Consider the following 72,089-nt stretch of genomic DNA (forward strand, 5'->3'; position numbering starts at 1 on the left):
GCATATGCCCAAAGCGTGTAATGTCTAAGCCACGGCAATACAAGTCTCAGGTTAGAATACTGATCCTGCGTGTGAGCCTATTAAACTGACGACCTGATTTTTAAAAATGCGTATCAGTCTATATTATTATGATTTATCTAAAAAGCTTAATTACATCATACTATATTGTGGTATTTTCAATCCAAGAGTGAAAATACCAAGTATGTAATGTGTGTGCAAACTCCGCCCTGTCACTGCATTTCTGGCTCAGTCTTTGCCTCCAGTCAGGCGGGGTAAAGAGGCGGCTCAGACAGTCACAGTTTTCCCGAGACACCAAACAATGATGCACTTTTGTTCTCGCTTTTTGTTCTCGCAAAGACAAACAAGCCCAGAAAACTGCAACTCGCGGCTCTTCAAATTTAACTGAAACTTTCAGAAAATAGAAGCCCAAAGTTGCGTATAATAAGCGGACTTGGCAACGCCGGAGGGAGGGTCGGCTTGCACAGAGAAATGACAGTCGGCTGTACGGCATTTCAAAAAAGAAAAAAAAGTTTACAAAAATATAGCGTTTTGCTAACAGAAATGAACAACTAGAGTAAACGGTGTTCAGAACAAAATGTGGGGAGGCGGCTGCTTCAATGGCAGGTTTTCTCCTGATGAACGAGGTCCGTGATTGTGGTAACTTATCGGCCCTCTGAGACACTAAAACACAAAATAAAAATAATAGAAAAAAAAGAAAAAACAACTCCCTGTATTCAGAATACCACATTACCTCACCACCGCAAACTTCATGTTCAGAATACCATGAGTCTACAATAAATGCAAAAAAAAATAAAAATAATGCTGCCCAAATAAAGTCAGTGTTTGGGAAACACTGGTGTTGGTGCAAGATGTACCTTTGTACCGAAGCGGAACCTTAAAATTCTGCTGCATTTGGACAGTTAAGAGTTACACTCAGCTCAACCTTTACTCACTGAGACACTTGAGGCGAAACAAAGGAACCTCTCTTGGGCAGTAAGAGTCTTATGAGCGATTAGCTCTCCCTCCCACCTGCTCTAATTCCTCAGATCGCTGATGTGGGCATTCGGCGTGAAGCATAGCGAGTTCAGAAGCAAGCAGGCAGGCACACCTGTCTACCAGCGCCGGCTCAAAGCCGTCACTAAGCGTGGAAACATTGCACACCACTTGAACTGTCAAGCCCGTCCAATCTGTAAAGGAACTGTCAGAGTGATTTTGCTTTTTTCTTGCTATAGAGCTTGGGGGACAAAACCAAATGTTTTTATTACCAGATCTTTGGTTACGGGGACTCTGAGATTAAACCGGACTTCCTGTTAAAAAGCTGATATCACTGAGGCAGAAATTCTCAAGCCTTGTTTGTACACAGTCCAGCTTCTAATGCCCATTAAAAACAATTCTTTCTTCCACCGCAATGGGATCAGTTTGGAAACAGACTTTGGCTCTTTCCATTAAAATTGAGAATGAAAACCAGATTACCTGAGTGTTCACGTAGCTTTGAAATGAAAGAACACAAAAAAATGGCCCTTTCCCTGCTTTTGACGTCTAAACAAGCCTTCCTTCTGCTCACCGAACCTTTTAGAAATGCAAGGGCGAGTTTGAACTGCAAGTGCAGGAAGAAAATGTTCCGGTTGAACGAGGTGGAAATTTGCCCCAGGGCAAAAACTGTACTGCGATATACTGGACGCACTCACACTGCTGTTGAAAACTACGGATGGGCTCTGTCAAAACATAAACAAAAACAGATGAAACAATGTTTGGTTGTGGCTTTATGTCATTAAAATTACTTCACAATGCTCCACTCGGTGTGAGAAACGATCCCTGTGCTAACGACCATCCTGTTTGTGGCGTGGTGGAGTTAATCTCGACGAAAGAAGAAACAGACACTAGTACTGACATGCACAGCAGCAGAAAAAAAGGAGGAATTGAAGCGCAAGGTCACATCTTATTAACTTTATAAACGCGCTAATTTGCAAAATGGCACATTTTTAGCACTTTAGAGTTTGGGATGTAAGGACAGTGCGAAACCTCATCTAGCATTTCTTAATTAGTTTTGTATCACTTTCACCGACTCAACAAATAAAGCCCCCCCCATCACGGAACCAGCGACGGAAAAATAACGGCCGTTACCGGCAAACGCAGCGCACATGAACGGAGATGATTTTTAATCGGGCCCTATTACACCGGCATGCTGATCTGATCCCTACAACGTTAATGAGGGAACTGAGACCGTTAAACTTAACAGCACATTAATGCAGGAGAAGCAGGTAATTCAATCACAAGCAGCTCGAGTCCAGCCAAGTTCTATCCACAAGTACTCGTGTCCTTTGTGCCCTCTAGGCATTTAACGCTCTTAAATAAGAAAAATAAAAACCCAGGTAAATGTCTGATTGGACATACTGTACAAAGCCTTCGGGGATCAGGCCTGTAAGTCCTTCTGACTTTGTTCCTCTAGCTAAATTCTTCTTGGTATCATTCATGTAACATGAGCAATAATACTACTATGAAAACCAATTAGAGGCACTAACAAAGACTCAAGTCAGAGTCTATGATCAACTGGACAACAAAATGCTTGACATTCAGTGGTGTTACAATGCTTTAGTACCTTTGTAAACACATCTTTTAAAGACTCAAATACCCCTGAAATCTGGAAAGACATGTATAAAGAAGAAGATGGTTAAACGGACAGATGAAAGCATTTCCAAGCAGGCTCAAGAAGTCATTCCAATTAAATCACCTTGGTTTCAAGGCAGATTGATGTCAGAAGAATACAAAGCTCTAACCAATCAAAGCTCTGCATTTTTTCCATTCATGGCTTATAATAACAACTTTTTATCAAGGTCTCGGCCAGTTCCACTTCAATTCCACTTTTCAGTTAAGGAGCCGAAGAATTACCCATGATGCTCTATGACAATTTTTCAATCAGCCCATTGAATTTCAGTCACAGTACCCCAACTGAACTGCAGTGGAACTGACCCTCAACCCTGCTTTTTATTTGCATTTTTACTTTAAAGTCAAGGGAGAAATGCTTGATTGATTTGTTATGCGCATGCACTAGCCAGACGCCAGTGATGGAAGCCATGTCATGGTGTCATGGAGCGGATGACCTCACCTGCACTCTGAGATCGGTGAGCTGCGAGAGGACGTCCTTAAACAGCTCCCGATCTGAAGCAGGCAGTTCAGAGGACAGCACCACCCCCACGTAGGACCCCTGCGTGGGGGCCATCAGGTCAGGGAACATGAACACTCCGGTGTTGCACAGCAACACTGGGGAGTCTGTGAACATCAGGGGGTACAGCCAGTCGCATACCTGAAAAACAAGACCGGAACAAGAACACGACCATTAGAGCAGGTCCTGAATGGAGACCCCTGCTGGATCACAAAACTGGGCCTACGTCAGAAAATACATGATCTGCTACTGCAAGAACTCATATGGAAAGACCAACAAATACGCTATAAGTCAAGAGGTAAAACTGGTGTGGTCCCTGTGGAACAAGAAAACAGACCTGGTACATACATACATACATACATATATATATATATATATATATATATACACACACATAATGAAATTATGAAATACACTGGCACATCATACCCTTTTCCCAGTGAAGCACAACCATGAATTCAAAGAAAGTTTAGTGTAGGCCTAAACACTGTATAAAACCAGTGAAATTAAAATTAACATGTGCACGCAAATGTGACCACTGCCTGAATGCCAATCCATGGTTTACAGTGCAAAAAATATTTTCAGAAAACCAATTCAGCTAGCAGATTCATTACTGTGATTATTAAACCTATGAGTTTCTCTCTAAATATAGAAGAGTCCGTTCACTGCAGATGCACGTTTATTTTAGTTGTTAATTGTAATTACAAAATGTATTGGCGGACATCGCGACAAGCCTACTTAAGATATATCAGCTGATTTAAAAATGTGTGGGTAGTTTTTATCAGCGATCAAAACAAACAGCTCGGTAGTGAACTGAACACCGGCATTACACAGGCGATTTGACAAGCAATATAAATCTTTATTAGAACAAGTACAGCACAAACAAGATGTCACAAAATAGTAACGGTTGTACAAAACTTAGTTCAGAGATATTTCACTTCGGTATAAGATAAGTAATTGTGTGAAACCTAACACATTGTACTTGCATAGCGCCTCCCCTGCTGACCGTCAACGTTAACAGAATCGCTTTTCCTCACAGTTGTCAGGCTCCCTAATCATTCATTTTCGGGACAACCAAGAGGAACAGAGACGCTGTTAACGGATGTTAGCAGATGGTGCTTCACGATACGAAAACAAAATGGAGTCGCCTCCAGAAAATAATATATGTTATGTCGAAGTGAAATATCTCTTTTATCGGCTAACTTGCTGTGGTTAGCAAGCTAGCTATTTAGCTTTCTGGCGAACCAGAGCTAACGTTATACTTACCTTCATAACCGAATATAAACTTCTCAAAAAAGAATTTATAGCCCTTGTCTAGTTTAGGCCGCTTAACGTTCACTGGCAATGCTTCGACAATGCGGATAACATCGGACATAGTGAACTTTGGCAGAGCTATTAGGGACTGTGAGAACCAGAGACTGTAAAAAATGAGAACACGTCGCTGTTTAGGCTCAATTTTTCGCTGTTAGAAATGGACTTGCGTCCGTAGCAACGGTAACCGGAAACAAAGTATCCCTACATCCAGTTTTGGTCGCCATGTTGTGAAATAGGCCTCATAGGGGTGACCTTTGCACGGTGTAACCGCGTGATGCGTTTCAGCATCGTATTTTTTTACAGTCTCTGGTTTCAGTTCTGAAGATCGGCAGCTGCTTGGCTCTTTCACCTAATTATCACCCTTGTGCAACCTGACGCTAAACCCACCGAAAATATTTTACACTAACCGCACCATTGGCGTGAAGACAGGAAGTTGGTTTAATTGGTGTCAGGGAAACGGCCAGGGAACTTGTGAAATAACTAGCCCATTCCCGGCAGCCCCAGAGATTGGATCACCCCGGCCAAAGTTAAAGAACATCAAAATTCTCTCTTGTGGCGCCTTTGGTACCAATAAATAATGAGCCTTAACCCCTTTCCTATGGTGCGTAGATCTGAAACAATAATGAGTGAAGAATGCCCCGGTAACCAAGAGTTCTTAAAGATTATAATAAAAAATTACTTTACAATTTCACTTTGAATGGGGAGAGAAGACATGAATGTATTCACAATTTACAACGTCATTTTGAATACAAATGCTGAATAAAATTCACATACAGTTCCCAGCGGCACTGGAATGCTAAACTGTTGATTTATGCCATTTCTCTTAGGAATGTCAACAGTGAAACTCAGAGCCAGTAACATGAGGAATGCCACTGCTAACTAATTGGATTGCTTCAGGGATAAACAAAAATTCAGTTTTTCTCTGAATATACGGGGTAAATTTGAATATTTTAAATGCAATCCTGGCATAAATACTAAAAATTATTTTCCAACCAGTGGGCCCCTTGCTACGTTTTGCTAAACACTGCAGACAGTCACTTCGTAATTAAATTCACCTCACAGGAGAGAGACAGCACTCAGTTTGCATTTCCCAGAATGCCCCACTCTCCCCCTGTCAGAGGGGTAACGCAATTACAGTCCGTCACCTTGTCCCAGATAAAAAGCGGATGTTACTAGTACGCTGAAAAGGTTTACAAGGGGAAATTCATCAGTGGAGATTTAAAAGCAGTTGGATCATCATAGGTCTAAATATACCCAAATAATAAGCGACAAGTCTCTACTTACACAATGTTCACAGGGTGATGATTACTGCAATATATTTTGTTAGCCTAATTTTAGTCTCTTCTGATGAATAAACATTCCTTTTAAGACATGACTTGGTAGACTCACCAACTGCATGCCAAAATATGCATCCCTTCTATGTGAAACTAGGCAACATGGATTTCTGACATTGACTTTCATTCCAGCATTAGAGCATGTCTAAATCCACAATTTCCCAAAACATGAAAAATGAATAAGTTTATCATCTCCAAATGGTGTATAGTGTCAACAACCAACACATAAAGAGTTTAACACAAAAGATCTTATACAGTAGGCTCATTAATCCAGGACAGGTGACAGAAGTCTCTTTGTCATCTGTGTAAATCTAACTCTGGGATCACGCAAGTGATGGCTAATTGGCTGCTACAGACAGGTCACACGGACTCTTAAAACGACAGCGTTGAGTGTATTTGAGCCACCTTTCACTCCTGTTCAAAAGGTGATGCTTGTGTCAGAACTGTTCATCCAAGCAGCCATTACGTAACCCAAAGACCAGGCAGGAGTAGAGAATGCCTGCTCTGGAGATCAGGCCATGACTCATCAGTCACCTGACAGTATATAAGGCACATGACACTCCTAACACTAGGACTTTCCCCTGGATGACATCATGTACAGAAATCTTAATGCCACTGACAGGAAAAAGATCTTGCATGAGGCAGGAGACAAAGATCTAGCAGAGATGAGAAAATCACAGATAACAGATTACGTAAAACAAGCAAGCGGTGTAAGCTAGGGAACTCTTCTTCCAGGAAGACAAACGTCTTGAAATAAAGCTGCGTGCCAGAGGCATAACTTCCTCATAGCTCACTTCCACATTCTATCGCTTACCTGCAGGAATGCCGGTGGCCTGTTGGGGGCGCTGGCCGGGCTCTCGCTGGTGAATTTGACGATGCGCAGGTACCCGGGGTAAGAGGGGGCGCTGACTTGCCCGTCGGGCGTAACAAAGAATATCTGCACCCCCTGAGGGAGGAGGAGCAGCACCTCTCCGTCCTCCCCCAAATCCTGCAGGGAGCTGCTGGAGCCCGACCTCTGGGCGTAGAACTCATCCCCCACCAGCGACATCTCCCCGGAGTCTGTGCCGTACGAGATGCTGACGTGGCCCTCAGCCGCTTGGGCCGAGTAGGCCGGGGGAAAGTCGCCGGGGATGGGCAGAGGCGCCTGGTTTCCTGGAAACACCCTGCCCCCGGCTCCGACTGGCTGGCCGTTGGGCAAGAGGACGTTGGGCGGAGCTGGCCTCTCTGGTTTCTCACTGGGGGGGAGTTTGGGGTAGAGGGACTGGTGGGCGGCCCCAGCAGCGCCCGCCCCTGGCGTCGCGTTGGCTGTCGTCGCTTCGGGCTCAGCGGACGTCTCCATCGCGGCCAGGCGGGTGGTGATGTTGTTCAGGGTCTCCTGCATCTTCTGCTGCATCTGGCGGGCGGAGTCCCAGGCCTCGCCCACGCACTCCTCCCCCTGGGCAGGCACGGTGATGGCCCTGAGGAGGTGCTGCCGCCCCTCTCTGTACAGCTGTAGTGCCTGCTGCTTATGGCCCACCTCGTCCTCAGTCAGACCCGTGTTTATGCACTCAAAGGCCTTCTCATAGCCATCCTTTATGACCTGTAGCCTGGCTTTATCAAACGCCTCCTGTTTGGCTTTCTCCATGCCTGTAAAAAGTATAATAAAGAGTGTCAAATATACAAGAATAATTCTGCAATGTAGTATGCATAAATTTGTAGAATTCACATTTTCTCCACCGTGGACATGTGAATTTTAAACAGGCTAGATACTCTCTTGCGTTTCTTTTCTCAAGGAGTAGCTAAAGTCAGCCAACTTACTACAGTGTTCATACAGAAAAATAAGCAACACTGGCAAGACAGGAAATACTGAAACAGTTCATTTGTTTAATACATGTGCAGCCAAACACAGATGTCAAGCACAATACCCAACATAAGCTGATTATTTCCAGCTTTTTGGTGAGAATATCAGACCTGCCAACCATAGGAAAATATTTTGAGTACCACAATAGTCAGTGTAACGCTTAGTTCACATGCTTTCGCACCACTTCGCTTTGCACGCACACACAAGCCTTTCTTCATAATTCTAGCTTTGACTGTTGAAGTGATCAGGCAAAATTGTATAATTTGACCTGATTCTAAAATATCACTTGCACTGCACTGGGCTATATTATGATATACTTGCAAGTCAAACATTTGAGTACACCTGCTTAAAACAAATTTTTTCATTATTAATATTTCATTATATGATATGTGTGCTTATACAAACAGATAACCATAAGTGAATTGCATTCAATTATTTAGGCCTAATACAAATGGAAATAATTTATTTTGTATATTGTAACATAGGCCTATGTTTTCATTTTTAAGTATTTACAGAAACTTACGTTGTAATGTAAAAACACTGTCAATAATGAATAAAACCTAAGTTTCTGTTCATGATTTCCATTTTTATTTAATAAATAATTGAATCAGCTTATATAGGCACACATCATATAGGCCTAATGGAAAAAAAGTATTGGATTGAAAAATTATCTAGGAATGTAGTTTAAATATCGAATACATGTACGGTATTGTTTTCCGTAATTCAATTACAATAAAAAAAAAATTTTTGCGTAGTTTGAGCTGGCATTTCGTACTGCGTATTTTGACCAAGAATTGCGTGGTTGGTACACAAAATGCGTGCAGGTTGGCAGGTCTGGAATATTATTACCTGAACATGTCTGAAACAATCAGCTAGCTAGCGAGCTCGTCTGTAATGAAGCTAGGTAAAATGTTAATTAATGCATAACACTCAGTAGAAGCCAACGACGATAACACATTCAGTAAGGCTAAGTAGCTAACTAGCTTTCACATTAGCTCGTTAAGAAAGCGAAAGTTAACTTGCTAACCTAAGTACGTGTATAGTGCACTTGGTTATCTTTCCCATTCATATAGCTACTAACAGGGCATTATCAATACGCAATTGGTGAACTAACTAGCATTACCTGATGAGAACCGAAACAAGCGTATGGCTTGCTTACTACACAACAAACAGCAACTTAGTTTACATTCACTAGCCAATGTTACAGTAAATTGAATTTACATACCCCGTAGAATTCACGCTTGACAATATTTAGTTAGCAGGCAAATCTTAAAACAATCAACTCAAGTCTGTACAGTGAACCCAAACACTCACAGTGGCATAGTTAATATGATTAGCAGGCTAACTACGCTACACTGACTGAATCATGCGCTTCTTGATAATACAGCTTGTAAGTGAAAACGTCACCAAGCCACTCCCAGACCAACCTCTACTATGGCAAGCAAAGAGGGACATTCGACAATAACACGAAGCTAACACTAGATGTCCCACTATTCCTTTTTATTGTGATGAAGTCCATATTGAAGGCCAAAACATAATTAACTAATTCATTCACTCATTCATTCATACGTTCACAAATTTTACATTTCAAGTGAGCATTCATCGAACTGGGTAATATGTTCAGTGTTTGCGTATGCTTTTATATTTACCATTGTAGAGGGGAGTCAAACTGGGACCCAGAAAAGGCTGACATTTGAACGAGCCTGGGGGCTGGGACTCATTCTATACTTCAAAGGACCCGAGAGCCTTAGGTAACTCGGACTCCCTCTGGATGAGCAGGCTCTCTGGAATGTTACCATCGGGACAAGACTGAGTTAAGGGGAACTGGACTATTGTCTATGGTTGTGTGAGCAGGCCGTTGGCTCTCTGGAATGTTGCCATCTGAACAAGACTGAGATAAGGGGAACTAGTCTCTTTGTCTATGGTTGTGAGTGTGTGTGTTTTGGGGCCATTTAGGGTGAAAAGATTATCGTCTCTGGCAAAGTGGTGGGGCAACTACTCCCCAAAACACCACAGTGCCCTTATGTGGGCCCCTCTGTCCTTACACTTTTTATTTCATTTCTGGATCTGGACTCCAAACTGTCTGTTTATAATATTGACAAACCCCGTAAAACCTTACAAACCATGCACATGTTTTCATTATATTGTTGTATTATGCCTTATGTAGTAATAACATGGATTGCATGTAAAATGGTTCAACAAAAGGGTATTTTCATGACAACTGCACCATAATATTACATCCCCTTGACATGTTTGGTATGGACATATTCAGGGAAATTCAAAAAATTGAATGAAATATATTTCATACCAAATAAAATTTAATAAAGCATAGTTTCAGAAACTCAGGGAAAAACATTCACAATGGAATGTCCTCTCAGGTAATCATCTCCTTTTCCCATCCCCCCACTAATTGTTTTTACAACAGCCTCCAAACGGTGGGGGCCTAAATTCCAGATTTTACCATTCGTCCAGGTTAATTTATGGCAATACCGCCTGGATCAAACGCGTGATTTGGCTTAAAAGGAAGGGAGACAATCTTGTCGTATGGTTAAAACCAAATTTTAAATTCTAATTTCATTTGGAGTCAGATAATTACGAGAGTAAACCATAATAACTGTTACACTTACTTGCTGTGGTCATGGATATATTTGATGGGTTGTTCCGCTCATTTGTGAGTATTCTGATGCTCCTACTGGAATATTGACAGTCCGGCGACAGATCAGATATATCTCTGATGACAACATAGCCCCGTGTGTGAACGGAGAGTAACAAGAATGTTACTGGTCCGTTTCAGGCTAGTCTTAAGCAGGATGTGGAGCAGCGCATTCCTATCTGACCCATGGCGACGGATCCAGTGCATTCTTAAGTATAATTGTGCCCTGTTCTTACGAACAGAGGAAAAATAAATAACATCTCTGGTTTCGATTCACACCAGCCAAGGGTAAACACGCTGTGCCTTCCCCTCCAGCTACAAACCCCCATTGGTCTAGCTGTGAGGTGTTTACACCATGAACACATGCAGGAACCTAGTCACACTCAACTTGGAACTGTTTAAATTTTCAGTAATTCACTGATAGCACATAAAAGTGACACCATTTTTGAAACTGCACAAAAGTTGCTTTTTTTAAATTGCCATAATGAATGATGTCGCCTTTTTCTTGAAGAAAAAGTGACACAGCGTACAACAACTGACATGTCTAATGGTTATAATTTTATTTGAGTTGAAGCTAATGCAGTTCTAAACGTTACTGTAAAAATCTTTAAAAGGATGATATTATCCTCACTGTGACACTCATATGCTAATAGATCAGAAAATCAAATAAAAAACTGGACTTTTATCATTTATCTTATGAAGGGAATTATAAGAATAATGAGGGATTGTCTTTAGAGAATCAGCTAAGCTTTTGTGTCTGAGTGGCATCTGGTAACTGCAAAGTCCTTCGCCTGATGTGTTATTTTGCCTTTGAGCTTCCTGTCAGCTCTGAACTGCCTTCCTGTGAAGCCACTGTTGTCCCTTGTCAACAGGATAATTACCCAGAATGCCTTTCTGCATGTCTCTCCAAGGACTCATTAACTATTTTTTGTTGCCATGCTGCACTTCTGGGAGGGCTTTAATGTTTATTAAATATGAATACAAAATTCTAAACTAAATATTTGCTAGAAATTCCGTATATTTCCATTAATATTTTTATTGTGCAAATGAGATATTTCTTACTGTAATATTTAGAAACCAAAGTATAGTACATAATCACATCTTTGTTTTTACTTCAGGCCTCATAAAATTAGTTTTATTCCTGCCAAAAACCCAAAACATAAGGAAGAAAAGAATAAAAGAAAGAGAAAACATAGAAATGGGAAACATCTCACAGATGTGCCATTTGCTGACTTCGTGCAGGTATTTTTTGATGAGACAACAGTCCTTGTTGTCCCCCTCTCTCCCAATCAAGTTTTCATTGTTAATTGTTTTACTTCAGCAATACTTGTGATGCTCTTTTGAGACAGAGTTGTTTTAATTATGGTGTTCCTATTTTTGTATTTCTTCGATGAAAGCTGCTGAGACAAGCATAATGCTTTTTTTTCTAGTTTGTACTAATGTTCTTGAGTGAGTGTCTTTTACTGAAAAAAACATTCCAGGATCATCGGATTCATCAAAACAGCAATGCGAATGTCCAGAGAACTCACATTTTCCACACAAAAAATTCATGCTGTTACACAATATATTGACAGAGATCTTAAGGGGGAAGTCTATGGCCTGTAGTTCTCTTGGTTTCGACCCCTATCAGCAGAGGTGAGGGTAAAAAACTGGCATTGCTCCGATAGCTCAGTGTGATCACCACGCTTGACCAATTTCATTAGGCTTAGGTCTAATCTCCAAAATAAACAGACAACAGAGTGAAAGAGTGTCTGCACCACAGAGGACAGAGAGGGGTGTGAAGACAAAGGAGCCGGAGCCCTGGGGTTATAACAACCTCACCTCCAAGATTACGTCTGACCTGAGGAAGCTTCATCAGCACTTCAGGAGAGCACATTCCATTCCATAGAGGTGCCAGTGGGAGTGACTGCATTTTGGGAATCTAATGAAATTTGGATTCAAATTCAAATGGAGCTGGAAAAATCACAACTGTGCGGTATCTACATGTACTTTCTGAAGAAAGTTACCAAACAATAAAAAACCGAGTCACAGCAACTCACGAAGTATTCTACATATGACTACCATTACTTTTTTCAACATTTAAAAAAAAATTCAGGTTAGGTACCACGCTCAAGGGAATAATAGTAATGTCTTAACCGGGAATCAAACCTGCAACCTTTCAATTACAAGCCCAGTTCCTAATCCATTATAATATACTGCCTCCTAGCATTTTTTGGTACATACCACAAACACATACATGTGTAGTTCACTACAGCACATACTCATATGAGAATGATACTGGGCTTACAAGGGGTGGAATTTTCTATTAGCAAGTGAGACAGCCTGAACAGTTAGTAACTTCTCAGAGTGTAGAAAGGGAAAGAGCCCTGCAGGTACAAATGCAGTTCCTGTCATAAAAGAATAATAATACAAAACCCCTTATAACAGTACCAGTAGCAAAGTCAGCAAAGTCCGGTCTAAACCTTTAATCCATTCACGGCTCACAGCTGTGTTGTACTTTTCCTGAAAAAGGAATGCACTTGTGAATTAAAATAAACTCAACCGTGGCTTGAGGAAAAAAGAAAAACAAAGGTCTTTTTTCTTATGTGGCAAAATGCATATACTCACTGCAGTCAGTAAGAACAAAAACATACAGTATTCTTTTTTTTTTACTAAAGACAAAAGCCCCATTATAAACATTTGTCCTACATTGACTTGATCTACATTGAAGAAATATTTTTAAAAATCAAACATGAGTTACATGAATGTATCGTGTATAACAAAACATACAGTTGTATCCCTGCTCACCTGTACAGTACAGCACATACGCACAGCATACAGAAATATCTGTATACAGTATGTGTCAGTCACTGGCATAGATTTGTCATTCTGTGTCCTTCCTCTGAGAGGTACACCCTTGCAACAGTCGATGTCATTTATCAGAACTCTGCAGTAAATAAACAGAAATAGATGGGGCTTCCACACCTGCTAATTAATTTCACACTGTGGCCCGCTCACGCTCTCCGTCAGCAGCGGAAAAATGAGAACATGTGGGCCTTTCTGAGCGCCGGCCTCTTTTCAATTAAACTTCAATTTCGTAAGTAACCGGTTGCTTAATGCCGTAATTGCTTGTTACGAGAATATACATACGTTATCATCTGGCATGCTTTCAATCAGGATATGAAGGTCACTCTTAAAAGGTGGCCCACACACACGCTTAACGCTTACAATAACAGAATGTTTCAAGCTGGCATGTGAGAAGTATTGAGAAGACACGTGTTATGGAGTAAACTGGCTATTTGGTTTGTCCAGTGTAATGAAGATGATAGCTCTTAGATTCCTGTTTTTTACTAAAAGAATAACACATTCCTCGTTGGTTTAAGAAAAAAAAAGTAAAGCAGAAACCTCCTGTTATATTAACTTCCTGTTACATACAATCTTAAAATCTACCCATCTTGCCATAAAGCCCACATCATACTGTAATACTGCCATCTGACTGCATTCTTACAACAGCCTGGTAATTTTAATTTGTCACATTCCTCATTAATAAAAAGAAGGGAGCAGATAAACAGATGCAGTTGTAAAGTCCTCTTGACTATAGGAACAAATCCTACAGTACCACCAAGCACACATGCTGTATGACGGTAGACAAGCGCAAAACAAATTAAACGTAGGTGCTTTTTGTCACGGCTCTACCTTGCTAAAATTATTGATGACTCATGTCATCAGAACATGAAGATGAGAGGCAGGCAATTGTGGCAGGCAAAGAGTACAGACGAGCTGACTCCTCTACAACACATATATTCTGGAATAAATCTGTCAGCCTCTGACCAATAAAGAACGCCTCTGCTCATAACTATGTGTCTGCAGAATAAGGGACTGTGATCCGAGACGAATTCTATTCGCTTAATCTCAGTGCTTGGGAAAGCCTGCCTGACACGGGTATGACTTGTGACCCACTATTTCATTGAATCATACGAATTACATCACTGCATAAAAGCTTTTATTTCCTTTCAAGACTGACAATTAGTCCTCTTCATTATGAAGTTAAAGTCAGGGAGCAATCAGCTCTTATGAAATTATCATAGTGCCTTTATCTCAAAATATAAAGTCTTGATCATTATTCAAATGAGTTGCTCAAAACACAAAGGACTTCTTAAAACTCATTTGGGACTTTGATGTGGTTAAAGACGGAACTGGTATTCCTTTTTTTCTGAACATTGAAGTGCTTTTTTTACTTTATGATTATGATAATTTTACTGGAGGAACAATTGTTTTGTGATGAAAGGCATTTTCAGGGACTTTCTATCAATGGTCTGGTTCAAGGTCACCCAGATGGGATCATGAGTTGGCACTCGTAAGTCCCCATTTAATAAAAAACCTAGTCCCAACCCCCAAAGTCTCAGCTCTATCAGTGGAGTGCCCTAAAAGGGAAGTTTCAGTTTGTGAGATTGGTTTGTTTCCACTAAACACTCAACAAAAACATTCTACATTCTCTTATCTTTGGCACAGACAGCTGCCATTTTAGATGCTTGTGAACATATTTTTTTAACCTGTGGACACAGGTTTTCCCAAGCTTGTGTGAACAAGATTGACTGATTGATTGATTACTCAATTCGAGAAGGTATTTCTCATATATGAGAGCCACCCTGTTTGAATTACTTAGACTATTTATTTTGCTATATTTATGAAGGCTACAAAAGCAAAACGTCTTGCAGAGAATGTGATGCAGGGAGACAGCGCTTGAACGGGTTCTGTAAGCAAATTAAACAGTTGATTATTTTAAACATGATTTACATCACATACCTGAAACAAAAAGACATCAGTTCCATCAAAAGGAATGGAATTCAATCACAGTGAGTTACCTTGCATCTACAATGACTGCAGGGCATAAAGTTCATCTCCACTTAATCACCTCGGAGTCTGACCACTGGAAAATGACATTTTTTTATTAACGATCCTTCGACGCTATATTTAACATATGATTCAATGGGATATGAAAGAGTGACATAACATCGGAACACAATATGAATTTATTAAGCTTTTGAAATGAGATCATCTATACCAATTCAATACTGTATGTTGACCTCACTTACCTTTGTGCATGCATATATTGATGTTGATACCATTTTATAGCAATGACATTTCTATTAAATCACAACGCAACTCTATATATGCAATGTGTTCATACTAATGGAGGCATATTATGCACATTCTTATGAAATGATTCCTAAATTTTTAGTCAGTCTTTTATTGAGAAAGATTGAGGTACTATTACTAATGGCCAGAAGAGGGTAAATCCATGCAAAAGCAATGCCTGGAGAAATTATTTCACAGCGATTGGCAGCAAAAAAAAAAAAAAGTTCAAACTTTAATGAGGTGGAGTTTTTCATCCATAAAATATCCATTAAATATTCAGGACACCTTTGGAGTGTCACCCTTGGAAATGCACTGCAGTACCATTTATGTCAGGGTTACGACCTCTCACGATTTGGGCATGAGACACACACTTTCAGTCTCTGACTCACACTCACACGCTACCTAAACACACCTCACACCAGATAAAAGGAGTGCAACTAAAAATACTGCAGCTCCCTGATTAAACAAACTATCTAGCCACTCACAGGACAAAGCCAATTTTATGTCAGCACGGCGAACAACGATTGGTTTATAAACACTACAGAGACTGTTGATTACCGACCTATCTTTGACAAAACTTCCCGAACCACTGTCATCCACGATCGTAACCTACACCCCCACCCCCCTAGTCCACAAACGCACTCCAGCCAGTTGACCGAAGTTGGTGAACCTGACTTAGGGAGAATAAAAAATATTTCAGTAGAAGAAAAAAGTACCTATTAAACAGTGAACGTTCCTGTTCCTGGATTAAATTTTTTTGCAATTCACAGTGTCGTCTAGGCTTTGAAATTGCCATTCACGAAGCAATTTGCTTTTTATTCTCCATACTTTTAAATTGATATGCTACATGGTTTTTTAGGCACTTAGTTTTACTTTCATCTTTTGTCTTGTCTTAAAAAAACAAAGCTTCATTAGTGTCAAGCATTTAAAACTTGAAGCAATTATTTTGTCTTTATATGACATCTTAAAGGTGGGCAACAGTGTTTGAGATTAATATTAGTCATAATGAAAATGAATGCAAGGCAGCTTGTCTCTCAAAGCATTTTTAGCAGCACAGAGTGTTCCCATTTACAGAACGAGCTCAGTTACATTCTATTTAAATAAGAATGGTTCTCAGCAGTACATCTGCAGTCAGTCCAGACCATGGCAAGTGCCGCAGCTCTCGGCAAGCTGTGCTTGTCGGGTACATGAAATTACTAAGCCTGTTAAAGCCCACAAATGAGAATTTTGGGAAACCCACTTTGAGTGTGATGTGCTAGAAATGTGTGTACAGTACTGTGGCATTACCTGTAAACTATCTGAAGCCCTTCTCAACCCTGTTCCTGGAGATCTACTATCCAGTAAGTTTTCATTTCAAACCTAATTTCACACACCTGATTCTGCTAGTAAGCAGCTCAATGAGATCGCTAGCTGTTGAGTGAGGTGTGCTTTGACAGGACTGGAGTGAAATCCTACAGGAAGGCAGATCTCCAGCTACAGGGCTGGGAAGCACTGCTCCAGAACCTGGACTGATTACTGTTCTTTCTGGTAGAAATGAAAGGTCATGTGACTATGCCCCTTCAGTGAAGGTCAGAGCCAATCACTGAACATTGCCAGCTCCTATTTGTGATGCTGTCTCCCCACGGAGAGCAAGAGAGTGTGAGGGAGGGCGAAGGGTGCAGGAGGGACACGCTTCAGAGTGTTAATCTAGGGCCCAGCTTCTCCTTCTGGAGGATTATCTTGATTGACACGTCGCAGCGTCCGCAAGGGAAAGCCCCCGTGACTGACGGATACGTGACTGTCCCCCCTTTTTTTTTCTCGATGGCGAACCCCAACACGGGATCAGTGACCGAGGCCAGAGGGATATTCACGATCGGCTTCTCAACCTCAAAGCACGTTGGGTCCTTAATGAGACCCAAAGACCCCGCGACGCCGATCCGCCGTGGAACACGTGGCATTTCCATGTCAAAGGCGTGGCAGCTCTCACACAGGAATTAACACTGTCTTAATCGGAGGAGCAGGGGGGGGGGGGATCTTCTGCCGTTTTTTGCGCCATCTGGGATTAGGAACAAAGGGGGTGCCGGCGTTCCCGCTCTTATCAAAGCACCGCAGAACAGGCGCACTGTCGCCACTCCGCGGGGCGGGCATGATCAGACAGCCCACAGGACCCGCGCGCGCCTCGCAAGAATTATGGGAATTAAACAGAGGCCCCCAAAGACATCTCACCAAGTCCTCTGCAGCGGGGCGCGTGGGGGGGGGGGGGGTACTGGCTTAAAGGGGGCCTGTCTCTCAGCCTGTCCTCCCGTTCCTCTTTCTCGCGTCCGAACAGGAGCTTCAAATGGAGAGGGACCACACGGAGCTGCGCATGGCTCCAGTACAAACCCCTACAAGGGACAGCAACTCGCCTTGTTCTGGATGCAGGGACACTCATTCTGTTCCTTTCCCAAATACCAAGCGACACGTGACGAGCTACACATCCCCTTCCCACACTCAATTCCAGGGTGCGTGAAGCTCAGAGCTGATCACAGAGCAAGCAAATGCATCCGCACCTGGGGATCCAGTCTTCTCCCACCCCTGACAGTTCAGCAGGGCCTAACAGTAAACAAAAAAAGCAAAAAAAAAAAATATATATATATATCCACTCACAAGGTCAGCAACAGACGGTAATGATTAATGATTACAGTCTATTACACTAGTTATGTTTAAGTGTTGCTTTGAATGGCTACATCATTTTGGTAACTTAGTAACGTGGCACGATAAGTCACTGTAAACACTAGATGTCAAACAATAAGATCATTCTAGAGGTGTTTGAGAATTGAGATAAATACAGAACTCGCTTAACCATGTGAGAGTAGAAACTAAGATGAAACAGAGGGGGTGGGTGGCGACACATCATTGAGTGGGTGTTGCACATCATGGACCATGTTCACAACCAACATTTGACACACACCAGAAGGATGGGTTCGCAATTCACTTACCACACCTTCAGTTATACAGTGAAACTTTGAACATTGCTGTTTGTCTGCTTTTATAGTGTGTTAAATGTTGAAATTTTGTTGTGTCTGTAATCGACTGCTGCTTTCTTGGCCAGGTCTCTCTTGAAAAAGAGATTTCTAATCTCAATGAGACGAACCTGGTTAAATAAAGGTTAAATAAAATAAAATAAAAACAGATGGGCAAGAACTCTGCATTCACTGACAGGGCAGTGATCATATGCCTGCCATTCCACGTTTGTAAGTAAATCACTCTTATTCAATCAAAATCCAGCAAAGGCAATATTTTCAGAAGAAAATGACCAAAAATCTAAAGGTCGAAATTGATCAAAGCAGTGTAAATCAATCATTTTCTTTTTTTAATAGTGAGTCAGCCAGATGCAATTTCCTGAAAAATATCCATCTATCTATCTATCTATCTATCTATGGTTTCATCAATCATGCAACAGCAACTATTTTGTCACTGTGGAGGTAAAATCATCTTTGAATACAATATTTTACAGCTGAAAAAAAAACCTTCTGATTTATTCCATGTGCACCTTTACCCACATATCCCAGTCTTATCCCTTTGCTTTTTTTGGTCAAGGGCACCTGTTTCTCTGACACCACTGCTATCTGCCCTTTGTCATCTATTACCAACTGACATGTCTCAGAAGATAAGCACCAGCGCTGACGCACGCACACTTCCCGGATAATACGCCAACTTGTTGTTCCACGATGGCTGGCACACAAAAGAACGAGGTGAATGAAAGAACGTTGAACAGGCTACTTGATGCAGCCCTCCTTTCACCGGTCTGATAAGTGATGTCATGTGACAAAAGACATTTCAATTCTGAGCAGTTTAACTGTGAACATAGCACGTATTAAAGGAACGCAGTTAAACCTTAAGTTTCTATAAGATATTCAGCACGCATCGTTAATTCAGGAAAGCAGCACCATATTGCCATACATTTATTCATAGGTTTTTATACGTTCAGTGGTCAGAGACAGCAGGCTCGCAGCATTGTCATATGGATGAACTGCAGTCTACTGCGAGAGAGAGCGAGAGAGAGAGAGAGAGAGGGGGGGGAGAGAAAAGAGGGAGTGGGGGAGAGGCAGACAGAGACAGAGAGATGCAGCAGGAGGAGGCAGTCTGGCTGGTCAATACTCATAACTCAGATGACAGTCCACACATGACTACAATTACCGCTGAGCCTGGTTCCTTTTTCTGTGTTATCATTGTGCAGGCTGAGCACTGCCGAGTCAGTCAGAGCCCTCCTAATACGAGCTTGTAACTGAGCTTCAAATGAGAGATTTCAGAACATGAAGAGGAAGGATTGTCCCGTACGCTCCTTAAAGGTAAGTGTTTCTTTTATTTCTTAGTCTTATTCATTTTTGTTTCGGTTAACAGCAGGATGCAAACAAATTCTGCTCATCAGTTGGAACTGTTGCTATGATGTCTGTACGTTTAAGTTTTTTTTTTTTGTAAGGAAGCCAAATAACAAATCTCTATATTGGTGAACCTTCTATCCAAATATACGAGGACATACATGAAGCTGGGATTATAACTGCCCCATTAGGGCTAATTTAGCGGGAAGAGTGACAAAAAAAATCAATTTCTAAGTTGCAAAGTTTAACAGACACGGCAAATGACTTTTGCACAGTGCAGGACATTTCACTAACACGCATGTGCATGTATGAACACCGTAAACCTGGCAACCGGGAGCAGCGAAAGAGAATCATTGGGCTTTCAGCTTATCCGCCCGTGCACAGCCGCATCATTTAGCTCCATTCATCTTCTGCAGGGGTGATATGGAGCAAACCGCACGACGTACCAATAGCTGGCTGATGCGGCAATCAAAAACTCACCTTCGAACGCCGTGGAGCAGGTGTGCGTTTCTGTGAATCAGAGTGCCACCAACGAGGACTGCTGGTGAAACGAAAGGAAACCGATTCCAATCGAGATTTCGATAAAGACACGGGGCTGTTAACTGCACAAGACGGTTTTTAGACTACAGTCAAGTCAGACGATTCTACGCAGATCAAACACATACACCATCAGTGACATTAATAAAGATATTTTGGCATTAACGCTATTATTCAGAGTGGTGTTAAAGCTGACCCCAACTCTTTTAATACAAAAGAGAGCATTCAATAACTTACCAACATCGCTCATGAATATGCGTATCCAAAATTCCTGAAGTTTTTTGCATTAATTTGTTTAACCAACCAACTGCTTGACATCTGGAGCAGCTGGTGAACATTTAATAAGTACAACAAGTTCCATCTAATGAATAGCTCTAAATGAGCACTAAAACTTATCCATCATGACAAGACATGACTGAAATGTGCCATAAATGTACACACACACACACACACACACAAAGAAGAAAGTTATCTTGTCTGGTAGTTTAGTGAGCTTTGGTGAGCTGCAGTGAAAGCCTTCTAATTGCTATTTCTGTTCCATCCACTTGTGAAGAAAAGAGGCATTAATTTCCAATTTTTCTTGCAACAGACGGAATACTAGAAGGCCAAGTTTTCAGCTAGAATCTCTTCTAAGATGATTCTGCAACTGTCCCAGAAATGAGAAAAGTCATTTTTCATCTTGACATCTCATGAAAAAATTCATTTTCTTACGTACCATTTTTCCCACTTACAACCTTCTTATGCTGCCCCAGACAACCCCTTTTTAAAGAGTGCTAATGGATCATGTCATTTTGGGTTACAAGACACTTAATCCATCTCATCAGGTGTAACTGAGAAATATGACTGTTTTTTTTTTAATACAGAAATTTTCTGTTCAGATTCAGGAGAACGGTTATCTCCTTGCTAGCTCTGAAAGCACAGGGTGTGCGTCCATACTACCACATGCTGCTGAGACTGTTTTTCAAGAATGAGACCAGAATGTCAAGACATTTTGCTGTGGGCATTTAGTCTTTCGTGACTAAAATAAAACACCTACGAGTGTGACCTTCACTAAACAATGTTTAGTCTCTCTGCTCCCCATTAACAATGTTATTCTCTCTGCTTACCATGAACAATTTCACTCTGTCTGATCACCACGAACAATTTCAATCTGTCTGATCACCATTAACAATGTCAGTCTCTCTGCTCACCATTAACAATGAACGTCTCTCTGCTCACCATTAACAATGTTATTCTCTCTGCTCACCATTAACAATGTTAGTCTCTCTGCTCACCGTTAACAATGTTAGTCTCTCTGCTCACCGTTAACAATGTTAGTCTCTCTGCTCCCCATTAACAATGTCAGTCTCTGATCACCATTAACAATGTCAGTCTCTCTGCTCAACATTAACAATGTCAGTCTCTCTACTCACCATTAACAATGTCAGTCTCTGCTCACCATTTTTAGACCATTTTTTATTTCACCAGGATGGTCAGTTGACAATAAGACAGTTGACACCATTAACAATGTTAGCCTGTCTTCTCATCATTTCTAATCCACAGTCTCTGTTTTTCAGCAAGTAATGAAATAATTGTCCAAATTAAATTTTTTTGAAAATACAGATTAGTGAAGATATGATTATACAAAAGGCTTTAAGTCTCCATAGTATGTGCACCCCACAATTATTGATGTGTATATTAAGCTTGCTATCCATTTTCTCATCAGCATCCTTCCGCCAATTTCTCTGAAACTCGCTCCGCAGCGCTACCCACATGGAGGCTGACAGCTTTTCTCCCTGGTACCGCGCTTAAACATATACAGCGCCTCAGAAACCAGCAGTGCGCTCAACATAAAGAAATCTGCAAAATCTCGCGCCTAGCCTGTGGCCACACGACATGTACACTGTGAGCACTTGAAAGACGTTCAGTCACAGAGGATTATCCGCTGTTCGTACAGCCTCTGTGGAGGCAGCCCTTAGCCCCGCGGGCCGCCTGTCTGTGCGCCACTCTGACACCGGTTCAGAGAAAGGGACCTGTCCAGGCCTGCCCAGGGAGGCTAACGGGCTCCAGCATGGCAGAGAGTCTCTTCAGAGAGAGGGGAACACGTTTGGGCCGCCAGCAGTCACGCCCTCCATCTCGCGAAAGCGCAGAAATGACTCTTCGACAGAGCGATTCTTGCAGTTCCGAGCACCTCAGACGGAGACACAGACGCAGGATAGGGCGTATTGTCTTAGGCTGGGGCATGCTGGGATTCACGGGGATGTGTGGGGGATGAATTGCATGCAGTCGCACAGAATGCTGGAAAGCGCTAGATAATTTCACATCTCACACTGTGTGACCAATGAAGAGGGAAGAGGGGGCAGCCCTCCCCCAGCATGGTGAAACCACTCTGCCTTTGATGTGCTCACTGCCTATTGATTCAGCCCACCGCCAGCTGAAGGCCATGTGAATAATTGCCAACACTCGGGTCTTTTTGACAATCCCTGTCGCAAACACACAGAACATCCCACTGCCCTCTGCGGAGATAGCACAGCAACTGTGTGTCTGGATTTCTGGGACAACTGAGTGCGTGCGTGTGTGTCTTTGTGTGAGTGTGTGCGTGTGTGCGTGTGTGTGTGTGTCTGTGTGTGCGTGTGTGTCTGCGTAATCCTTTTAAATATCTTATTAACTCGATACTATGGACTTTATTTCACAGGTAGATTAGAATAATAGGCACCTGCTGCATGCCTACGCTGCATGGAGTCAAAGTCTTCGGTCTCTCCGACTGCTTCCATGGAGTGAGTGAAGCGCTCGTGATGTCAGGCATGGAGTTACCAGCGGCGGGTTTGAACAGCTCCCGCCTGGGGAACGTGACGTTACTGAAGCCCGTCCCCACCTCCATTTCCACCGCCGTGGACTCCTCCTCCTCCTCCTCCTCCTCCTCCGCCTCGGATCGCCTGGAGAACGTCTACGTCTACGTCTCCATCTTCCTCAGCCTCCTCGTCTTTCTCCTCCTGTTGCTGGTCATTGCCCTCCACAGACTCAAGAACATCATCTCCTCCAGCTCCTCTTACCCAGAATGCACCAGCAACGGAGGGAACTCTTTCACCAACATTGAGATTTGCAGCCTGTCTTCTCAAAGGTCCACGGTGTCTTCCTTATCTTGCTGAGGCTACAACTACTGAAAATAAGCATGCAAATCCTTCATTCTGGCACGCACGCACACATACACACAGCACAGGGAAAGTAAAGTACATTAGCAAGTGCAACCTCAACGGCTAACAGTATTAACAAATTATCATACTGTCACAGAGACAGCTACTTGGTGATATGTAATATACCTAATAAACCTTTGTTAAGAGATTTCTCTGTTTGGATGCTGGGCACTAGGTCACTCCTGCATTTCCATATTTCTCTAAACACAGGTTATACCAGCTTCTTAACATTTTAACTGTACACTGATTCATGGTTTTATTCTTTTCAAAAAGGACGGTCTTTGATGTGTTGCAAGTTCTAATATATGTCACTGAAATGTTGTAGGCAACACACTGGTGTTGGAGATGGAGAAAAGTGGAATTCTAAGTATCATAAAATCATACTGAATTGCAAGATTTCTGTTTTATCTTTTCCCCAAAAGCACAGTTTCACAATGTAAAACAAGGACATACAAAAACCTACAGAATATTATTGGCATACCAAAACATGGAAAAAAATAAATAGCAGTGAAACATCAGTTCTTAGGAGCAGGAAAAAAAAACACCTGGGCGAGTTGGAAGGACTTTGAAAGAGAGCAAAAAAAAAAAAAACTGGCTCATAGCTCAGTTGCGATGGTCAATGAATGTCTGTGTTATTGACGGCCCAGCCAAAGGTTATAGTTTTCCGCCTGTCACCTCAGGCGAAACTGACACCAGTCATCGCTTTGCGGGTTTAAAGTTTCTTAGTACCGGTCTAAGGAAGCACCTGAGTCCAGCGTGAAGATTATTGAGGTCAAGGAAAAGGTCAAATCCCAAGGTATTAATAACTACGAGCGCAGACAGCCACCATCAAACCGTCAGGGCTGCGATAAACACACCAGTGCTAATAACAATGTGCCAAGGAGCTTGAAAAAAACAAGGAAGTTCAAAAACTTCAGCTTACTGTCAGTAATTTCATCACAGGCAGCAATCAGCTCACTGTCAATAATTTTATCACAGACAGCAATACGCTTACTATCAATAATTCATCACAGACAGCAATACGCTTACTATCAATAATTTTATCACAGACAGACAGCTATCCCATGCACATCTCCAGCTATCTGATTTTGAGTAGCACATCATGAATAATACAACAATGTATTCCAGCCCAAAGCTGTTTGCACTGTATATGCATATACCTGTATGCATGTAAATGTCACTAAAGACCGGGCAGCCAAATGCTGTTAACATGCTTCATGCACTGCATTAGGCAAACATCTTTTTTTGCAGTAGGGAAGCTATTAATGGTCGAACAGTCAGTTAGCTACTCTTAGAATCGTTAAAACCGTTAAAAGCCAGGGACCACTCAGAAAGACAACCAATATGTGCCAGATGAAATGTTCTAAAGGAACTGTTTGGAATGATTTAATTATATTTTCCTTCATTTAACAAACAGGAACACAGTACTTTGTCTTTTTATAGAATAAAATGGATAAATGGTCTGAACCCTAATGAAAATATGGCTGAGCTCCGCGTATCGTGGCTGGCGGTGCTAAAATTATTTTTAAGGACCGGAAGCCTTAATTGATTTAATAAACATGCACATTCATATTTCATAAAGGGTACACTTCAGAGGAAAAAAAGCTTTAGTTGATATCAGAGGCATGAATACTTAAACAGAGCCCATTTTCCATTTTGTAAGAGATTTTCATCTCATTTGCCTTCATGTTGAATATATAAATTTGAAATGACTTATGGAGGGATATTCAGACAAAATGACTTTACACCAAATCTTACTTAAATCTCACAAATGTGGGTCAGACTGCTCCCAAACCTTCTTTGGTCATTAATGGATTTAATACACTGTTATTTAAAGAGTCACATTAAAAATAATGAAACTGCAAACCGTGATATAAATACAGCCCTAGAGGGGATAGCTCTTTGTGGGTTATAAAGCAATAATTTGAAATAACACACATGCTACACTTTTACAGAAATATATTATTACAATTGAAGATAAGAAACCGTTCTGTCTCGTGCTGGTTTGACTGACTGCCAACTGACAGCTAATGTTGAATTTTCACACTGGAGGAACTAAAGAGTGAAAAATCCACTTGCATCCCATAAAAAAATAAACTGCCTGTTGTTCAACCAAGTGAAAGTAGATTAAATTTTTAAGAAAAAAAAACAGCTTCTGTGGTGCTGTGAAATTACTCAGATTAAAAATGAAGGCAGTCTCTGTGCTCAGAACAGGCTTCAGCTCCAAGACTTTTTTTTTTTTTTACAAACGTCCGTCTTCGGTTCACGGGTGACCTGGGATCAGCCAATTGCGTAGGCTTCCAGAGACATCAGTTACTTCAGTTTTATGAGGGGGTGTCAAAAGATGGGAAAGTGGGTCTGTGACCCCGCCCCCCACCCCCACCCCCACCCCCCGTTGTGACCGAATCCCTCCCGGCAGTTTTCATCTGTCTCACTCAGCTAGACTCTCGCCTCAGACAGGTTGACAAAACAATCAATACTGCCAGGATGAGGCAAACCTCAAAAAAATCACTTATCTCATCGGTATAATCTTGCCTCAGAAAGCCTTCTGTTCTTGGTCTTCCCCTGACATTGTCAGAGGCGCGCGCTGTTAAATTTAATCAAGCCCAGACCTCTAATCACCACACCGGAGTAATATGTTAGGAAAACTTTTCCCCCCTATACAATATATCAATGGTCATGATGATCTATTTAGCAGCAGTAAGTAGTACTTTCTGCCATTGAAAAAATAATTGGCTTCCTCTAGTTCAATGCTAAATATTCAACGTTAAAAAGGAAACAAAGTCCTTCTCTCCGCGTTCACCAGATACGATGTTCTTACCTAGGCTGTCGAGGCGAGCATCGCCCTAACACTGCGCCGCATCCTATCGTCGTGTAGAGGGAGTGACCGTTATTAACTCCGACACTGTCTTCCTATCAGATCCACGACGCCGCCGCGAAAATGAACCGGCCATCAAAACAGGTCAGCGGCCGAGCAGGAAGGCGGAAGACGGCATATTTCCCCCCGTCACGCCGAGCCATGATGAATTCTTGCGTGTGTTAATAAGCGTGATCGCCAACACGTGAAAGAACCACGCTGGTTTGGGATGGAAAATGACACAATGCATGCATTTACCCAAAATCACCTGCTGAGGAACTGGTGGAGAAGAAATGCTGTTGGGGGGGGGGGGGGGGGGGGGGGGGAGGGATGCTTAACAACGGGGGGAAAATTCATAATTACGGGACACCCCTACTCCGAAAAACCTGCTTTCATCTTCTCCTCTCTGCACAACGGCTGATGCAGAGAGTCAAAAGTGTGGTCTGGGGATTTCACTTAATTAAACCGTTTCCCGCACTTTCTCCTCTGTTCTGTTTGGCTATTAGATTTCTTGATTGGCAGACAGATTATTCCACGTAGCTGTCATTCAGATATAATTGGATGGAGATCTTGGGATAGCGTCAGACTCGGATGGCTGCATCTGCCAAAAAACTGGATCTGTAATTCAGCAGGGCTCCACAAAAAAAAAAAAAAACTTTCTTGTTGAAGCAATTTCAAAGAGCAAACAGCACCTTCATACTTTTCCAGACATCAAGAGAGATAAAAGAGTTGTCTTTCTGAAGTGTGCAGAACAAATTACCTGATGATATTTACAAAAATCTCCATTTTGTTTTCTTTGGTTTACTTGAATATACCCAACCACGGCAACTCTCATATAACATACCAGAGTGGTCTGAGGATTGTGGGATATTGGAGGAGAGCCCTGGGGGGTGAACACTGAGAGGAAGATGCCTTTGCTACTTCCACAATGTAATTGGCTACATCACAGCATGAAGGAATCAATTAGATTTAGGGACACATGCTAAAGACGATACTTTAGCAGATAAATGGGGAGAAGGGGTTGTGGGTTAAAAAGTGAAGAAAAAAATAATAAACAATTGGTAAATTTTGCATAACCAGTGACACTGAGCATTTATTTAAACCACACTCCCCAATTCTGATTAAAAGAAAGAAAGAAAGAAAAAACCCAATTTATACTTGGATGGTGCTCTCCAGACATTTCCACGATTCAGCTCTGCATCACAGCGGGTAGCGTAGCGCCTGCTAGCATGGAAGGAACAGACTGCAGCTCGCTACATCCATCACAGCCAGGCAGTTCCTCTACCTCCGCAGACAGCAGGTTCCTATGCCATGTTCCCACAGTACAGAATGTGGACGAGTAATAGGACAGAGAAGATAAATCATTCCACGAATACGGAGAGACAGGCGTGCACATGCACACACACGCGCACACACACGCACGCAAGCACATAAATTTACGTCTCACCCCATTAAGCTAACTGACAGAATTTGTAGGATCAGCTCGCCTTGCTTGCCTGTTCTTTTACCACAAATAGCATTAAAGCAGTATCCTTTATGTATTGTGTAGTGTCAACTTACAACGGCTAATGTTACGTTTGTAAAATCCTGGAGGAGGGGAGCAAGGACGGAAGGAATGAAGGAAAGAAAAAAGAAACAATTTAAATAATTTTTTTTTGTTTTTTGTTCAACAAAGATGTCCAAACAATCCTTTAGGAATGGATCTTCCTCCTGTACATTGGTACATATTTTAGATAATGGTTTTGACTACACTGATGATAAGATGCAGTCATCCTGCATTCCCACCGACTCCCCTAGAAAATGAGCTACACTTGTGTCAGGATGGAGGCCTCCCCACGGCCAGCTGACTGAGACTCACAGTAAGCCTGCCTGGCTCATGCACTGCAATAGATGGGCCAGGACCCAGGCAAGCCAAGTGGGAATAAGTTACTGTAAGAGGGAGTACCACAGATGAGTTCATCCTGAGGTGGATTGGCTCAGTTTAGTGCATGCCACTACATTAATCTGGTCCGGTGATGTATCTTGATAACCCAGGCAACAAAAATAAATGCCTTCCCTCCTGTTCCATATCTGAGATTCTCGCACAGGCATTATCAATCAACAGCAGTCGCCATTCGTAGCCACGCGCCGAAGCGGATCTGTCGCTTCGACGCACAGGCAACAACGTGCAGCAGACGCAGCACACAACAGCATTTATTCTGCCGGAATCTGTCGCTTCGACGCACAGGCAACAACGTGCGGCAGAAGCAGCACACAACAGCATTTATTCTGCCGGAAATTGTGCTCGTCGCTCTAATTTATTCACAAACAAACGCAACATAGACGATCTTCTTCGGGAATAAACCTGAAGGTCGCTGAAGAAGTTCTGAAGCACTCCAGCAGTGGGTGAGACTCGGTGCGGTGATTCGCGGGTCCGCCAGCGCTGGCGCGGTCAGTGGAACTGACGAGGCCATCAAATCCTCCATCTCATTACATTACATTACATTACATTACAGGCATTTAGCAGACGGTCTTATCCAAAGCGACTTACACAACTTTTACATAGCATTTTTACATTGTATCCATTTATACAGCTGGATATATACTGAAGCAATTTCGGTTAAGTACCTTGCTCAAGGGTACAACGGCAGTGTCCTTACCCGGGAATCGAACCTGCGACCTTTCGGTTACACGCCCAGTTCCTTACCCACTGTGCTACACTCCGTCCCCGTCTCCACACAGGGAGCCGGTGAGCTGTCCAGAGAAGGTCTGTACTTCTTTCGGTGTAAAGGGCTCCTATGAATATGCCCCGAGATATCATTTCTGAATGCAAAACAACGAGCGTCCAGCCACACATTTTGGCCACACACCAAAGCAGAACAGTTCTTGTGCATACAAAAAAAAACCTTTACATCCAACTGTGCAGAAGCTACTATCTATTCTGCACTAGTGGTGAATCCCCTTAGCAACCAGGTCACACTTTTAACCCACAGCGATGGGCTGTACAGGGTTAAGGATTCATGCTGACTGTGTTGCCATGGGGTACTTAGTTGTAATGTATTTCCAATTTTGTTCCCGCTGTGAACCATTCAGTGGAAGCTGCAAACAACTAGCAGCTTGCATTATTACTGGCTTAATCTATAGGCCACATGTTGCTTCCCTGGCAAAGCCCCCACGTGCAGCCAGCCACCTGAACTCTTCCCAAACAGGCAGAGCAACATTTTCCCTCCAGCTGGGAGGGCCCTGGAATTTCACCTGAAACTGTAGGGTTTCATTAGGAAAGGCTTTTTGGACCGAGTTGGAGCACACTAACCAGCTTGTCCTGTCTGCATGACAGCGACTGGCCTCTGCAAAGTGCTTTTTTCAGGGCTTCAAAGCTTTCTGGGTCCATGCGCTTACAGCAACACAAAATAAAATTTTGTCATTCTCTCTCCATTTTCTGATATTGAAAATCCCGTATTCTATACTGCAGCAGGTACAATCAGACCTGGCACCAGAAAATGCCCCACAACCCCAGAAAATGCTACGTTCTTATATTTTTTGAGGGTCCCTGTCAGTCAGGGCCCTTGCAATCATCCTAACTACAGCTCCCCTGGACACAATGAAAGAAATCAACGGGTTTGCAAAGTAAAGCTTGAGTACCCCAGCACCTGTCAGTGTGTGTCTGAGGCTTTTTCCGATCCTCCGCCTCTCAGATGAAATCCACAAGCCGGTTTGTCTGCTGCACCAGAAGAGACGGTAAACCACCGCCCAAGCCCACGGACACACAAATCAGGGCCCAGAGGGGAAACTACGGAGGAGACACACTGCCACTCGTGCGCTCGCTGCCCGGCTGAGATAAACCCAATGCTAACGATTAACGGTCAGCCACAACTGGTACAGACGCACTTTATGTTTTACTGGGAGAAAATATGAGCTTACGGGTGTGGTTTATGGTGCCATTTCAGTGGTGTGCCGGTGCCCAGACCGTGTCGGCGCCCTCTAGAGGTGACGGCCCTGCAGGACAGCACATTATTGTTCAGAGAGCTGCCCAGAGATGCTATTTATTTGATAAATCACTTTATTTGCAGTTCACAATCATCTTCATGTTAGCTTTATTAGTTCCCCCTTACGTGAAATGGTCTGATTTACAGTTTTTAATCATTGTCACCTTTCCACTGATTAGTTTTTTTTATGATGTGAAATTGGCCGGTTTATCTTTTTCGTAGACAGGGTCTCTATGTGTGTTTGTGTGTATGTGTGACCATGTGTGCCGTAGGTCATTTCTCCCACTACAAGGCTTGTTTTCTCAATCACAGACATGAGGGGCATCAGTCCAAAACACTCAATAGCTCCATTACACAATGTCCACATCATGAGGTCTTTTTTATCTTAAAAAATAAGACCTTTGACAGGCTTTCAGAAGGTTCTCTTCCCTGTAATGCCTCCCTGAAAATGTCTTGATTTAGTGCCTAAAATAAATTCTCCGGTAAAAAAAGAGAATGGAAGCAGTTTATGTACGCATTGGACCAAACACTGGAAGACCAAATGATTTCCAGCACTGACTGCATCTCAAGTTTCTTTTGAACAGTCATTATGAAGCTATATTATTAAACTAAAATAAATCAGGCATATAATATTCTATTTGAGTAGTGGCTAAATAAGACTGTAGTAGTTTGTGTGTACATTGTTTCTTTTTTTCGTGCCGGAGCTCCATCAAGTTCTCCATGGCTCTCTTGTAGGAAAGAAAGTTTTCCACTGCTAAAAACACACACACAAAAAAGACTTTTAATAGAACCACTTAAATAACACACTGCCACCTAGTGGATTTTTTTTTTTTTTTTTAAGTTACACATCAGGAGCAAATCCAAGCACCTCTTTAGTCGGGAGGGGACACGTCTGCGGCTAAAACCGGAAGCATGGTTACGCGGATTCTCTCCCGGCACCCTGCGATCTCGCAGATCACCGCAGCCACAGCTCAGCGCTCACAGCATGATGTCATAAATTCATTCTCCAGGTCTGGAGTGTTCCGCACTATGAAAAAAACCGCGTGGAGTTTTTTCCCCTCAGTGAGTCAGAAACAGCTCATTTCATTCAACTTAGGACTTCAGCTTGACCGTAGCGTTTAATGTTCCGAAGCCGTGGAACATCCAGCGCGTGTTCCAGGTGCAGAAATACACCTGCGCGGGCCGGGTTTGCAGGAGACGAGTTAGGGAGTCGTTTCAAAACAAAACGGCGGCTGACCCGTTTTCGGCTTAATTTACGACGTGTGATTTACAGTGATTAATTACCAACAAGCTTTGTGCGCAGGCTGATGTGTTCATAATAACGGTTGTGGTTTCTGCACAACGTCATTTCTTTGATGGTTCAGTTATTGTAGGTCCTGCGGTCGGGTTTCGGTGCAGACTGACTGCTGCCGAGCTCACGCTGCTGAGACTCCACAAAGAAGTGACGTTGATGTCAAAACCTGACCCTGCCAGGGCTGTCTGTGTAGCTGGCAGTCCCCCAGAGTGGTACAAATCTAGCCAAACCTACCACAGAGGGGGAGAGCAACACCCAGTCCATGTTACACGGCTGGTTCCTCTGGTGCCCGCAATCCGCACCTTCTCCAGACACACAGGATGTTAACTCCTCCAGCCCAGTGACTGACAGCGATACGGACACCATCACACAACCCGGTTACTTCTGACATGTAATTCAATGATGCTTTCATTACAGTTACACTACTGCGGTTTTTCTCAAAGACACCAATTACATCAAAGCCAACGCAGTCCCATGTACTGTTGGTGCCCATATCACAAACTCCCTTCCTTTTAACAAACATGGAGGTTTTGCTCTGGTGAGAAACATCAACGCTGCATAACAGAGTAGGGCCATAAGAACAGAGAACCAATAGTGCAGCAAGCTAGCCAAGACGCTTTTCGTTTTTCCTAAAAGTGGCATTTGTATTTTTCCACACAGTCAGTGTGTACACATTTACTTCCCTTATCGCAATAAAATGGCTGACGAACAACCGTTACATAAATTCACATTTGTGGCCCAAAAGTGTCCAGCACACACACACACAAACAGGTCTTACAAACACACTTTCGCTCTCGCGAATGAAACATTAAGCCTTAAAAATGGCTGCATTAAAATGCAAACGATGTACAAGATTGCACATTAAATAACGTCCCGTATTTGACAAGATCAGTGAAAGTCACCCCCGTGCCTAAAACCCATCGGTCTCTGGACACGATCATCAAGGGCGTGGGTACAAGTTTGATTTTTTAAAAACACACACTCCATATTCACAGAATTAAATGACAAAGAGAGTCCTCCAACAGATATCACCACACACTGTGAAGAAGTAAAAAAAACATTTCTCTCTTCCAGATCCTCCCGTTTGGCTTCCTAATATGGACATCCTGTTTCTGGCCAATCCAGTCCAATGAACACACCTTCTCTCAGCTACACAAAAATTTAAATAGTATTTAAATAAAAAGATTATTTTAAAAAATTCTTAGGTTCTCGTGTGACTGATGTGTCAGATGCCCTGCAAAAGCAGGTACAGAGGACTGTGAGGGGACAAAGTCTTCAAGGGGAGAAAAGCCAGAGTCCTTGCGTGGCGGCTCGCGGTAAAGTTCACGACTTGGAGAAGGCGTGCGGCGTGCTGCGTTTCCTCTTACTTCTTGGTTGGCTGGCGGTAGGTTGCCGCGGCAGCGCCGCCTGAGCCCCCGCTGCCACCATGGCCATTTGGTGCTGCAAGAATCGCAACTGAGAAGCGGTGGAAGAGAGAGAAGGGCATGATTGAATCACGAAGCGCTGAGATACGACAGCTTATAAGAGAAACTGGAATGAGTAACGGGTAGGACGACTGTGAGGGTGTAGGGTGGAGTAAGGAGAAGGGGCTCAAGAACAAACAAAAATGAATCAACAAAACAACATAAAAACATAGGAGTGTTTGATGAACGAGAGGTCAAAGGGTAACGAATCCAAGCTCAGACATGAATAGTCAAGCAACACCAGAGGCACATATCTGCTACCAGCCCAGGCATGTTTCCTGTCCACCATCAAAGACAAGCCGGCATGTGTTGGTCTGCACACACATGCCTGTACTGCACTCATGTGCTGTTCTACACACACACACATACAGTACTCATGTTCTGGTCTACACAAATATAACCAAACTGTACTCATATGCTGGTCTACACACACACACACGCCCGTACTGTGCACATATGCTGGTCTACAAACACACACACACACACACACACACACCCGCACTGCACTCATGTGCTACTGGTCTACACGCACACACACCCATACTGTACTCATGTGCTGGTCTACAAACACACACACACACACACACGCACGCACACACACACACACACCCACACTGCACTCATGTGCAAAGAATTCAGTAAGTCAGCAACCTCAGTTCAAAGCTCACTCATCACGCCACTGAGTGTTCCTCCTGTGTTATTAAACGGGTTTGTGAGGAGAAAAGAAGGGAGATTAAGAACCAGCTTTAGATGAGAAAAAAAGTCTAATAAGTGAAAACATGCATGTACAACCAAAAGAGATTTCAGAGTGGATTATAGTTGTGACAGCTAAAAAAAAGTGTATGGATTTAACATCTTGACAGTTCAATTCCATGTTTTCGTAAGTGTTTGCAGTGTTAACAGAGAGGCTGAATTAATTTTGGATACGATGCGTTTCTGCTCTGAATGTGATGCATCTTTGGAAATTAGTCAGCACTTTGAAAGCGACGCCACAAGCACTCTTTGAATACTGGTTTAAAAATAAAATAAAAAATGGAGTGGCATTCAATACTCCCATTTAACAGGGACGCATTCATAATGTCACAGGGAGGGTTTTTAATCTTCAGCACAGATGCACGTATACATGCTAAATACAAAAGTATGAGCACACAAGGACATGAAGAACAATCATAAAACGCCAACAGCCTCCAACTCAAAAATAAAGGACCACTTTATTTATTTATTTATTTGTGCTGTGTGCCAATTTGGCTAATAATTCTACACACAGACATGTTATTTTATCGTACTGAATATGTTGAGTGGATGAGGCGAATGTTGTTACTGTTCTACATATATAGACACGTTCTGTTGGATATGTTGAGTGGATGAGGCTAACGTTGTTACTATCCTACACAAACAGACATGTTGTGTTGGATATGTTGTGTGGATGAGGTTAACGTTGTGGCTATCCTACACATATAGACATGTAGACATGTTGTGTTGGATATGTTGTGTGGATGAGGTTAACGTTGTAGCTATCCTACGCATACAGACACAATGTATTGGTGGCGTGGAGCAGATGAGGCTAATCTGGCTACCGATCCTACACACGTGTTGCATTGGGTTGGATGAGGGTTTTAAGGGAAGCTGCTGGATTACTTGTATCTGCTGCTGGTGCTGCTGCTGTAAAGCTGGAGAGAGCTGGAGCCCCGGCGCTGGCAGGCCGGGCCCGGAACTTTCCAGGGCACAGCCCAGCTGGGACAGCACTAAGGGGGTGGGGGTGGGGGGAGGGGGAGGGGGAGGGGGAGGGGGGGTGGGCGGAGCAAAGGGGAGGGGGAGGAGTCATCATTAAAAAGGATGGAAAACAAGGTCGGGGGGGAAAAAAAGGACAGCAAAGCACAAAAGAGGGAAGAAGAAGTAAGAGGAAAACAAGCAAAAAAAAAAGAAAAAAAGGAACTACCGCTCTACATTAATGTCTGTGGAAGAGTGACTGCACTAGTGTAGAAACACAGAGATGAAGAAACAAGTATCTTTTCTTGGTATCCCGTGTCCCTGTATTTCTGTGAAACAATCTAAAATTGTGTCATTTACTGACTGCAATTTACTGTCCAGCACTTGATGTTCTTTGAAGAGGAGGCATCTGACAGCCTAATATATAATGAAATATCACAGAGAGGTAATTTGATTGCGCAGAGTAATTTAAAAAGACAAAGGCCCTTGTCAGAGCAGGATCTGAACACAGAACAACGAAGGCTCTCTGATGAGATCTGTCATTTTTCATTTCCTCTTCAGGAATCTGCCAGACTTTTTTTTTTGGCTTTTGAGAATCTTTCTCAGAATCTTGACTTAATTCACACTCAGGAGTTTGGATTCTTACGCAAAGAGACACGGGGGATGCTCATATAAGCACATGATCCAAAAGTGAACTAGGGGACAGTCTGACACAACACACGCAATTGCCAAGGAATGGAAAAATAATAATAATAATTAAAAAATGAAATTAAACCATTTCTGCAGTTTTACATGTTTCTTTTACAGGGTGCTATTGCAGGTGTGGATGGGCAAGAGCTGGTCAGTGATTGGACGTTTACCTGCTGCCTGAGGGGACATGAAGCCACCCACTCCCGTCAGGTTTATCACTGCTGTCTGCTGATTGGTCAGGCCCTGGTCCGGCCCGCCCACACCATGGTCAGATGTCTGGAGGGGTCAGAAAGAGATTGACCTTGCTCAAGGGGGCTTGCGTCAGAAAGTCATGTGTCATCAGTAAACAAGATTTCATCTGTGTCAGCGGGTGTGTGGGTTAGAAGGCAGCCACGCAGACTCCTCCCACACGGCAGCTGTGGCGAAAAGACGGAATGTTGAAAATGTAACCCGCACTGCTCACTGGCTCCCCCTGCTGCTGGGAGGTGGAGAAGGACGACTGGATGCGTGCGTGGGAGAGAGAGAGAGAGAGCGAGTGTGTGCATGTGTGTGTGTGTGTGTGTGTGTGTTTGCATACAGGAGAAACAGCTCACTGGCTCCATCTGCAGTGGTGAATGGAGCAGTGTACGCGTCCATTAGTGTATGTGCGCACATGCTTAGTCATGCTTATGTATGTGTAGGTACATGCGCATGCGTGCCTGGTTATTTCTGTGTTTGTGCACGCTTGTGGTTGTGTGCGCGTGCCTGCGCGTGCATTTATGAAAGCCTGCTCACCGGCTCCCCCTGCTGCTGGGGGCTGGAGGTGGCGGACTGGCTGCTGGACTGATGAGGGGAGAACTGGGACAGCTGCTGCTGCAGGGAGTTGAAGATGACGGGGCCGGTGGGGATCTGTGGCGGGGAGGACACCGGGAGAGGTCACATGACCCAAAGCGGGAAAGACACACCGAGACATGACGGATTGCACAGGAAACACCTAAATTACCTGGAGGAGATTCAAGGGGCTGAGGCCTGGGGCACTGCTCAAGCCGAACGGACTGCCTAGGGAAAGGAGCAAAGGTTCGATATTTATTTCAAACACACACATGTATGCACGCACACCCACACACCCACACACACACACACACACCAGGGTTCCCACTCATTTTAGGAAATCATTTTCCAGGACTTTTCAAGGACAGTTTCTATGACTTAGACTTACAGACATGAAACATGGACAATGGTAGCCCAAAGTCGGTGGTGGACCGGGGGGGTGGGGTGGGGGGGGGAGGGGAATTGTGCAAGTACCATAACCATTCAAAACTTTGTGCTGCCGTGTAATCTCAGCAGCTAATAAAAATGAGAAAAGCAGAGAAAAATACAGAAAAAATACAGAAAAATATGCAGCTCTCAGCTAATATGTCTCAGCTCTAAATATACTGTTTAATAGCTTGACCTAGCCTACAATTTTCCAGGACCTCACAAATATTTCCAGGACATTTAGAAAATTTTCTAATTTTCCAGGTGTTTTCCACTGAAAAACTAGTCAATAAATTTCCAGGTTTTCAAGGTTTTCCAGGACGAGTGGGAATCCTGACGCACACACTGTTCGAACCATAATGACTCCCCATGGAAAGGAAGCAATGGTATGATATTTATTTCACTATCAATATTTTCAGTCTTCAATCAAGACAACTACAGACATGCCAAGTTCACACACAGAAGCTTAATCCACCATAGTCAAATGACCTCATATGAGCAGAACATGTATTTCAGTACACGTAAAAGTGTTTTGGACATGTATGTCCTAGTTAATAATTTTTCGGGGGGCGTAGGGGGTACCTGCAGGGGTGGCTGACTGCATGGCGGGGAGAGTCCCAGACATCAGACCCCCAGGGGGCAGGATCCCGCTCAGGTTGATCCCCGAAGTGATGGGGGCGGGACCACAGCCCAGCATGGGGTTAGACCCACTCATCAGGGCCTGGGGACTACTGCACACACACACACACACATGCACGCACACACACACACGTGTACACGCACGCGCATACACACACACATACACACACACACACACACCCATGCACGCACACACACACACACACACGTGTACACGCACGCGCATACACACACACACACGCACACACACACACATGCACGCACACACACACACACGTGTACACGTACGCGCATACACACACACACGCATACACACACACACATCCATGCACACAGGTGCGTACATACATACACACGGCACAGGGACACCAGAGAAAAAAAAGGCACAGCAAATTCAGCAAGGCTGCCATACTGAGGGCATTAGCACACAGTGCGGCACAGGGACTTTATCCAAAACAACTCATTTTGTGAGCCTGGACCCTGACGTGCACAGGCAAGGGAAGAGAAGAGATGGGAATGGAGATGCCGGTCGAGGGAAAGCTATGGTCTAGCCCTGGCAGAGATAGAGAGAGAGAGCAAAAGAGGGAGAGAAAGAGGGAGGAAGGGAGGGAGAGAAAGAGGGAGGTAGACAGGGAGGGAGAAAGAGAGGGAAGAAGGGGTGGAAGAAGACAGAGAGAGAGGTAGGTAGGGACAGAGAGAGAGAGATTGGAAGGGAGAGACAGAGGTAGGGATGTAGAGAGAGGTAGAGAGATAGAGAGAAAGAGGAAGTGGGGTAAAGGAAGAGAGAGACAGAGATAGAGACAGAGATAGAGATAGAGATAGAGAGAGAGAGAGAGAGAGAGAGAAAGAGAGAGAGAGAGAGAGAGAGAGAGAGAGAGACAGAGAGAAAGAGAGAGAGAGAGAGAGACAGCGCACTGAGAAGCGTCCCCTCAGCGCCCGCTTCCTGCCCGCTGACGGGTTGCCCTCACCAGACGGAGCCCACCACGTTGATGAAGTTGAGGCCGGCGGAGCTGCTCATGACCGGGGGGGAGGAGCTACCGGTGGTGATGGAGGTGGCCATGGATGGCCGGGGGATGGTCATGACCGGCAGGGCCTGGCTGAGGCCCAATGGGGTGAGCAGGGCAGGCTGGGAAGGCAAGGCGGGGTCCTGGGGGGTGGGCGTGGCAGAGGGGGTGGTGGCAGGCATGGAGGTCTGGGTGTCGTGAGGGAGGGGCGTGGTGCAGGGGGTGTTGGTGGGGGTGGGGGTGGATGGCTTAGGTGTCCCCGATCCTGAGAAGATGGAAACAGAGAGAGAGAGAGAGAGGGAGAGAGAAAGAGAGAGAGAGTGATAAATGAGTATAGCGCTTTGTCCTCTCTATGGCAGAATCAGCGCGTGGCGCTAGCAGCTAAACTCAGAAGGGGAGCGGGTGGGTGCTGGGTGGTGGTGGGGGGGGGGGGAACCGCGCGGTCAAACTCACTTTGTGAAGACCCTACGGGGGAGAGGGCCGAGGAGGACAGCAGGCCGGCCTGGCAGACCTCCGCAGAGTGTTTCCGGGAGAGGGACGGGGGCTTGGATGGCGGCGGGGTCGTCGATTTCGGGCGGCTGCTGGGCGGCTGTGACCCGTGGGCGTTCCCTGCGCCGGAGAAAAGGGCCGAGAACAGAAGAAAAGAGGAAGAGGAAGAAGAAGAGGAATACCCTTCTGTAAAATCAACAGCTCACCTCGCAATTATCATTTCAAAAACAAAGCCCGAGTTGGAGCGGAGGGCTGCATGAAAAAAACGATCGGTAAGATTTATCGTCCGAAATGTCACAAAGTGCACTTTGCCTAAGCTTTAGTTTGATAGCTATAAAAATCACAACAAAGCCTCTTGGTTCCGCCCGAACACCCTCTTATTTTCTGTTGCTGTAAGCAATTTGTATTTCTGTGTTTTCTGTGCCGAGCATGCCGAGCCACACATCTTCCTGTGACGGACCATAAACCTGAAATCCTGAATCTTTCATCTTGAAAATGGTCTACGGCCATTTAAAAGCAATTCCCTGGGAAAGAATTCAGTTTCAAGTGCCGACAATTCACAGTAAATGGCCCTAACTGGTCGGATTTATAATAGTTTGGCATACCCGGCCAAGCACTTTTCCGATTGCTTTTAACGGGACAAAGCTATTTGCCTCCATCAATTCGGAAAGGCGCGCCATCGGACACGCACCCCCGTAACATTTCCAAACTGCCCCCACTCCTTGGCAAAGCTGCACAGCTGCGCAGTCACCGAGCATCCAGCAAGGCAGAGACTTCTTTTCACTGCGCAGTCCATCAGCCGAGCTGCGCAGTCGCTGTGCATCCAGCACCTGCGGCTTTTCACACCAGAGGGACTCAGGTGTTGGAGTTACCTGAAGCTTTTCAAACCTAAAAGGACTCAGATGTTGGAGTTACCTGAGGCTTTTTAAACCTAAAAGGACTCAGATGTTGGAGTTACCTGAGGCTTTTTAAACCTAAAAGGACTCAGATGTTGGAGTTACCTGAAGCTTTTTAAACCTAAAAGGACTCAGATGTTGGAGTTACCTGAAGCTTTATACACATGAAGGACTTAGGTGTTGACGTTACCTGAAGCTATTTACACATGAAGAACTCAGGTGTTGACGTTACCTGAAGCTTTTTACACATGAAGGACTCAGGTGTTGACGTTACCTGAAGCTTTTTACACATGAAGGACTCAGGTGTTGACGTTACCTGAAGCTTTTTACACCAGAAGGACTCAGATGTTGGTGTTACCTGAAGCTATTTACACACGAAGGACTCAGGTGTTGACGTTACCTGAAGCTTTTTACACATGAAGGACTTAGGTGTTGACGTTACCTGAAGCTTTTTACACATGAAGGACTCAGGTGTTGATGTTACCTGAAGCTTTTTACACCAGAAGGACAGGTGTTGACCTTACCTGAGGAACAGCCTCCTGACCCTGCAGGCGGTTTGCTGGCTGCAGGCCGGTGCTCCAGCCCCTTGCCCAACAAGGAGGGCTGAACCAGCATGGAGAGACTGTCCGTCTGTTCCAGAACGAAAAAAAAAAAACAGAAACAAATAAACAGACCTGCCAGCGGTCGACGGGAGTCAGACACGACGAGCTGGCACAGTCCGCCCGTCTCACCTCTGGTTCCGTCCCTGTGGGGCTTTGGCCTCCCGCACCTTCAGAACTGTGCAGCACCTTCACCTGACACTTCACATCCCTCTCATACACCTCCTTGTACTGGCTCAGGAATCTGCGACGCCAACAGCCGTTGCCAAGGGAAGAGGCAAAAGCAAAAACCGAAAATATCCATTATCGTCTTTTGTCAACATCAGTCACCGAAGAAACTTACACATTTAATCTTTTTCCTCAGTACATCTAGGATTTACCCTTCAGACACAAACTGCGATCATAATTCATAAACTCTGGCTGGCTTCCTGCTTACAAACAAAACAGGACCATTCATTTTCAGTGCATAAAGTAGTTACTTGCTTAGAAACAATTCACTTCACACACAGTGGCTTGCTTACCATATGCAGGCACTAAAAAGCACTTTAGGGGCTCAATGCAAAATATGCTAAAATATGTTCTATCAAACAGAAGTTACATTTCAGACGGTAGTTGAATCTATGTAGTAAGAAAGAGACAAAGTAATCCTTCATTTTGTGCTTTTCTGGAGCCTTTTAGTAGAAAAAAACAAGATACACGCTGCACATTCTTGTTCAGATATAGCATAGCGAGGCCAATGAGAAAAATTATTGCATATTTACAGCATTTAGAGTTTGCAACAACAAAAAAAAATCCCAAAAACAGGTATGGTTCAGAAAACCATTAATCTCCAGGAAAGTCTTTATATAAATGCTGACTCCCTGCGCTAGTGCAAAAATGAGATTTAAAAACTGAGCCATTCACAGGGTAAAGTGGGGGGGGGGGCGGCAGTTGGCTGCATATATTCGATATCTTCTTTGCAAATAAAAATCCTGACAGTTTTTTAACTACAGACTACTGGAACAGTTGGAAACACAGCACATTTGTTAGTAATGATAAATTGCTCACAATATAAAAAATAAAAAAAACGCAAAACTTACCGATCTGCATCAATTTTCGAGCCAATGAGGAAACTAAGAGAAAATGAGAAAGGAATAGGGTTTCAGCAGAACACGGTAGATAACGTGCAGAAAAACAGGGGAGAAAGGGGGGAAGAGGGGACACATACGGGGGGTGGATGAGATGCAGGTCGCTCCCCTCCTCCTCTTCTTTCGGCTCTTTGGTGCTGTATATCCTCCCGTACACCAGGGGGTCCCCCACAGACTGAAAGATGGTGACTTTCGTCTTCTGGACCTCATCGTCCACTTCTGATTCGAAAAGGTAGTCATCTTTCACTTCCTGCAGAGAGAGGGAGTGTATGACTCCACCAGGGGTGAGTGGGTTGTCGGAGGACTCCTCCTCAATGTGAAACCAACAAGACATTCGTAACCAGAGTGGAATTGCTGAGTCTCATCTTTGCTAGAGCAGAAAGCCTCCAAGACAGTCTAATCAAAAAATTTTATTTACCAGATGCACGTATTTCCTATGGAACAACCTTGGCCAAAAAAACTCAAAGACCCAGAAGTGCATGTTCAGCACATGGGCAGTGAAATAACATTCCTCTCTGCTGAAGGTTATTTTCCAGAGCTGAGCTGTCTCAGATCTGGCTGTGCCGTCGGGGGGGGGGGGGTGGGGGTGGGGGGGGGGTCCTTGGCTGTTGTGTCTGAACCAAAGCCTTACATGTGCAGGCCAGACACTAGGCTGCGACTCCTCCAGCGTAACGGACTCCTCCATCACAGCATACTTCTCCACCTGCAACCAGAGCCAACATCCGGTTAGGCACAAGAATGAATCTATTTGTCATTCTGCAACGCACATCTGCTAGCGGTATTAGCGAGGGGGGAGAAAAAAAAAAATGAAGCCTTCATGTTTATCAAATCAAGCTGACTAGATCACTGGTCCCAATTAAATCCAGCAGAGATAGACAGACGGACACCCTAAACCGGACCGTGAGATCAGAGGACGGCTTATCTTTAGCGCCATCACACCCTTAAATCACGCCGTGACATTTTAGTACTCGGGATCAATGAGTTCATCCCCCAAAAGAAACTGCTTAGTTTAGGGATATGCATGATGTATGCCTTCAAGGGCATCTGCTGCGCTAGGGAGCGTCTGGTGATGCTGACGTGTGCTCCAATGCCGCGGTTAGTCGCTGACGGAGCGCGGCTGGACCAGGAGGCTCATGGGAAGCGGCGTCTCCGGAGAAAGAACAGCGCAGGCCGCGGGGAGCCCCCCCCCCACCCCCCCACCCCCCCGCAGCTGACCTCGCGGAAGTGAAAGGCCGGGGGAAATCTTTCATGGTAAATTGCAGTATGTGATCTCATGAACCGAGGTCAAAGGCCCCGCCCATCCCGCCGCACAGAAGAAGTGAATCTGGTTTAATCTACGCGGGGGACGACATCGCGACCCGTGCGGACTCTCCTGAAATGAGAGAGCCAGGTTTGGGGGGGAAGGGTGAAGCCGACACAGAAATGACAGACAAACAAGTGTGGAGGAGAGGGTGGGGTAAACAAGGCGGGGGGGGGGGGGAAGAGAGAGAGCGACAGAGAGAGAGAGTGAGAGAGAGAGAGAGAGAGAGGGAGAATAGGGGGCAAAAACAGTGAGAGAAAGCATGCAATAGAGAGAGAACATGCAAGAGAGATATGCAGCAGAGGTATACTGGATGGGTGATACTCATAACTCAGGAGGCAATCCACACCAAGGCAGACTCACATCAACATGAGCCGGGGCATTGAGCTGGCAGATGTTCTGTTTCCATGTGTCCACGTACTGTCAGAGAGAGAGAGGGAGAGAGAGAGAGAGAAAGGGGCAGAGATATTCCCCATTATTTACACACTTCCTTATTACTCAGCAATTCACAAATAAACTCTTAAGAGCAAAAACCAACAGAACCACAACAATCACAACAAACGAAACCCAAATACATTTTAAAAAATCACCCCTCCCCTCCTCCAAAAAGAAAACTCATTTTATAAACAGACAGAGAGATCTGTGAGCCTGAGAGGAATTTGGCGGGAAATCTCTGAGGCGGCCCCGACGGCCGTGATTGGGCGGGGAGGAGGGGACTCACGTTCCCGGCCCTGGAGATCTTGAGGTCCACGGAGGGCGCCGGCTTCCTGTCCCTCCTCTTCTGCAGGTAGTCGTACAGGAGCAGCGGAGGGGGCGTGGGGGAATGGGACAGCTCCTGCAGTCTGTTCAGAGCGGCCCTGGAATGTCTCTTAAAACACCTGGGGGGGGGGGGGGGGGTGGGTGACCAGGACAGGGGTCTGTGAGCTGAGAGAAGCCCTTAGCAGGCCTCAGTTTTTTTTAAATAGCAAATAAAAACTTAAAAGCATAAATCTGGATGTTCAAAACATCTGAGGGAGAACAAATAGCTCCACGGCACACCGCATGATCACTCCCTGTACGTCGATAAACTGACAGGAGGAAAACAACTGCATATTACACAATACACCAGATGCAATTCCAACCTCATCTTGGCCTTGGGTAATGTAAAACAGCACAGGACTACAATGCAGGAATATGAAAATAAATAAAACACAAAAGAAATGTCTCACTTTCCTGAATTTCCAGCTTGGCAAGCAAATATGAACACCTTTCTTGTAGTCACATGTATACTATCAATTGACACCATTCTGGGTGAAACCATATTGAAATGTACCTGTAATTTGAACTCATGCTGAAGTTATGTTTTCTTTTTCTCCTCTATTCTTCTTCTAAAGGGTAATGTCAGTGTTGATATACAGCATTCAATTCCTTTCATTTTATACAGCAGATGTCCCTTTTGACAGCCTTTATGTTTAAAGGGCTATGAGCATAATGTAATTTGAAACACTTTTGTGACCTGTTTCTATCTACCAAAAGTATACCGCACCTGATCACCTGTTCAACGTTTGAATTTTTATTCCTTTTAACACAACAGCTTAGTACCGATCAGCAAAAGGGGAGTGATCATGCTCACTGTGCATTATGGGACTTGAGGACAAGAAGACTGAAGCAAATGGAGTGCACTCGGTTACAACTAAAACGTAGTAGTAGTCAGTCAGGACAGCCACGTATACATGCCTTGAAAGCTCACATGGAGATTGGAAAAAGTGAACGTAAATGTTATATTATGCTGTATTAATAGAGCACATTCATCAAGGGGGGGAGGGGACAGGAATAAACCAAACTGGAATAAATCACAGCGGGAGTAAATTATGAAAAGAACAGATTTCCATGCTGTGAATCCAGTTTCCCGCTTTTCATTGGCGAACGCTATGAAACAGCACGGAGCGGAAAATCATATTCAATCTTAAGATTTCCAACGAAGCTACCCTCCGTACTCCTACCTACACGCGCTGGTTTCCGACTCTCGGCTGACGGGGGCGATCGAAAGCGTACGCGCAACGGCAGGAGACGTTTACCCGAACATAAACCAGTTACCTTGAGGCCCGAACAAAAACACACACACACACACAGATGTCTCGTTCGAGGGTGTAATCGCGCTCCACCTTCTCATGGAGTGCGTGTTCATCTTCTGCTTGTTGTAGAGCAGCCGGTTGGCGGCGCAGGCGACGGAGACGGACGGCTCCAGGCACAGCGGCTCGGCGGTCGCCAGGATCAGCTGGCTCTCCAGCTGCAGCTTGTCGTCCTGCGGGAGAGTCCAGATAAAAGGCGCCGTTCAAGAAAACCGCCACGGACGCCTCTCGCCACCCCGAGACGCGGGTCTGACGGCGTTTAACGGGCTAGGTCTGGCGCTGAACGGTCTGGTTTACTTGGCACCGACAGCACTGCGATATGACCACATCTCGTCTCCTCCACCAATCCGGTCAGGAGCCAGCTTGAGACCATTACACATCCTAAGGGATTGCCTATCCAAGATGACGCTTTATGTTTACAGTCGCGATTATTGGCATCGACAGCACAGCCATATATGGCCATGCAATGTCTGGCCCAGCGTACTTCTCCACCAATCCAGTTAGGAGCCAGCTTCATATCATATCCATCATTACACATCCTAAGGGATGCTTATTCATGCTAATAATTAACGTTTACAATGTAAACAGAATGTGAGGCTGACATTCCTCCCTATAATCGGTTACAAAAATTGAAGTAAACGTGTCCTATTGTTCCTCCAGATGGCAGAGTTTGAATTGAGAAGGAACATATAAAATGTAACATGACCAAAGAAGCTGACGTCCTTCTAACAGCGATGAGTGCGTAGCGTCAGCTGGACGGAAAAGGACATCAAAAGAAAAAAAAAAACAGGTGAGCCTGTCCTCACCTGCGTCCATTTGTGGCTGTCGCTCGTCATAGCGTGGACATCACAGATCAAGGTCTGCGGGGGTACGAAGAAGAGAACTGTGATGGTGGATTTGGTACACTCACACTGCACTTTAACTCAACGAGGAAACGAGCCCGTAACTTCACCTGCATGGTGGGCTTCAGCAGGACGTGGTGGCTCTGGTACACGGGCATTTTGGTGTTCCCGGACTGGCGGTAGTCCCGCACCTCCGCGATCACACACCCACAGTGGAAGATGTTCACCTGCATGCATGGGGCACATTAGACAGGGAAAAACGCAGTCAAGCTAAAATGCTCCATGACATCACAGCCAGCATCTTATTCCTGCACCGTAAAGACCAAAAATATTCGCAATAGCTTGAAGGGAACAGTTCCCCTGACAATCGAATTTATGATGCTAAATAAATATCTTGGCTTCATTGTGCATGCGACTTTCCCTTTACAAAAAAAAAAAAAAATTAAATAAAATGAAACATAAAATAAAATTTGTGACTCAATAAAATCAACACTGTGGTCAGAATTGCATAGCGTTACTTCAGAAATAAAACTGTAGCTCGGGTTGTTTGGAGCTAGATGTGAAACTAGGAGGTGACGTAACTGCTCAAGGGTGTGATTTCATTGAGGAAAACCAAAACCACAGAGAGCTAGTCAAGGTCTGTCGGTCTTGACGCCTTTTCAGTGATGGTCCTCCAAAACAATAAAAGCAAAAGCACTCAAATTCAACTGTAAAAACAAACTGCTGAAAAAGACCTCTGAGCTGGGGTTGTAGGGTCTAGTGAAGTCAGAAATGTCCCCTTGCTTCTGCTTATTCCCGTATGAAAACTGATGAAAACCCTGATACCATACAGGAATAAACGGAAAAGGATATACGATGACTGCATTCTCCATCATGCCAATCAGTTCCCCTGCTACATGTGAACAATACAAAACTGCTACCGAAAAGATGCAACGTGAAACCAGCTGAAGTCATAAAATGGAGTAACCAAACAAACCTGAATTTACTTGGGTTCATTTTCAATTAATCAGAACCTAAACTGTAAAAGAGTTTATTCTTTAATGCACCAGCATGTGAATTGCTTCAAGTGAACTTCGAAAGTTCCCTCTTACTAATTGTAATCCCACGCCGACTAATCCATTTTTATGGAAGGGATTTACAAGCGCAACTCAGGTACATCATGAAGTTCAAGGACAGAAGAGTTTTCTCTGAGGACAATCTTATTGTGAGGCTAAGTCCCCTGCCCCCTCTCTCTCATACACCTCACGCAAGCACAGAACATGCATGCGCACACACACGTGCACACACGCAAGCACACAAAATTTAAAAAACAGCATGGCATATCAATTAAAATATGATTGCATACATTACCAGACAGTTTTCACTCCAGCATGGCAGGCAAAGACAGATTTAACTAATGACTTTCCACACTGTTTTTTTTTTTATAGCTATTAAATTTTAACCCCGTAGACTCCAGGTTCTACGTGACGGCTCTACACTCTTACATGTGTTTAGCGTGGGGATGAGGGATTACTGCAATGCCACTGGAATTCTGTCTCTCACCTGTGATTTCTCCAGAAGGTCCACCAGGACAGGGGGAAGTTCTTCAGCATCCAGGTACTCCAGCAACTCCCCCTCCTCGTACGGCAACCGGATTGTCTCTGAGTCTGTCCGTGCAAGCAATGTGCAAAATAAAAAAAAATGAAAAAAAGGAATAATAAATGTTTTTTGTAACAATGATCAAAGCTTTATCAAAAAATATGCAAACACCAATAATTCCAAGTTCAATGCCATTGGTAGTAAATGTGACTTACCACTTCCATTTTTCCCCCTGAGTTTCAAAGAGTAGCCCTCGTTTCCTGGATACAGGTTGACCACCAGACAGGACACTGATTCTTGTGAGGCCAGCTTCTCCAGGAGGTTCACGTTTCTCCTCAGTTTCTATGTGAACGGGTGTAATTATGAGACCTTACAGCAAAAGGCTATGCGTTAAATAAACAAGACAATGCCAACCAAGATCTTTTTCTTGACCTTTTTGCTTATACTTTTTGGAAGAATTTTCATTCAGAGACCCATGAATGTTTACCACTAATAAAGCAATAAAAAAAATTAAATAATTTGTTTTATTTGGACAATGAATGCAGTCCCAGGGTCATATCCTTCAACCACAATCCAAACCTGCATACCACTTCACGTAAAAAGTGGATCCTGGTCCAGGATCAGTTTTAAGAGCATAAATTATATTAAAAATGAAAAATATATATTTTGAAAATAAATAAATTTAAATAACAAAAAACATGGCCATAGAGCTTTGCAAAGTCACAAAAATCAGCAAATAACTCATTATAGCTCATTAGTTCTGTCAACGTTTCTTTGCTTTTAATCATTTTTGGTCCTTAGTTTTATTTTTCAAGAGATGTGGGAACCCGGGACTTTTCGACTTAGATTAATATTTTAGAAATGACATAAACCAGGTTACCTTTAACTCTGGCTCCTTCTCACATTCTTCAGTGTACAGTTCGTACAGCTTTTGATACAGAGACTTCCTCCCACTAGATGGAATTCTCTTTTTGGCCGGCCGCTGACGGGCACTCTCCACAATGTACTGGATCAAAAGTTGAGGGGAAGTTAATTTTGTAATACCGGATATGCTATGCAGAACGACTGACACAAATTAATACTCACCTCTGCCCGATCCAATGCACATTCCAAAGCCTGTTGCTGAATGACAAAAATACACAATTAGGTTGGCACTATCATTCCATTCTTGCCCAGGAAAAACGTCCGAACAGCGAATCAACATGCAAGAAAATAACTCTGTGCGTCAAGGCTTTACAAGGGCCAATAACATCAGGTTCGAGTGACAAGCATGACTCTTAGTCTTACCATTGCGGAATGAAACCAGTAACGTTTTATCATTGTTCTTCTGTCATCGCCATCTGTCTCCCATCTGACCCATGAAGAGCACACGGTGACACCAATCCAGCAAGTGCATTGTCTGTGCAATTTAAAACACAACACGTATTCAGAAAACAGTTAAGTTAACCGAAATATCTACTAACATTTTGTATCCAACACAATTATTAGATCGGTACTTGCAGTAAACCAGCTAGCAAGTCAGCTCGTTCTGATTTGACAACATTACCTAGCTAATGTGATGCGTTCCAAATGACAATGGGCAGCTAACGAGAAGGTTGCAAATGTGTTAACGTAACCATTCTGCAAGCACATGGAATTTGGACGAGCGTTAGATAACTACTGGTACGTAACTAACGTTAAATTAGCAAGATGTTTAAAATGGTAACACCAGCTAACTATCTTGGCCGCTCATTGTATTTTCTAAACCAATGTCATCTAGCAAGCCCGCTAGCTAACGGTAGATGACACATTGAGCTTGCAGCATTCCCAAAGAATCGGAATGTGACTTGCCTTTTACGAAGCAACCAATAAGTCAATCACAACAGATCACACAAAATTCAGACCAGCTAGCTAATATGCGGTTGGTATGTTCATTCCCTTATACTTGTGCTCTTACAGAAGCCATTTTCTTGCAAAATGACAACAAAAGGTGTGCTTCCGTTATGTGGGCGGAGAATAAAGGAGGCCGGGACGCAGTTCTTTGGTTTGATAGGCTGACTAAATGATTATGTAATTTCCTTAGCAACTGCTTAACGACTGTGCTCCAATGTTCTGCCTCCACATCCAGTCCGTCCAGTGTTTGAGTTTTTAGGACTAGTGGCTGCCCAGAGGTTTTCCCGTCGTTGTGTTATTCAGCGTTTCAGCTTATGATCATTGGAGCTTTATATGCTGACTCTAAAAGTCAGTTAATTCCATTAATGTAGGCCACGCACACACACTCACGCACGCACACACACACACACACACACTCACACACACACAGATTTACCCATATTTTTCCACACATGAACTTCACAATGAATTAATGTAAAATGCTGGTTTCAGTGACAGATCAATAAAAGGTTAAATATGGGACGCGTTTTCTTTATGGTTGCAATAGAGCATTATGGAAACTTTAAATCTTACAGATCTGTCAAGTGTCGGTCTCCATCAGTATCAATAACAGTTGTGTAATTCTGTTGCCATCTGAATTGTTATCAAGGGTATTTATTTCTTGGACAGTGTGTCACTGTTGCACATTAATCTGAGAAAGGAGGACAATGCAGAGTAGATCTTTGGGATTTTCATGTCAGTAAAAAATAAAATAAAAAAGAAATAATTCATTTTTGAAACCAAAACAGAATATTCAAAAGCTATATGTTTTCAGTGGAAATGGAATTCAACTGTGTCTCTGCAGTGTGGTCTGGCTGTGTACCATGACGGTCAGGGAACTGGAATTGCAGCCCGGTGGTTATGAGTTCAATTCCCAGACGGGGCTCTGACATTCTGACAGTATTCTTTTGCATGGAATTTAACCTGAATTGCTTCAGTATATCAGTATAAATCCAGCTGTATAAATCCATAAGAACACCTGATAAATTTCTAATGATGATGATAATAACGATTGTTACTATTTAGTCCGTGCTGTGTCATGCTACAAAGAACACAAACACTAGGGGACACTGTGGGACCTGTTGTCTGTAGGACGATTGAACACAGAAGAGACAAAGAGAAACCCCATAACCTTTTCCATCTTTGTCCATCAACACACCACCCAGGCACTGAAAAGAAGTTTACCAAAGATGAAAACCTTCAAAAGCAAATGCTGATAATGTGTGTAGCGGAGACGTGAGTTAGCACGTAAAATGTACACAATAGAATTAAATGTCACCCCTGTAGAGAGAGCATGACTAGTTCCCTTAGCTGGGGACTGGTGGCCTTTAGCTCTGTGGGCTAATTGTATCTTGTTTGGTGGGGCCGTGGTTCAGAACTTGCAGCAGATATACCGTTTTACACACAGTATGTGCATAAATATCTTCTGAAATACAGTTTCATAGTTACATTTTCAAGCGTCCACGTCACCACCAGTGCAAAACTGACAATGTGTTTTCTTAACTCCTCCTAGAAGTAATTCTACGCTTTGTCAGGTAAAGCCTGCCCCTGACAATGATCCAAGCTCCAAGTTAAGTCATGCTATCAGATGCCAGGCTCTTTAAATAAGCTGTGAAGCACTAATCCGTGACACTTTCTATCGCTGAAATGCTGGCGCCTGAACTCAAGCGCATGCCTTCAAGGACATTTAAGGAAGTTCAAGTCAGGTTTATTTAAGGTGGGACTGAGAGCAGCCAGTTTATGGTGCCTGTAAAACTGTATTTTTGTATCCTGTATTTTTGGGTCTTAAATTAAGGGCAGAACGAGATGAGATTTTAAGAGAAACAAAATTATCCAATAAACTGATAGGCACAGCCTGAAGAGGCTATAACTTGTAGTACACAAAGCCTGCCAAGGACATCATATAACTATAAAGAGGCAAAGCTATTAAAAGTGTATTTACATGTTTCTCTCCCGAGACAGACATTTAACTTACACAGATCAGAAAGGATAAGCTTTCGGTGAAAAATAATCTGCTATCTACGTTATAAAGGAATGTACAGCACAGAAGCAGGTCCACAAACTGCACAACAGATTTAGATAAATTAGGATGTACTATGGAAAGTGAGTGGATATGCAATGTAAATCCTACTTGTCTGCTGAAACATCTGATTCCCATCTTTTAACAGGGAAGATGGGACACTGAAACGTATTCGTGCTTTCATGTCAGAAATCAGAACTGAAAATCGAAGGTAGTTATCATCTGAAAACCACACCAGTTGCACAGAAAAGCCAGTTTCTTCACCGCAGTCAGAGAAAGAGTTTAGCTCACGCCAGAACATGTCTGCCACTGTCACAGCACACAGGGTGAGGCCAGTACATGAAGTAAGAAGTGCAAACAAATTGCACAAATTTCACTAAATTGATCCTCTTTACTTCTCTTAATGTTATTTTGACATGTATGCTCACCACATGCACAAACGACAGAACATTAAAACATTTAAGTCTCAAAATGCTATTTAATTTTCAATCTTTTTACTGTATAATTTATTCAGTACCTTAGTGGACAAGGAATCAAGTAATATTATGAGCTCATGAGTTTCATGAGTTTCATGAGTGTATTTCATCCCAACCCCCAAGATGTCTCTGTCTATTTGCTTGTCTTTGAAAAGGTTATAATTCATTACATATGGCTAATATGGCTGTCATTTGTTGGTAAGGCTTTTGTTTGGAAGCTTGTGTGCACGACTCGTGGATATTGGCTTGTAAAGATATATATCTCTGGCTTTGATTAATGGGCCTGAATATCTCCTCCTCTATTCTACATCCAGGAAACTGACTAACTTTGAAGTATCAGTGTAGTGATAACGCAATGTCACGATACTTGATGATATCAGAAGTCTTATTAAAAGCATCGGTTAGAAGTAATGATTCAATGCATAAAGTATATAGGTTGACATGGAATTGCTTCTAAGCTTTGGTATGCAACCCTGGATAAACTGTACTAATCATGGGCAGGCATTGTGTATTGAAAATTATAACAATAAACAATCTACTTATTCCATTATAAGAAATAATAGTTTCACATTTCAAAATTTTACAAAGAGAAATAATTTACCAAAAGCATTTGCTGTTGTCAAACATAATACATGGCATTGTTAAAATCAGCTTAACGGATTTCAGTTCTTGTGAAGCAGTAAATAATAAACAAGGGTTTACTGTATGCCACAGTGTTGTTTGTTGCGACTGTACCTGTATTTTACATGAACTGCCTGTAGAGCGCACTATAGGGTAATCTGGACTACAGAATGCCTTCACGTGACTTCCATTTCTGGGAATAATTCCAGTGCTGTTGCCTCAGATGAATTTCCCTTGTAAATCAGAAATTAATCCTGGGAGACAGTGAAGGAGGAAAATTCTTTGAATCAGTCAGGATGGTTGGGGAAGGCTGGACCTCAGACGTTAAGACTAGTTATATTTTTTGGGGTTGCTGGCGAGAGAGTCATCAAAAGACACTGGTGTATATACACGTGTGTGCAAAATGGCATTTCTGCGTGTGTGCACGTGAGGGCATGCGTGCATATGTTCGTGAGTCTGTGTGTGTGTGTGACACAGAGATTAACACATTTATGTGAATAATTATTTTGGTGAAAAAAACTTTTTTGAAGTCCTTTGCATCATTGTAATACATAATAATTACTTTGATTATCTATAATAATAATAATAATACATTTTATTTATAAAGCACCTTTAGGACAGCCAAGGTTAGGGAAATCAGGATAAGGCACCAAGTACAGAGAATTAAAAAAAAAGATTATACAGAAAATCTAAGAGGAAAAACAAAATAATAAAAATAATTTTTGTTTAAAAAAGGAAGGAAGTAAATGCATGCATGTGTATGTGTATAGTTAAATGTTTTACATGTACGCTTGCCTGAATAAGCAGGTCTTGAGCTGTTTTTATTGAATGAAGAGAGTGAGTCTGCGTTGTAAATGTGAGGAGGAAGGGAATTTTGCAGAAGCACAGCTAGATGTCCAATCACCAAATGAGGAGAGCTGTGAGGAGGGGGTGGTGAGAAGGCCAGAAGAGGAGTAGCGCAATTAGTGGGAGGGTCAGTAGGACAGCAGAAGGTCAGAGAGGTGGGTGGGAGCTAGGTTGTGGAGGGCTTTGCATGTTAGGATGAGGGTTTGAAATTGATTTCGGAATTTAACTAGGAGCCAGTGGCGGTACAGTGATGTGGTCATGTGGTTTTGTACAGGTCAATGATCTCGCAGTAGAGTTTTGAATTAGTGGCAGTTTACTGACAGTTTGGGATTCCGGTAAGAACTGAATTACTATAATCCAGTCGAGATGTTGGAAGTGCACAGAGTTTAATTAAAGGAGCCAGCACTGAACATTGGGGGACACCTCTAGTGACAGAAACAGATTTGACATTCTACAGGGAAATGTAGTGTTGACTGTCAGAAACCAGGAAAGTGCGAGACCAGTTACACCAAGGCTAGCTCATTTTTGCTGGAGGATGTGATGGGAGATTGTGTCAAAGGCAGTGCTCAGGTGAAGTAAGATTAAGATATTTATCAGGCCAGAGTTGGCTGCACAGAGGAGATCGTTGGTGACTTTAAATCTGTGCTGAGGTTCGAGCAGAAACCAGACTGAAAGGGTTCAAAAAGATAATTGGAAGTGAGGCAGTCCTGAAGTTGTGAGGCAACCACACGCTCAAGCACTTTTTGCCAGGAAGGAAAGATTTGAAATGGGCAGGAAATTATTGACTGGGTATTTTCTGAGTCAGCACCACTTTTTCTAAGAATCAGTATGACTGCTGCGGCCTCGAGGTACAATCCCAGAGTTCAGCAGAAGGGAGAGAGAAGGAAGGCAGGCTTTGATCAGTGTGGCGGGTATGGGGTCGAGCAGACATGTAAAAGCCCTGGATTTAATGATGAGGTCAGATATAGTGGTCTCTTTTACCGTGTGGTTAGTCAGGTTTCCTGAGAGGTGTTTCTCATTAAATGTGGTGGGTTCCACAGCAGCATGACTGGACATGAGCAGCTCTTTTGCGAATGGCCTCAACTTTGGACTGAAAAAAAAACCTGAAAGTTCTCGCAAAGGTCAGCGGAGATAGTTAGAGGAAAATTAGCCAACCTGGTGGCTGTAGCTTGTTGACAGTATAAAAAAGAACTTAGGTGTTGTCTTTTTTTATAGGAAATTATGTTGATGTAGTAAGAGGATCTGGCGACCGAAAAGGGCAGATGTATAATTGCCGAGGTGTTCGCAATAGGCCTGGGCATGAACAGCAAGCCCAGTCCTCTTGGAGAGACACCCAGAGGATTTCATTTGACACAGCTCAGGGGTGTACCTGGGTGCGGGCGGTACGGGTGAAAGAGACTGTGTGAGTTTTTCGGAGGGGGGATAGTGTCTCTATAAGACTGAGAGAGGAGGCTATTATAGAGCTAGGCTAGCTCTTCAGTGGTGGTGGAGAGGTCAGGGATAGGATAGGCAGTAATCAGCAGCATAAAATACTCAGGATCAAAGTTTTTCACATTTCTGAAGGAGATGCAATTACATCTTTCAAAAGACAATTGGACAACAATTTCAAATAGGATAACTTTGTGGCCAGAGATAGGGAGATCATTACTGGTAATATTGGATGGGACCAGTTGCAGTATATGACCTTTGTTGGCATGCTAACTTCAGAGAGCTGAAATAACATGCAGCAAGAATGTCAACAGGCTTTTATAAATGTGCAAAATGATATAAAACAGAGAATAGATAAATTTATCGTAACCAGACACACATGTTCTTTTGTGGAGCAGAACATTGGGAGCGCGGCCATTTTGAAAACCAACTTACAGACTAGCACTGGATGCTTGTAATTTTCTAGGCTATGGTTGCTGAGCAGTTATGCACTGCAAAAACATAAGTCAATCTCAACAAGTATTTTCGTCCTATATTTAGACTTAAAATCTCATTCCTGTTACTTCTTTGCTATTAAGACAGAAATATTGCCAATGAGGTGAGACAGTTTCAAGACCCATTTCAAGATTTGCCATTGGGGTAAGAAAATTTCACTCATGTCAAGCAAACAGTAACTTAAAACAAGCCAATATAACCTAAAAGTTTACATCTTAAGTCTTACAAGACTGAAACACTTAAGACAGCGTGCGACTGCTTTAGAACAACCTGCCTTCCTGGATAGGGCTGCCTGGCCCATGTAAACACGAGCACTCCAGTCAGGTGCAAGGCAGAAGAACCGGAGAGGACAGCTTGTTCTGCCCCACGATGGCCGCTAGCCTGTGTAATTGCATGCAGGTGGCGCTGTTTCGAAATCTATTATGATCCGCCCAGGTTCAGATCATGTTCATCTTTAAAAAAAAATAGATTTTGGACATTTATTTTGAAGGATCTCTTCTGTGCTCTGAGAGTTATGAATTTAGAAACTGTTCTGCAAAGATTTAAAGGAGCAGCACTGCATTTGATGATGAAACAGGAAAGAACCTTCCCCAAGCTGTTGCCACAAAGTTGGAAGTGCACTATTCTCTAGAATGTCACTGTATACTGTAACATTAAGATTTCCCTTCACTGGAACTTTACAGCTGGCACTATTCGGGCCAGTACAGTTGGCACTATGCATTCCACCAAACCCAGATTCGTCTGTCAGACTGCCAGGTAATTAAGTGTGACTCATCACTCCAGAGGACAGGTTTCCACTGCTCTGGAGTCCAATGGCAGTGTGCTTTACACCACTCCAGCCGATACTTGGCATGGTAATCACATGGTGATCTTAGGCTTGTGTATGGCTGTTCAGCCATGGAAACCCATTTCTTGAAGCTCTTGACAAACTGTTCTTGCGCTGATGTTGTTTCCAGAGCCAGCACTGTAGTGAGTGTTGCAACTGAGGACAGATGATTTTTATGCGCTACACGCATCAATCCTATCCTATGCAAGAAAACAAAAAGCATGCAAATGCAAGAAAACAAAAGGCACAAATACAAAAGTTCAGCAAAACATATTTGACCTAAGTAAAACACCCCTACCTGCAGTCTCACAACAGAAAACACTATTGCAAAGTCAAGTGCGTATGGGAAACAAAGTAATTGAGGGTAGTGCAAAAGGATAAAGTGCTGGGATCTGTCTAAGTTAGTACTGTCTTCTACCCCGGTTCATATAATAAAGTGTTTGATATGTCCTGTGACGTACTTAAGATATGTACAAGTTCAGGGTATGTGCTGTTCCTAAACCTAGATGTTCTGGTTTTAATAGCCCTGAGCCTCCTCCTTGAGGAGAGGGGGGTTAGTAGGGAATTGGGGTATTTTTAGCATTTCAAGACCTTTCCACTAAATTCTGTTATGGATCTCAGAGAGAAGGGGGAGCTCAGTGACAATGATTTTAGAGGCTGTGTGTACAATTCTGTTTAACTGAATGCTTTCATGAGCAGTGGAATTACCATACCAAACTGTTATTGAGAAAGTGAGAGTGGATTCAGTCACAGCTGTGTAGAACAGAAGCATCCACTCTCTCCTTAAGAGCCATCGTAAAAAAACGTCTCTGGTGTGCTTTCTTAAAAGTGCAGTTGATGTTGACCTCCCATTGCAGAGTGGAGGAGGCTGAGGCACCCGAGAATTTGAAACTGTCCTCCTGCTCCAACTCTTGCCCATTTACCAACAGTGGCAGCAGCTCTCCTCCACTCTCACAATAGTCTGCAACCAGTGCTTTAGTCTTAGTGGTGTTAAGCTGCAGATTATTTACATGGCACCAGCTGACAAGGGAGGATACTTGATCCCTATAGGTCGATTCATCATTTGTATTGATTGTATTGAGGCCTGTTCACTGCTATGTCATCAGCTAAATTAAACAGCCTGTGAGATGCAGTCATTAGTATACAGTGAGTAGAGCAGAGGAGACGGTACACACCCCTATGGGGCCCCAGTGCTTGCAGTCATAGGTTTGGATAGACTATTGTTAATTTTAATCTTATGAGGAACAGAACGATCATGGTTTTGTCCACTTTTAACCCTAAAATGAATCATTTAAAGAGGAACAACCTGTAGGATTGTCTATTTTAATACAGCAAGAGATTTCTGATTGGTGAATTTCAGGCAGGAGCTTAAAGCTTCACTTTCCATTATTCATGTTCAAATCCAAATTTAAACAAGAGCGGTACTGCTGCTTAGTGTGGATGAACACATCACATGCAGGTCAGTCAAAACACTGGGCCTCAATCACAACATAACTAGCTGTTCTTCACAAAAGTAGTATTCTTATGCATCAGTATATAAAAATGCAAAATCTAAGACTTTTGCCCTGCAATATGTATAATATATTTGAAATTGTGTGCTTTTTGGCTTAAAATTACTTCCAGCTCCAGAAATAAAGAAACATCACCATGTTTTAAAACCCTTCTGAAATCTGTTCACGTAAGCAATGCCTTTTTTTTTTTTGTCTACATTTGATTCTTGGATTTAAAAAAAAAAAAATCATGTTAATTTCCCCCTTATATTCTGGGTCCAACATATGCTATTTCCTTTCAGCTAGCCAAAGCAGACTGAAAGATAACCACAAGCAAACGTTAGGAGCCCGCATTAACTTGCACAATCTGAACATGGTCCATGTCCCCGCCGTATTTTCTGGTTGCATACATCCTGACACGTTGAGACAATCAAGACCTCTTATAACATTTGACAGCACACAGCCCTGTCCTCTGTCTTGCCTCAGCGTTCCCCTGACTGATTTGCAATGCCGTGTTCTACACTGTGCTATGAATGACGTTTTTATTGCATAAGTGAGCCAAGTGGCTTATAACTCATATAATCTGTCTATGGCAATAAACCATTTTTCCTTCCATAGTTACACACAGTAAGAAGACAGCAACAAGTATCTACCTTGAGATTTCCATAAATGCAAAGCAAATGATACTGATTAAATACTATTTATTAAATTGTATAAGTTTGTTATTATTATTATTATTATTATTATCCATTTGTACCTGTAAACCCATCCTATTTCACAGTACCTGCAGCAAGCCTCCGCATCTTGTCTCTTGGCAAGCTGTCAACAGTGCAGGTCCTGCCCCAGAGCATTGTGGGACTGCAGCCAGATTTCAGAGGTTCCATTTATACAGAGCATGCCTGTTGAGTAATGGATGGAGGGACACCACTGCCAGATGATTCGCTCGCTACTGGGTGACACTATGGCCAGTCAAGCATAATGCCATTGGGGTGATGGCCAGCGAGTCTGCACTGACACTGTCAAGATTCAATCTGAAACCACTAAAGCTCACATGTAAGGAAATGAGCACTTTACACTTGACTTGGAAAAAAGTAAGCTCCAGTACATTACAACTGAAACCTAAGACCAATGGGTAATTTTAAATAATGGAGAAAAAAACCCAAAAAAAACATTGGACATATTTTTATTCTCCTTTGTTTCCATACATTTAGCTTCATAAACAGACAGGAATGCCTTTGACTGTGCAAACCAGTACGGACTGTACAGATTCCATATTACCTCACTCAATATGTCTGTCGGTGGAAACTCAGACAAATACCACAAATATACCATTCCCTCTGGTAACATCCTACAGTATAACTGAAAACCCAAACATGCCAAGGAGGGCCTGAGGCCCTTACGATGAGCATAAAATAAAGCCTTGGAAGGCTACCTGACAGTTTAACTGACTTTTCCAAAAGAAAGATAAAAAATCATGGCAAGAGATATTCAGATATCCCGTTGCACTTCATGACCCCCCCCCCCAAAACATTATGCTTATTTTGGCTGAGAGCTGAGGTGTGAATGTGAGGTGAGCGGAACAGAAACCCGCAGTCTGTGGCTTCATTTTGGTCCTGTCTCACCTTGCCCCACCGCAGCGGGTGGATAGAGTCATAAAGCGAGCAGGGAACGGGTTGCGCGGGTGAACTCTGAGCGACTCCCGCCGGGATCCCTTCACACCCCCGACATAAAAGGGTCCTGGTGGGCACCATCGCAGCTCCATCATCAGCAGACAAAGCGCTCGTCCTGGGATGGCACTGAGCACGACTCTCCACTGATGCAGTTGCATCCTCAAAAGGAAATTAAGGCAGAGCATCGGAAGAACTTTTTATCGAAACTGAAAATATTCTTAACACCGAGCACTATTTGTCTAGTAGTCAGTAGAGAAAAGGTCCTCCATAAACTCTGGATTATTTGCATGATTGAAATTATTGTTGAGGGAAGCTCTTGTCATTACATTCTCACATTCTCGCATTGTGAGTTTGAAATTAACTGGGAAATAACTTATAAATAAAAAAAGAAACATCCACATTGTAAAATCTGATTTTGACCTCAGCTGACATTTCATGAGAGGGTTAAGTGGAAATCACTCCCTTGGCTGATGCTGATGTATTTACCTCCTGCGCTACCCCGAAGACTACAGACTCCATCTGTTTAAATCAAGACAGGACAACCTGAGGAGCGCAAGACACATGCGTCTGGAGTCCCTTTAACCACCTTGTACAAAAATGTACTCACTCTTCAAAATCTTACTCCGTGTGTTTGATGGCGAGGTATTAACCCCCCTTTTGCGGGCCGCAAAGAGACCACAGAACACAAAGGAAACACCTCCGAATAATTTCAAAAATAACGATGAAAAATGGAAACCGCAGGGGGCGAGCCGAGGGGCGAGGGGCGAGTGGAAACTCCGAAAGGTGCGGCTGAAAACGGGGAGGTGTGTTTTTTGGATTGGCACCACGTTCTGTCTGGGTGGAAGCGCGTTTGAGGAATCCGCGGTAGCGCCAAGGTAAACCCTTTACAAGATCGCACCTGTTTACGGTTCGCGACCGTGCCGATTTTAGCGGAAAATCTGACTGCTGAAACCGGGCGCCCTGCAGTCCTTCACATGCAAATTAACAGATGGCAAACCAACCTGATGGCATTAGGCTGACTCCTCTCTTAAAGCTCCAAGATGAGCTGCTCATATTTCTTGGTTTTCTTTTTTTAAAGTTTTACTATTGAGGGCGTACTTGCAAGTTTTCTAGACACCACAAAAAACCTCAAACAGGTTTAATTGTTTAGATAGATAGATAGATAGATATAAAGATAGATGAAAGACTTCTTAAATATGTTTTTTGAGGCTCTGGGTACTCTATAGCGCCTCCCAGAGGGGAGCATGGCAAACTCATTATGAAGGGGATGTGAAGAATCAGCCAAGATTTGTTGAGCTCTGTACCTGTTCCGGAGCACATAGATCTCAGACAGTTGTCTCTGTGGCTTCCCTGTAATTTTACTGCCCATGTTTAGACCGAAATGGGCACTTTCAATGTTGTAACATTTGGAAAATGTTTTTCCTGGACTACTTTAAAGTTTTTATTTTATTTTATTTTATTTTATTTTAATTTTACTTCAAATAATAAAAACTGTCCTTAGAGAATTTAAGCTATTGTTACAGAGTCTATTACATTTTCTGCAGAAACAAACATATCTCAGACACTGCTACACTCCAAATAATAAGTAGAAGATGCTGTTTGGCTCTCCCCTTCTTAGTCCCAAATTTTTTGAAAACGATTTCTTCGCTGGAATCATTTATTTACTTCCCAAGACCAAAAACAAGGAACAGTTTGAATTTCTCAGTAGGAGTCATACTTGAAGGTATCTGAATTTTGAAATCATTGACGCAATTATGGCAAGAACCAACGGTTCAGTGACCTTGTGGTCATAATCTGTTCCCTGGAAATGGAAGATAGTTGCTAATGGCTCTGTGATGGACTTAGAGTTGACTACAGAGGGCAAATTGCAGATGCACATAATAAACTTCAAGCGCACCACATGATCTTGCTTCAGAAAACAGCCCCCATTATCATCCCACAGGACACAGCCTATACAGTGAACAAAATCCAATACCTTTAAATTTCCCTGTTTCAACCTCCTGGCGATCCAAGCTTATATGGCTCAGATAGAGAAATGTAGCTTGGAAGCCAAACAGACAAGGGAGAAACAGGGCCAATAAAACCAATCACGTTAAGTTTCTCATTTTTCCACCTTAAGGGGTGCGTTGCAAGTTCCCTTTGACTCTTATCCAAGTCAGAATTCTCATTAGATTAAGGAATTATTTTATAAATTTCAAACTGCATAAATTAGGTTAGAAGATGGCAGACACGAAGTAAAACCTCTGTCACATTATACAGATAAAGTGGTTCAACAAGGGTTAGTTTCCCCTTTTTTTGGAAAAAAAATGTAATCTATAATATAAGTGAAAACATATTGAACAACAATGTACACAAAGTCTATCAAGCTGTGTTCACCATCTCTTGTGAATATTTTATCTTCAATTATGACATTAGATCTAGCAATCAGACTCAATTCTCTGTAATGTCATAAATAAAGATAAAAAATTCACAAGATGTGGTGGACAACGCTTGGTAGACTCTGTGGACATTGTAGGACTCTGTAAGTCTCTGTAATGTTCTTGGAGAAGGGGACATTTTAATCCGCAAATTTAAATTTGGATAATGCTCACAGTTGATAAAGTATGAGGTGTCAGAAAAGCAAATGTACCATTTGAAATGTACACTCTCAGAAGAAAGAGTTCCAAAAGGCTCCTCTGTCTCTCTATAGGGAAACCCTATTGAGTAGTGTTCTTCATCAGGCAAAGTTGTTCGATATGGATGCTTTCACACTTTTCACGCCTACCAAAGAGGGTTCTATAAGGAACTGAAATGGGTTCCCCTATGGATACAAGCCAAAGGACGCTTTTTTTAGAGGGTACTTTCACAAGTCCCTTCGGCCGACAGAATCTGCTAAATGACTTAACTGTAAATGGCAAAGCATCCCATGAAAAAGGTCAGCCGTGCTCCCTCTGATTCATCAAGCTGTCGTAACAAACAATGTCAGATTAATTAGTCTGACTAATCTCTTTGAACTGAGTGCACGTCCTGGCCCAGCATCTTCGGGGGAAGGTTAGGGTAGCATGGTGGATTTAATTAACTGTTCTGCATGTGTCGTTAGGGAAAGGCAGCTCTACAGACTGTGTGAATTTGCATAGGTCTTTAAAGGTGTGTTTGCCTGTGCCTGCGGTACATTGATGACCTAATATAGGGGTGTCCAATCCGAAAAGGACAAATGTGGGTGCAGGTCTTCTTTTCTAGCCCAGCACTAAAACACCGAACCTACATTGGCCCTTCTTAAAAAGCCCTGGTCTGATACTTGCGTCACATTCGAGGAAATTACTTCGAGAGAATTTAAAAGTAGACAGAAAAGGTCAAATTATGTGTACTTGCTGAGTGAGCAGGGCAGTGTTATGTTTATCTTCTACCATAAATGCATGGGTGGCCAGAATCGAGTCCTTTATGTTCATCTTCCACTGTATATACACGAGTGGTCAGGATCGAGTCCAGAACGCTTTCCAACTTACTTGTTTTTTTTTTTGTTTTTTTTTGCTCTCAGTATGCACATGCAGAGCTCTACTGTGTGCACCTAGCAACCTAACGCCTGGCAACAACTGCGCTGGACTGCGCCCAACAGTAACACAGTCTGCGTGTCATCCACTAGAAGTTTACGCTCCCCAGAGAGTACGCAGCGGGATAGCACCAAGTCATTTCTCATGCCTGGAAACAGCATTTAGAAGGAGGCTTAGATGTCATCTCTCCTTGCCGACCCTGCAGGGGAGGAGATATCATCTGCACCTCAGTATTAATCACCAGGGTGAAAGTGCAGCCATTTTGGCAGGTCACTTTGAGAAAGTGGCAGTACGGCATGCTGCCCTTTGACAATAAATCATACGATGTACAGACTGTTGAGTTTGCTTCTAAGAGCAAAAAAAAAAAGAAAAAAAGAAGAAGAAATGTCATGGCATACAATAAACACTTTGCAAATTAATTTGAATGTAAGCTTTTACATTTTTTATGGGTTAAAATAAAGTAGTATTAACACCATGAATTGAAGTTTAATTACATTATACATCTGTTCAGTGAATATAAATATATACTGCATAGTAACATATAATGTAAATGCACATGCAGGGACCAACATACATCTAGAAAAAATAATAAGAAAGGTAAAAAAAAATTAATATCACAAATAAATAAGATATTTTGTGTAATGGTATGAGTTTAAATACATGAATTTCTGTGTAAACGTTGCAGACAAACCACATGACAGGGTTTTTCCTCCTGTTACCAGACAACTCTGCACGAAAGCCTCAACTGGTGAACTTTACACCTGCATGTGTGGGGTGAACAGGCTGAAAACAGCCAGTGCAACCTGTCAGAAAGTTAGAAAAAAATGATGCACAATTTATCGAGAGACAGGCAACCATTTGGAAGTGGCATGACAGCTCGTTTTTTTTTTGTGCTGACAAATTCTTTACGTGCAACTAATTAGCGCTGGCGCCATCATCAATTAGCCGAGACAAGAAAGAAAGGCTGTTCTGCTGAAACGCATTTTTCAGCACGAGGAGCCAATATGCTTATGACGTGACAGTACACATCAAGTATTTATGGCCGCAGAAAGTGTCAGATTCAGGGAAAACATTAAAGCTAGAAATGTTATTTTCTTATTTGTAGACTGGCAACTTTCACTTCAATTTGAAACCTTTTTCTCTAACACAAAAAATCAGGCGTGCTTTGTCCTCTCCATTCCATGTTGCACGTATGACCACGGAAGACAAGAAGATTTGTTTACAGTCTACGCGGTAAAGTGTAAAGAAAATTGGATTACATTTTTTTGGATACATCTTATGATTCCCCTCAAGTCTTAAGACGGAATATGTTCTTGGACTGCATGTTATTCCCCCTCTAATACCTTTCATGCCATAGTCTGAATCAATCACTATCCTTCTAACGTCAGCAGTAGAGATTGGTGTAAGTCCACGGTTCCCAGTAAAATCAGCAAAAAAGACGACGTTTTCTAAATAAGTGATCTTCACATCTGTTGGTTATTTCCCTTAAAGGAAAAGGTTCCCGCTTGGCTCTGCAAACCCCAACCGCAGCAGTTCTTAGTGGTGAAAGAGAATCAAGTTTCAGTCCCATTATGGAAAGGCAGCAGAAGTTACAGTATTAGACAAACATATTGCTCTTAATGAGCATTAGCTTATAACTAATCTGTTCCATCAAACAAACTCTCCATGCAGGGCCTGTGTAATTAAGTTGACTGCAGAAGAACGGCTGAACCACTCACCAGACAGCGCTGTAGAGGAGTTGGAACATTTTCCCAGAGCATAAATGTGAAAAACAGGGGGTTTCAAGCACAAAAAAAAGAACATTCTGTGTCAGTGTGGCTACAGCGATAGCATGAACCTAATTTCATACAATATTGGTGCGGAACTTCTGGGGAGTGATTTTCTGGGTGTCATTTCTTATGTGCATCTTTGGTGATAATTACTATTTAATGTACGTGGGATGAAGGAGGAGATTGTTGTCAGAAACGTTTCTGGGGATGAGTGTCTCTCATCATTGCATTTCCCTGAGTGTCCAGCAGTACTTTGCTTTTGCAAGTGTGGTCTGATATGACATAAACACTGTTTGACTGTGATGAATTGTGTTATTGTACTTTCTTTTTTTGCAATGCATTTTAACCCTTTTCTAGATGCTGGAACATGCTGTGTGCTGTGATTACTCAAATGTCTTGTTCATGGTTCCTATAGAGTGTATATGGGTTTGATGTTGTTTGTATGCCACCTGGCCTCCATGATTTGAGTTTTATCGTAACAGAAATGGAAATCCATGTGGTTCAATAATTGGATTGTTTACCTAGCACCCCCACCTAGCTCTCTCACCCCCCCCCCCCTCTTCAAAACTACACAGTACAAGAATTTGGGAAGGAGAAAATCTCATTTGACTTTACCCACTAAAACATTTCAGTTCCATTATGGTGACTCTCAGTTCAGAATTTTAGCCAACCCAAAGCTGGTCAGACTGTATAAATGACAAAATCGTTTAATAATAAATACCAGATTCATTAAACGATATGTTGTTTTTGCTTGCTTGTTTGTGTTGGACATATTACAGTGCCTCTCTCTGAGTTTCCATTACATTACCTTCATGAATACAGAAGGACAAATTGAATAGAAAGGGCCAAAGTCCTCTATGTTTTTTTTCCCGCATTATTTTAGAAATTTCCCCTAAATTACACATTGTTAGGCTACCATTGATTTCACAGAAATTACAGCATCATCCCAGTACTTGGCTATCTGTGCTGAATATGTATTATTCAGGAGTGATACACTTACAAAAGAGCAGCTGCAGACTGAAGTCAAGTTTCATGATGTGGAAAATGTAATTATGAAAAGAAAATGCGTTTGATTAAATCAAAATTTGTCCATTAAAATCAAACTTTGTAATACATTAAAATATTAGATTTTATTTCAGAAATGCAATTTTTCAAGTTCAGCCTCCAACAAAAACTCTAGCCTTGTGACCCTGTATTATCAATAGCTCATGTGGCTTTGAGTAAATCACCATTAGTCCATAACGTAATACATGCAAATATTTCCTTTTTCTTGAGAAAAACAATTTTGCAAGTTTGACAGTCACCAAAATGAAGTTGCCAAAGTATGAGTGTGAAGGGAAAAAAAACAAAGCTCAAATTTGTTTGAATATCACAGTTAAGTACAAATTCCGAGCCACTTTGGGGGTAATGGATGAGACACAGTGAGTCATGAAAACAAAGCACCGCAGGAAAAATAGGACGTTGTTTACAGACAGGCACTGTTTCAGAAACCTAAGCCAGGCACATGCATAAACCCTCAGATATTTGCTGATTATCTGCTGCTGAAGGTTTTTAACCACATCGACTAAGCCAACAGAAATGAACGAAAATCTTTGTCATCAGGAACTGCCAGCCTGACGACGGTGAATTGGAAAAGACTATAATAACTGTCTGTATGTGTGGTAAAAGTACTAATTTTTTGTGTTTAAAAAATGTCGTTCTGTCATCTTAAAGGATGATCCATAGATTTGTTTGATTGCAGGAGGATTCTTGTCATTAAATATAGATGACTCATGAATAGTTCTGGGATATCACAGCGGAAAAAGGGGGAAGAGGCCAGCCAAGATGAAACGGAAGACCATTGAGCTCCAAACATTTCAGCGCCGGTGGCCAAGGATGACTTACTAATTCCAATGGGGGGCCACTCCTTCTAAGGTTACCTAATCAACAACTTGGCAGGACACATCAGGTGTGTGTGTGGAAGGAGCGCATTAGTCCCAGAAAGGCTTTGAAAACGTCCAGAACTTTTTTTTTTCCCCCACGTATGAATACAGCATTGTTCACAAAACAGCCCAAACACTACAATGTACTGTAACCAATACCCCTCACAAAAAGGGATTCATTCATATGTTCTCTGCTTACGCCCATCAAGAACAGGTTTCCATGTGAAACTGAATAACGTGCTTGGGCAGAGGAAAACACACTCTGGCCGAGGCCCAATACTCTGTTGCAAAAGATTCAGAAGACTGCAGGTTGGGTGGCACATTGTAATAATTTAAAATCTATACATAATCAGAGAGGCACACATACTGTATATTTTATAATACTAGTGTCCTGAACCCACCTCATGTGGTGTACTGTTTCCATACACTTTCCCAAAGAAACTCATCTCTCTCTTCGAAAGGTCAGGTCGACAAGCTGAGACATACAATCATTCAGGTCAATCCGTACAGTACTGTACTTCAGCCTCCTCCCAAAACTGTAGCTAATGCAATTATACCCTGCTCCTTTTGTTTGATTGATGGCCCATTTTCAGGCTTTTTTCCACCGTCTCCATGACATGGAAAATATGACATTTGTAGGGGGGTGATTTAGACTAAACAAGAAATACAAATGTAGTGGAAAAAATGAAACTCCAGTCAGAAATGGGCGGTACTTTATGATGTGCTCTTTTACACTCTTTGTGGAGCTGTCCCATGAATACTCAGACACCACTGGGGTGGCTAATAGATTACTAGCCAAATCACTGGACAAATTTTGTGGATAGCAAATGGTTGACAAATATGACTAATACTTTTTTCATATGGGCGGCATTTCTCATTCGTAATTAAATTTAAAAAATAATGCCTGTTAGTCAGTTTGGCTGTATTTTTCAAATCGTTGATAAGCATTTCTTATCATCGGGCTTTCTTGGAAGTAGCCGAAGCCAAAATAGTTGCTTGGCATGCCTACGGCAAAGGAAGATGAGCAGTGATAATTGAATGCAATAAAAGTGGGCTGCACTGTCTTTGTGTGTGGGCAGCTCATATTTGGCCCTGTCTGCGGTACACAACTTCCGTACTTAATCAGTTTTAGTGTGAAGAGTATCAATTAAAAACATCAACTTTCTGTGAAAGACATACTGCAGGTATATGGGAAAACATAGCGGTATTTTAATGGTCCGTCTAGCCGATTGGCCTTTTGCATGTAGTCCTTAAAGCACACTGAAAATGTCCTGGGAAACTTCACAGTTACAGCTGCCAGATGCCTTTGTGATACATTGCCATACACTGAGATTATTATTTTTTTTTTCTCTCCAAACTGTTCCCTGTCCTGAGAAGGAGAATGTTTGTTCAATCAATACCTGGATGTGTTATTCTACTCGAAAACAAGGCTTTAATTAGTCAGAATTGAATGGTTCCATTTTTGCCATGTCCTGGTTCTGAAAAGGCCCATATAAACATACTCCTCTTCAACATTACAAGCTTTTCTGTACATTTCCTTTAGTTCAGATGAGGTCCTTCTCCATCTAACACAACAATCTGACATAACAGTCCATTACTGTCCAAACTATGTAGACTGTTATTATTGATAGCCTGTTAAAGGGAGCAATGCGTGAGCACCATTCAAATAAATGCTTTATGATACAGTAACTATGACATTACACTGTTTATTTTCTTGCCAGATACCCTTATCTAGGGATAACTGCATAGCTAACATTTTTTTTTAATCATAACAGTTTGTTCTGTTGAACTCCTACTGAAGAAAATCCTGGTCAAGGCAGTACTGCTTCTGGAGTGACATCACTGGTGTCTGACCCGGGAAGTGAACCTTTTTGCCAAAGTCCCCACCCCAAACACAGCTGTTACCTGTCTGGAAATGCACAGCCTGTACTTCTGTCCAGAGCCTCACCCAACAGCGAGGTTCTCAACCCTAAATTTAAACCCAATGCTAAAGAAGTTGCCACCCATTAACAACTTCATCTGATTTTTCTGGGCCTACGTAAACCTATGAATGTGCTAAACTTTATTTTGTAAATTGCTCTGGAAGACATTGTCTCAAATGTACTGCAAACTAGTAAACATCCACAAATGCACTGTGGTGTGGAATTCTTTGTACCTAATGAAATATAGTTTGTTTTGACAGAAAGATGTCTGAGGAGCACTTGTTGTGTTACTATGTGTTACTGGCAAAACATGCACACACACACACACAAACACACACACACATGCACACAAACATGCTCTCATATACATGTACACACACACACACACGCGCGCGCGCCCTCACACATGCTCAGTGCCGGGCGGTATGTTCTGTGTAATTTCAAAATGATGGGCATGGGCGATGAGTGTCCTGTTAAGTGTCAGCGCCAATCTTGAGAAGGCTGGCCTTAGACTCTTTTTTCCCGCACGTCTTGAGCCAGTTTTGTGTGGTCAGACATTAATCCTGCTGTAAGCCTCATTACCCCTCCAAGCACAGGGAGGCGTTCAGTTTTCCTGCGTTCGGGCAAGTTTGCGCTCAAACGTGCTTATCTGAGGGAAAACCCTCTCCACTTTTCCCCCATTTCACCCCCCCCAAACATTTCCAATTTGTAATCATAAATTTTGCTATGCTGTCACTTCACCACTGTGCCAGCCACTCCTGCACTGGGAGCACGGCAGTTGTCTCAGATAAGCTGAGCCAAGAGTCGCTGAGTATTCCGGACACAAAGCCTGCTACAGAATAAATTACACCTACCGACAAGAAGACACCCACCCTCTCTGGAAGGAGTTTTCTCGCCGATGACAACCGGTAACATGCTGGTAACATGTAGGCGCCTGTTGAGTTGTTAAGTGGTGTCAGTGAGGCACCCGAAGAAGCAGGGATGAGACGAAGTCAAGTGTTCCACACCATCTAGGCCACAGGGCCAAACTTCACTTCATGATACAGTATGTGCCACTCAGTGCAACCTACACAGATTTTTACATAGCATTTACATTGCCTCCATTTATTCAGCTGGGTATATACTGAAGCACTGCAGGTGAAGTACCTTGCTAAAGGGTAGCACCTTGCTAATCCCTGTAGTTTACAAGACCAGTTCCTTAACCATTACACTGCACTGCCACCCTAATGTAATCTTCCTGTAATGTTTTGGACGTGTATGATAGCGTGACGGAGACAGAAAAACTTTACTTGGACAGCATTACACATCTGGCTACCCAGTGAACATTTTTGACGAGAAATGCTGTCTCAGCGTTCAGGCTTAAAAACCTGGCTACATTTGGCTGAAAAGTGAAAGTTTTCTAGATGACTAGGACACGGCCAGGCTATATCTGGGTATAGTAAAGCCTGAGACTCTATCTGGGTAAACCATCTAGACTTTGTCTTTGCCTAACTTTCATTCATGGATGAGCACTCCCCTCCCCCCTGCCCCCCACATAAAATGCTATGATAGCAATTTATCTGTAATATTTTAAATGCTTATAATAATGTAGCTGAAAGAGACAAAATAAACTTATTTTTGATAGCATTGCACATGTCTGTCTAACTTCAAACCACTTAATGGGAGAAGAATATGTAAATGTTTGAATAGCTCTGTTTATATTATCTCTCACACTATTTTTGGAAATCTTGGATAAACAATATGCTTATGAAGAGTGGAATTGTTTGGTGAATTAACAGTCTCCAAAATCACACACTGTGTAGGCGTGCCTGTTTAAAATGTTTACATTCCTCCCATCACACACCTGTGTGGATTTGCACGATCAGGTGTGGTGATGCAGCCTTTGTGCCTCACAATCGTGTTTGGAACATGCACAGGACCAGCTCGAAGCAAAGATAGAGTATTTCATATTTCTGAGAACACTGTCTGAAGCGCAGTGGTACAGTAATAAATGATTCCAAAATATGCATTTTCTCTGTCCTCCGGGTTTGAAAATGTCAGAGGCGGAGTCTCAGAGAGAGACGATTGACCTCGGAAACATACAAAAATAACCACGTGGGGTTTTGGTAGATAACACGTGTGCATTGAGAAAAATAAAATGTGACTGAGGATGTTGTTTTTTCTCCTTTGATACCCTTAATACGATTATGTTAGAGTCCTTTGATGATAGTACAGACCTGGGTCAAATACGTATTTGTTTTGGATTCAAATACTTTTCTGTGCTCTGTTGATCTTGCCTTGTGTGATTGAGCCTGCCAATAATACCAGAAGGCAAGGTTTGCACTTTTTGAGAGCTTTCCATTGGTTCCAATATACCAGACAAGATCAGTAAAGCATGGAAAAGTATTTGAATCCAAAACAAATACGTATTTGACCCAGGTCTGTGATAGTACAATGACGTACTGTGCTTAGGGACAGCGCTAAGCAGTGTTAAGCACTAATAGAGAATGGGGTAGGTCCGGGAGCACATTGTTCAGAGGGAATATTTGTGGTGACTGTCTAACATCTGTCTGTTGGCCATTTGGATATAACTTGGATTTAGTGAAATGGGAACCCAATAAGTTCATATGCGAGGATCAGGTTACTGGAGTAACATGACGCTAAATAGCCCTGGGAAATTTCCATGAGTTATATATTTTTATGGATTCCCAGCAGCTTAATATTGCACACTGGGACTGTGTTGGCTTTAAAAGACCTTTTTGATTCTGGCTGAAGATTACCTATGACTCATTAACAGTTTCCACCTGAGGATTTTCTGACAAAAACAAGAAAAATCCAAGGAAAAAATCTAAAACATTTTATAGAATCCTCTCTCTCTCTCTTTCTCTATGTGTGTGTGTGTGTGTGACAAGATTAATAGGTACTACCAATTAATAGGCAAATCCCCATTTCAGAAGTTAATCCATGGTATTACTGCAAGTTCAAGGATGTGGTTTCCTGCATCTGGGTGTTTGACAGGCATATAAAGCTAGTCAATTTCTTCTTGGGTAAATTCCACATGGGTTTTGTCAATGTGCAGAATGTTCTTTTCCCCAGGTTCTTCATGTTCTGTTCTCCTTTATAATGTATTCTGGTGATTGGACCAACCCAAATCCCCATATCCTTCCCCTCACCACAGAAGGACACTTTTGACTCACTGACTCCTCTCTTGAGTTACCAGAAATGATGAATGTCTGTTTCTGGCAAACAGTCAAGGTACTTGAAGGCATGTTATGCAACCAGAGCCGTCCCTAGACTTTTGGGGGCCCTTGGCGAATGATAATTTGGGGGCCCCTCCAAAACATTAGCCACTTTCTGATTCCTCTGCTGTCATTGGAAGACAAGAAGGAGGGGCCCTGGGGCGAGAAGGCGGGGCCCCAAGCACAGTACCTGATCTGCTGAGTGGGAGGGACGTCTCTGAGCTCTAGTGATCGGCAAAGCAGTTATTTTCGGTGTACTGAATCATTAGAATCAGTTCATTAAAAAGATTCGTTCAAAAGATTTGTTCACCGAATCGTTCAGTGCTTGACCGGAGCTCCGACTACGTAGTCCCACTCACTGAACTGAAACACGGCCGAACACTAAGTTCAGGTCGCCAACTAGTGAACTGAGAACAGTCGTTCGTGAAGGATAAGCCAGTAAGCTGAGAATCACGTTCGCTCGCAACTGACTGAGAGCTCAACTGAACTGACTGAGAAATGAACAGATAATTTCAGAAAGTGATGTAGTTCAGTTCGTTCACCCAAAAGATTTGTTCTTTTGAACGAATCGTTTGCGAACGACACAACACTACAGAGCACAGCTGCAAACCCACACACCCTATCCGGAGAAGTGGTGCAATTGAGCCAATGGCTTCACATTCTTAAAGTTCAC

General features: G+C 42.9%; 3 protein-coding genes across 7 annotated transcripts in view; 1 reads left to right on the forward strand and 2 right to left on the reverse strand.

Annotated features, from left to right (window-relative positions):
• The window catches only part of LOC118209971 (spartin-like), a 14,433-nt gene extending 5,388 nt beyond the window's left edge, over positions 1-9,045 (reverse strand). For 2 of the 3 annotated variants that reach the window (XM_035385725.1, XM_035385724.1), the window contains exons 1-3: positions 8,877-9,045; positions 6,626-7,437; positions 3,107-3,304 (exon numbers count right to left, since the gene is read on the reverse strand). In XM_035385725.1, coding sequence (XP_035241616.1) covers positions 3,107-3,304; positions 6,626-7,435 — 1,008 coding nt within the window. In that variant the 5' untranslated portion in view covers positions 7,436-7,437; positions 8,877-9,045. Of the gene's footprint in view, positions 1-3,106; positions 3,305-6,625; positions 7,438-8,876 lie in introns of those variants that run through there. The other variant, XM_035385726.1, reaches the window with a different exon arrangement.
• A 10,436-nt stretch (positions 9,046-19,481) lies between these two features.
• LOC118209389 (serine-rich and transmembrane domain-containing protein 1-like) lies at positions 19,482-23,866 on the forward strand. Its single transcript, XM_035384642.1, has 2 exons — positions 19,482-19,732; positions 22,974-23,866. Exon 2 carries the CDS (start codon positions 23,002-23,004, stop codon positions 23,425-23,427), a length of 426 nt encoding a protein of 141 aa, XP_035240533.1. The 5' UTR covers positions 19,482-19,732; positions 22,974-23,001; the 3' UTR covers positions 23,428-23,866.
• A 7,183-nt stretch (positions 23,867-31,049) lies between these two features.
• Positions 31,050-49,266, reverse strand: LOC118208834 (transcription factor SPT20 homolog). Of its 3 annotated transcripts, XM_035383756.1 has the most exons (24): positions 49,103-49,265; positions 48,560-48,671; positions 48,359-48,394; positions 48,153-48,278; positions 47,488-47,614; positions 47,237-47,340; positions 45,805-45,921; positions 45,659-45,712; positions 44,886-45,025; positions 43,463-43,619; positions 43,105-43,161; positions 42,073-42,144; positions 41,522-41,691; positions 41,394-41,426; positions 40,447-40,558; positions 40,240-40,345; positions 38,784-38,939; positions 38,295-38,595; positions 37,270-37,418; positions 36,434-36,489; positions 36,226-36,339; positions 35,622-35,727; positions 34,690-34,796; positions 31,050-33,043 (listed from the first exon to the last, which is right to left on the reverse strand). In XM_035383756.1, the coding sequence occupies exons 2-24, from the start codon at positions 48,590-48,592 to the stop codon at positions 32,912-32,914; spliced, it is 2,565 nt and encodes an 854-aa protein (XP_035239647.1). In that variant the 5' UTR covers positions 48,593-48,671; positions 49,103-49,265; the 3' UTR covers positions 31,050-32,911. The 3 variants fall into 3 exon arrangements, with proteins under 3 accessions (XP_035239647.1, XP_035239648.1, XP_035239646.1); XM_035383757.1 differs by lacking the exon at positions 34,690-34,796; XM_035383755.1 differs by lacking the exon at positions 31,050-33,043 and having other exon boundaries at positions 34,132-34,796; positions 49,103-49,266.
• Between the last annotated feature and the right edge of the window lie 22,823 nt (positions 49,267-72,089).

Source organism: Anguilla anguilla, chromosome 12, assembly GCF_013347855.1.
Source record: "Anguilla anguilla isolate fAngAng1 chromosome 12, fAngAng1.pri, whole genome shotgun sequence".
In the NCBI taxonomy this organism is placed as follows: domain Eukaryota; kingdom Metazoa; phylum Chordata; class Actinopteri; order Anguilliformes; family Anguillidae; genus Anguilla; species Anguilla anguilla.

Coding starts and splice junctions, on each gene's coding strand:
- LOC118208834 (XM_035383755.1), bottom strand. CDS start 48,592: ATGATAAAACGTTACTGGTTTCATTCCGCAATG. Junction 41,427..41,521: donor CTGCATCTCATCCACCCCCC/GTATGTGTCCCC, acceptor ATTTTCTCTTAG/TTTCCTCATTGGCTCGAAAA. Junction 37,419..38,294: donor AACGTGGTGGGCTCCGTCTG/GTGAGGGCAACC, acceptor GTGTGTGTGCAG/TAGTCCCCAGGCCCTGATGA.
- LOC118209389 (XM_035384642.1), top strand. CDS start 23,002: ATGCCTACGCTGCATGGAGTCAAAGTCTTCGGTCTCTCCGACTGCTTC.